General features: G+C 43.6%; 1 protein-coding gene across 3 annotated transcripts; it reads left to right on the forward strand.

Annotated features, from left to right (window-relative positions):
- Positions 1-32,916: 32,916 nt before the first annotated feature.
- Positions 32,917-51,034, forward strand: E2F7 (E2F transcription factor 7). Of its 3 annotated transcripts, XM_086471550.1 has the most exons (13): positions 32,917-33,179; positions 33,375-33,455; positions 36,779-37,054; positions 39,042-39,210; positions 41,678-41,962; positions 42,610-42,768; positions 43,815-43,952; positions 44,764-44,958; positions 45,594-45,678; positions 46,161-46,680; positions 47,584-47,854; positions 49,080-49,501; positions 50,858-51,034. In XM_086471550.1, the coding sequence occupies exons 2-13, from the start codon at positions 33,375-33,377 to the stop codon at positions 51,032-51,034; spliced, it is 2,778 nt and encodes a 925-aa protein (XP_086327676.1). In that variant the 5' UTR covers positions 32,917-33,179. The 3 variants fall into 3 exon arrangements, with proteins under 3 accessions (XP_086327676.1, XP_086327659.1, XP_086327667.1); XM_086471533.1 differs by lacking the exon at positions 32,917-33,179 and having other exon boundaries at positions 43,815-43,961; positions 45,612-45,678; XM_086471541.1 differs by lacking the exon at positions 32,917-33,179 and having other exon boundaries at positions 44,788-44,958.
- The last annotated feature ends 21,055 nt before the right edge of the window (positions 51,035-72,089 follow it).

A 72,089-nucleotide genomic window follows, 5' to 3' on the forward strand; every position in this document is an offset into this window, starting at 1 on the left:
CTTATTTGTGAAGGAATTCCAGTACAATCAGCAGAAGATGTAAAGCTGATAGCTTATCACTAAGGAACCATAAAGACACACGCATTCTGATATATATCAGGATAGAGGAAGGAAGTGATTTAGTCTTCTCGAGTGTGAATACTGGTGCGTTACAGCTCACAGAAGCCAGCACATATAAAAGACTTCAAAAGGCTGGTGAGTAATTCAGTGCTGACTTTTTCAGCTGTATGGAAAACTACAAACACAGCAGCTCTACCATATTTATGAAATGTAAAATGAAAAGATATTGATGGCTGGTATCTGCAGCTGGGCTTGTTCTGCTATTTAGGTCCTGTTTCAAATGGGAAACATTTAGAATAGTGTGTTAGTGCTTACATTGACAGTATTCACATGTCAGGGCTTGGACCGTAGGCACGCAGAGCAATTCAGCCTCAATTATTGTGCTTCTGGAAATGTCCTACAGGAAAGGAAAGATGGCAAGGCAGCGTGTTTGTGTTCAATACCTTCTGGACATTGGTATTCATTCTGGTTTTATAAATCTAGAAAATAATAGCATAAAATAATAAAAGTGATATCAAAGCAAAAATATGGCTGCTCAAATGATCATTTTTAAGAGTATATTTCCAAAGTTATAATCTTTCTCACCTTAATGACTCCCTGGAGCTCCTAAATAACCATCCAGATTTCTAGGCCTTTATACTTTCATCTAACACCTTTTGTCTCTGTTCACTCTTTTTTCCTCCCTCTGTCTTTAGGTTGTACAGTTTCTTAGTGGATAAACTCAAACCATGCACAAATATTCAGAGTGAGACCAAGTCTGAAAATCATCTAAGGCCCACAGCAGCCCTGAAATATTAACAAGCAATTGTATTCCATTGCCCAAACCTTGTAATACATCTGACTTGTCAGAATAAAACTCCTTATGCTGTGAAGGTAGAAACGTTATGAGAGGGCCAAGAAACTTCACACTCTGAAAAGGACCACAGTCCTCCAGGCAGGAGGGCTCCTACAGGTTTCAGTCGTGCATGTTCACTCAGTGCTTCCTGACTTACAACCCTATGTGCTCATGGTAAGAACATCAGCTCAAGGTCTTTTTTCAAAGGTTGGGATTAGCAATTTGGGAGACAGCTCACCTTGACTATAATTGAATCTAGTGTTTACATCATTTCACATGAAAACTTGACATTAAATTTCTGGGTTTTTTTACTCTGGAGATTGCAGAAGTCTGGGAAGAAAAGTGTTATATTACACTGTAGACTGAAATTTGTTATTTTCACAGTAAATGTGTATGATGAATTGATGCCTGTGACTGCGGAGCCAGCTCACAGAGGCACCATGTCTTCTTGATAAAGGGTTTGCTAATACTATTTGCAAGGCAGAAGCTTGATCATTAACCATAAGCTTGATACCTTACATAGCCTTTTAGTCTCACATCAGGATAAAAACACCAGAGGGGTTCAATTCTGTCCACTGGATGGAACATTAAAACTTGCATTGTAGTGATGCTCTCTTCCATCATTCTGGTCATTACAGGTAATTTTCAACACAACCGCTCTGAAGTGTAATGCAACTGTTCATTAGGAAGAACTGAACAAAGCCATACCTTCAAACTATAGGCATAGTGCCTTGCAGAACAACCCCAATAGCTCCCACAGGCAAAAGAGGGTTTTGCCAGCTCTGGCTTGGACCCACAGTAAAATTCCAGCTATTGCATTTCCTGGTCAGTGAGTGGTGTCAGCTCAATGCTATGTCGTTAGGAGTGTTGGACATATCAAAAGTTCCCCCTTCCTTTTTTTTTTTTTTTTTTTATTTTTTTAAAGTCAGTAGGGGATTGATTTGGTCAAACACTTGATATAGGTTTATATGCTCCCATTTGGAATTTGAGCTTCATTTTTAACACAACTTGCATCTATTGCTCATGGCTCAACACAGACTGACACAGTTTAACAAACAACTTCTGTGTAAAACTCACAACAGAAATGTTCAGAATGAAAGGGAGCGCGTAAGCCCATGAAGCACACTAGTCTTCCTATGCTTTTTTCTCTATCTTCTTAAATACACTGAATCTACCTGTCCTTTTCTCAGAAAAGTATATCCCCTTGACAGACTGTTACAAAATTATCCGACTCAAGAAGGAATGAAAGAAATGGGATTTGTGAACACTCAAGGATGCCAAGAAACCAACTGAATATAGCACAAAACCTGTTAGGTTCCAAATATTTAATCTTCTTACAATACTATTGTGTTTGAGGCCAATACTTATTTACGGCTTCTGTGATCGTACAATAACAACATACACCCTACCTGAGAGCCAACACATTTCGCTTTTAATGGGGACAGCATCCTAAGAAGTGTCTGCAGGCAGATTTAAACCTCAAACCATTGCAAGCATAAGGGAAGATCATCACCTGCTGCTGCCGCCGCGGCTTTGGAGACTGCTCCTGGAGGAACTGCCTGCTGCCATCTATTGATGCACCGGAGGAAGGCACTGGACCAGCACGTCCCCAGTGAGGTGCTTCAGTGAACATTGTCCTTGCTTGGGTTAGAAAACTCGCAGATATGAGATGTAGTAATCTGAGAGGAATCTTTACTGGGTAGCTTAGGAGCAGCAGAATTACTTAACACAGCTCAAGCCAAGTGTTCACTGCAGACAAACCTTAGCTACCTAGCCCAGCACAGCAGAGTTAAGTGATAAGCATGACTAAGAGCAACCAGTTCACCCTCATAGGATGGGCTAAACTCCAGAGCCTTAAACACCGTGAATATCCTTATTGTATCCTCTTTCCCTTCCACTGGAATGGGAAGCATTAAGATCTTGACTTTCAAGGGGCTCACCTTACGGAAAGGTCACAGTATCTGTTCCTTGCAACTGCAACAAGGAATTGGATGAATTTGTGATCGTCATCTTAATCCAGCACCCACAGCACTGGGGTCACTTGGTCTTGGTAAAGGTGTCTCCTAGCCAATACTGGCAACATACAAAGATGAGTGCAGCATCCCATGAGAGCAGCAAACTCCTATGGCATCTGCTGTGTGTGATGCCGCTGCATTTGCAATCACTGCAGGGGGGAAGCTTTGCTGTTAGAAGAAAGCATGGCAGTGGTGAGGCAACCCTTCCTAAAAGGCAGCTGCCTTTGTCACTGCAGTTCAGAAACAGTTTTTTTCCAGGTAAAGGGAGAATTCAGCGTTTGTTGAGCCTGGTACTGGATGCCACAGTCCTAAGCAGCTCAGCACCCTTGAGGTGATCTACCCAGAGGCAATGCCCAGAATGTCAGTCAGCTGTGATCCAATCCAGTCCTGTCCTGTACACTCATGGTGTACACTGGGAGAGCACAAAAGGGTCACACTCACCAACTACATGCTGAAAAAATCACAGGAGTCAAAAAAAAAGAAGCAAAAGCAGCCTTAGGGATGGAGTTTTAAGTACAGTGGGCACCTGGAAGGCCAGTAACCCTTGGGATGAGTGTATAATGATGGGGACTTACTGGAGGTAAGTGACTGCATCTTTGTAAGCAAAGAGCACACCAAGGTGATTTATTCGAGTTTCTTCAATGCTAGGCAGCAAAGGGATGGGAAGGTCTCAGTCTGTGAACAGAGGCTAGAAAAATTATTGCAGAGCATTGTAATGAAAGAAGCAACTTTTAAAAGGGAATCTTTACTCATGATCTGATCCTAGGTAACCCTGGTAAGAAGAATGACAGGAGCGTCTATGAGTTAGTCCCTGCAGACAATAGGTTAGAGAGGAAAAAGACAGAGAACCAAAGAGCTGTGATCCCACTGGAATGGATATTTTACTTACTATTGGCATCCTGCTGATTCACTGCTGCCATGATTTTCTTAAAACAAAAGGGCTCTCCCCCTTCGCTCCCCCCTTATTCAGTTTGATACTGCTTTTATGTGAAGATTTGAACCCTGCAAGCAGAGAAGTACTGGCCCCTGAGATCCCCAGTGGAGATAACAAGACTTGGGTGGGAGTGGAGGGAGAATGTGGACTTACACTTATTTTGTTTTGTAATATTTTAATAACCTAAGTTTTTTCAAAGCGGCAACTAGCACTTCCTTTGGCTATTGCCAGGGGATAGTTTTCATGAATGCTCTTGTACAGGTTGCACAGGATAGTGAGGCATCAGCAAATGCATCCCCTGTTTCCCTGGTTTTCGTGCTATTTTATGAAATAGTCACAGAAAAATTTTCAACCTTCTGAAACCTGGGCTTTGTCTTTCGAGGTACACGTCATATACAAAGGGCAGACAAAGCAGACGTATCAATAACAGAACAATCATGACTCTTGATTTTTGAGCCTAGGGATAGGCTGTAAGAAAGAGGCAACTGAAGCTCTCTGTTGACTGACAATTAAAAACCCGCACCCTTTTATTTGACAGGGAGGCCTAGGCTTCATGTACACACTCTTTTTTACTTCATGCTTCACCTATTTCTATTAGATTGCCTTTGGTATGTGAACATAGAGAAAATAGCTTGGCAATCTGTCTGGAGAGACAAATAAACTTGACAGGTTACCTAAAGAGAGTCCTGTATGTTCTAAGTGTCTGCAAGTTTAGGCTCAGTAAAAAGATTTTACAGATTTATTTCTTGAAGGATAAGTTTTAATTTATGGAACCAACCAAGGCTTTTTTCCTGTGATTTAGGACTAACTATTCAAAGATCTCATCCCATAACGTAGTTCTGCTAGGTGCTATCTGGTGCACCGAGTGACCATTTATTTAGCATTTCATTTTGGATTCTGGTGTTGTGATGATGTATGCTCAGTAATCCACTCACCTCCACACAGAGAGGTATTGCACTGACGGCTCCTTTGATCAGTGTTGCATATACTTTGAAGAACTGCAAAGGAAAAGCTGATGTAGAGTCATCTGCAGCATGTACTACTTATCAACACTTTCAAAAGCATAACAATCAGAAATACTGCTTTTACCTCTCCTTTTCTGTTGATTTCGGTGGTTTCAGTTTGTGGTTTGAACAGTGTGTGGAAAAGTCCACCACTAATAATTCAGTAACCCTTCTATTTCAAGGGTGAAAGAATGGTCATGTAAGTCCTAAGTTGCATGGCTGCATTTAAAAACATTACAAGTATTTAGAATAGTTAGAACCAAAATTTCTATTCAGTGTTTCTTTTTTATATGCTTTTGTGAATATCTATGAATTCCAGTTTCACAATACAATATTTTTGTAGAGACTTGGTGAGAAATTTGAATGGCTCATACACCGCTAAGGCCCATAAATCAGCATTTAGGACTCACAGGAGAAACAATTCTGGGTCCTTCAGCTCATGTTTCATCTTAACTGTCAATCTTTCTCTCTCTTCTTGGCAAGTGCTTTCTCTCACAACATTTAGAGGCAGCAACATTTCTTTTTTTGCAGACCTGCAACAGTGACAGAGATGTGGAATAGTAAATAGCACACGATAAGGCTATTCCAGGCCCCTGGTAATCTGATCATGTTCTCTACTGCTCTATCTATTGCCTTGTGAGGTTAGGGCACATTGTATCTGCAGGTAGATCAGCAAGGACACTTACACATGGAACAACCTTTAGCAGAGGACAAGATCTCTGAAATGGTCTCTACAGTTTCCTGCAAGGACACTGTACGTGTATCTATATTACAGAGTATTAGTTTGATGCACAAAGTCAAAGGGGACAAAAAAGCTTATGCCAGCAGGTTTTATAAATATACGTTTTAAATGAAATTTTAGTGAAAGAGAATAAGAGTGACTTAATTCCCAAAGATCCAGCCCAGAGACCTCACTAATGTGGTTAAGAGACTCGAGCAAGGTTATGTCATGCTCAAAGCCAAAAAAATTAAACAAGCCATGTGTAAAGTATTGCCTGGGACAAGAAATTCTAGACAGAAACTCTTAAAATTTCTGTGATCAGGGTACACCCACTGTGCAAGAGGTAGGTCCTTACCCATTGAAGTCCCTAGACTATAATTACTTGCTGGCAGCTTCCTATGGAATGGAGAACTTCAACAGATTTCCATATGGGTTAAAAACAGTAAGGATGTTGATTGTATTTGGTTTCTATTATTTGAAAGTGTCTTATATCAGTACTCTAGAGGCTCGCTAGCTCTTTAGCAATTCTCTGAACCATTCTGTCCCTTCTTCCACAAATAATTTGCCAATGCAGAAGGCAACACCGAATTCAATACATTAGCCACAGCTGCTATGAGGTGATTTTGCCATCCTCTGGCCTGGCTGTAGTATGAAAAATAATACAGCATAGGTATACACTGCAACTTCTCTGGTTTGATCAGAGCTGTAAGAACGATGAAAGGCACCGTGCAAGAACAAAAAAGAAAAGTTTGTTCTAGATGAGACCTTCATCATAGTTTTTACATCACTCAAATCAACTACAAGCACAGCAAAGAACCCTTCCAACTGCATACAGCAGGCCAGAGTCAGGAATAACACACCAATGTTGCCTCGAAATGGAAATCAGAGCATTGTCATAAATATAATTGAGCCAAGCCTCACTATCTGGAGTTTCTTCTCTAGTCTTGTTAATTGTTAATACGTGTAAGTAGTGTGAGATGACAAGGTTTGCTGGCAAATGGAAAATGCGATGTCAGAAGTCCCAAATCATGGAGTTGAGGACATGAGGTAAGAACAATTGGCTCCAACAAAGTTAAATTTCTTCCCTCCACCCAACTCACAATAACCAAGAGGGGAAATATAAAAATTACTACCTTAAAGTTTGTTTCAAAAAATATGGGTTTTTCCCATGATGTTGGTCTAACCATGAGAGCAGTATTTACTCTAGAGCTGTTTATTATCACAAAACAACAGGATGAACCATTCTTCAAAAAAATAGAGAAGACTATTCCTTCCTCACCGACCTTGGTGTCTGCAGAGTCGTTTCTCTCACATATTCTCACTCCTCTCTCCAGCTGCTCTTTCCCAGCAGTTTTTCCCCCCTTAAATACGTTATCCCGTAGGTGCTCCCACCATCACTGATGGGCTCAGCCTTGGCCAGTGGTGGGTTCATCTTGGAGCCAGCTGGCATTTTCTCTGTCGGACATGGGGGAAGCTTCTAGCAGCTTCTCACAGAAGCCACCACTGTAGCTGCACACACCACCACCCCCCCCCCCCGCCCCAAAACCTTGCCATGTAAACCAAGTACACAGAAAAAGGCTTCACAAACAGTGTTTAAAAACATGAGTTAAAAGCTGTGACTAATCAGGAAAAGTAGAATAACAGTATGGTGTTTACCTGTCTCTACCTGGAGTAAAGACAATGTGTAAACTTAATTTAATACATCCAAACTATAGTTAACCTCCCTTTGTATATGAAAGTTAACAGAAAACTGATTTCTCTCCTCAAAACAAGAAACACTTTCTGTAAGCATTGGCACACACGTTCTGTACAGTTTGAGCAGAATGATTATGGCACTTCTTCCACCTTGCTCATCATCAGTCTCTCCCCCTTCCTTTACAGTGAACTGCTGAAAAAAGCAAAAAAAATAATGAACAATAAATTAAACTACAGTGTTTTGTTAATTTTCTGCATTGTAGACATCATCTCTGCTATAAACAGGGATGTTTGATTCCTTCGAGCAAGTGCATTTTTTGTTATATTCACAGCCATACACACAACCCCCCCTTTTTAACAACAACAACAAAAACCTTTCATTCTTTTTGATGAAATCTTACTGTTTGGCTACAGAATTCATGGTTGATTTCAGCCTGCTTCAAGGATCAGTTTGTCCTACCTGTAATCCCAGGTGATGGTATGAAACCCAAGTTTTCCTGCCTCAAACTTGGTAGAGAGCTTGACTTCAAAAAGTCTTGGGCTCCCTACTCCTTCCTTGTATCTCTGAACTTAAAATTGAAAGAGATGAAATAGATGAAACCACCTTTTCTATTTCTGCAAGCAAGTGATCTACTGCACAGAAGAATAAATTTCAGAAAGTATTCCAGGAGAAAAAAATATATAGAAAATATTGTGGGTAAACACCGTCTACTTAGTATCACAGAACTATAGCTGTGTGATTAGTAACAAAATACTATCGTTATAGAAAGGATCTGTTGCCTAAAACCCTGCCATGCACCTTCCACTCAAGTCATGCTGTCTCCACCTCTCTGTCCTTGCCTCAGTCGTATATTAGGCTCAAGAAGCAAACCGCCCCTCTTACTCCAGAAGTAGCTGTCTGTTCATTCAGAGACCTTTGGGAGCCTTGCCCTTTCCACAGGGCTTGTCAAGCACCATCAGCCAGTAGTGGGTAAACTGCTCCGCTCACAGCTATCTCTGCTGCTAATCATACAGCATTATTCATGATGTTGACCTTGGTAGAATAATTTCTGTTAAAAATAAAGCAGTGTCAAGCATCCCACACCATTCCTCACTAAGTCTACCTCGAACTTCTTTGCAGACATCCATTTTGTCCTTTTTAGTTCGTATTTGTGTATACACAGGCCCAGTTATCTGTCTGCTGAGATGATTCTGTCAAGTCCTGCTCATCCTCCTGTCTATTTTCAAGAGCAAACAAACAAAAAGTCACTTCCCCTTTCCTTCAAAAAAGATAGAATGAAAAACAATGGAATGAATAAACTGCTATATCCTAGAAAAGGATCAGAGGTGTTGCATTTTTATTTTCAGAAGATAAAATGCTATGACTTACTGGAAATTTCCTATTCTGAAGTAATTACTAAGCTAGTAATTTTTTTCAATACTTCAGACAGGATAAAAAGTAGCTCATGTAAAACATGGCAAATAGAGCTTATTGTACAATGAAAGAAGAGACTTTGAAGAAGAATCATCTTTAGATTTAATCATTCAAAGCAGGATTAATAACATGCCATTGGCTGTTGGAACTAACAATAACAAATGGTAATTACCGAGCAATCTTTCAATATTATTCATCAATAACAACTCAGTTTTATAAGGCCCCTGTGCACCTTTTGTCTGATACTGAAAAGCTTCAGTGTCCAAAAAAGTCTATTAAATTAAAGGGTTGATGAAATTCCAATAAAAAGCTATGCCAATGGCTTCAGTAGGAACTGATTGGATCACCTTTGTGCACAAAACTCTTGAGCCACTGTAGGACTACTGTATTAATTGTTACAGCTATCGACTGGGAAAGTAATGGGTGCTGAGGCTACTAATACCTTACATAGATGACCTATATATGAAGAAGCATCGAAAAGTGCAATAGAGACATACGGTTAGACACAAGGTTTGGTGAAGGAAAAATGCAGTGGTGATTAAAAAAAAAAGTATTTAATGAGATACAATTCATTGTTTAATATTCTTTTTGTCAGTTTTGGAATAGCCTGTTTTATAAAGTTCTTTAAATATCTCTATTTTCTAAGGGAGGATATCCATCAGTATCATCTGAAAATATATCCTAAGATAAAATGTCTTCTTTTGTATGTCTCTTCTGCTATTCACAGACTATCTCCAGTAGGTATCACTAACAACATATTGCTTCTTCATGATGAAGGAAGGAGCTGGCAATAAATATTGCCAGAATGAGATCATCTGTCCTTTTAAATCCAAATTTACAGCTCACTATCTGTCCGAGTGTAGGTATAACTAAAGATAGAACATGTCCAAATGCAGCAACATACATGTCTGGAAGAAGAGTTTGCTAAAATGCTTGTAGAGTAAATTTTTACTCAAGAGTCTCATAGTTCATCACAACTTCTATTTAGTCACAGTGCTAATGTAACATCACTCTTCAGAGCAGACCAGGATCTCCAGTAGCATCTGAGAAAGATGTTCAGTCATCCTGACAGTGCTATCCTTTACCCCTCCATGGTGACTGTAAGCAAGACAGCAACTCATCTAATACAGGCCGGGCAGCCAGCAATTGCAGTGGCTTTACTAAAAAATACTGATTTTGGTGGAAAGTTGAGTTCCGTATTGTGTGGCCTCTAGCTCAAGGCAAGGTAAATACTGAAGAAAACACACACAGCCCTGCTGACCTGCATTTGATAAAGCTTTCCTGTCAGCCTGGATCCAGAACTGCCTCTGAGACTCATCCTTTTGCTCTGTGGCAGAAACTCATCTGCTCATATGCAGATCCTTTGCCTCTGACCCTTTCCCACATCAGCTGCTCTTCTCTCCGGACAAACCTGGGCTGGGTATTTCCTCCCAGAGTGGGGCAACATTTCTCACTGGAGAGGAGTTCCTGGCGCCATACACCCCTGAATACCACAGCTCAGGTAAGTGCTACAGCTTCTGACATAACTCATATCCTACAGAGCCTACCACCGAGAGTCCCAATGCCTCTTCACCATCACATTCTTCTGAAGACAATGGAAGCATCCTGGGTTCAATTCACTTCTCTGAATAGAGGCATCTAACACTTCAGGCTGCCCCAACCCACTTCCAGCTCTCTGTTCAGGTGCAAGACTTCCAGAGGTCCTATATCACATCTAGCAGCCCCATGTGCATCTCTTGGATACCCTCTGCCTCTCAGAAGTCACTGGACACCTATTCAGGCAACTGAATTGGGCTGCCCAGCTCTATGCCTTATCCTCTCCCCTTCTACTTTCCATTGCCAGAAAATTATCTCCTGTGGGATTTGTCTTGAGCAGGAGTGGGTTCACTCTCTGGAACCTGCCTCCATCTTTCCCTGAGCATCTCTTACCACTCGGCTGTGCAGCACACTGTGTGAGAGTTGGGGTAGGTGGGAAAAGTTCAATGTCAGTATCAGCAATAATCTGGTTTTATAAAAATGCAGCTCAGAAAGCCAGTTGCAGCTCAGTAAATATTTTATTCCTAACAGGACCAGTTTGGGTTTCATTAAGTAAGGGTTCCTCTTATGAGGATCATACCCAGCAGAAGCACAAGTTATGTGAAGAAAGCAGATTTATCCCAATGAGCCTAAACCCTGCAACAGATGGGTTGGCCATGCTTGTGTTCACGGAACTGGCTGCCCTCTCCAAGTCTGCATGACATTCATCAAAGGTGTGTGCTGGTGAACGTCATGCAGGCTCGGAGAGGGAAGCCAGTTCCCTGAACACAAACGTATTTAATACTGGATGCATCGCTCATCCTTAGATGTGTTCACGACTTTTCAGGCTGACTCAATGTCAGTATAAAAATACACGAATTTGCCAGACTGAAACCCTCCCACCTCGCTCAAGATTGAAGAAAGAACATGCGAATGCAAAGGTTGTGGTGCCAGGTGCAATATTATTGCTCAGAGAATGAAAAATTAAGACTGTTGGGTTTTTCATTTTTTGCAGGGGTACAGTCAGACTATCACAGGCAGTCAAGTTAACTGCAAGCGACTGAGTTACTGTGGTCTGAGAAGCTGACTCATCATCTGAAGGTTCTTAACTAACCATCCGCATGCTTCTGACTCATTGCAACTGAGGAATAAAACCTATGCATTTAGCTTAGCTTAGTATGTTTTGCTTTACTGTGGCACCAAGTTAGGAGTGTATACACAGGCCAGGTTAAGGCAATTCAGCTCTCCATCTGCAGATTGATCATCTGTTCAGCCGTTAATACTTCCATTCAGCACATCCTACCAGGAAAAGTTTATAAAATATTTTGGTCCCTAAGCATTTTGTTTTCATTTTGTGCTCTGAAAATCCCTCTTTAAATCAAAGATATCTCCTAAACCTCAGACTCCTAGCTGGAGCTCCAAGGAAATCTGTTCAATTTGCAGAGAGAGGTTTGAACTTCTACACTGTTTCCCACTGAATATTTCCCTGGCAAGATTTTGACTGTTGTTTGGAAATTCTCACAAGCTTAATTAGTTTGAGTCAAACCTAGATTTCTTTAGCTCAGTGAATGTTCTTGAAAAAGAAGCAGAATCCTAGTGAACTGTGGAATTATATAGCACAGGTCCCTCTAGAAATAGATTAAAATGCCATAACTGGAGTAGCGTTACATGATATGTTTTTCAGTGGCCAGATTTGGGTTTTTTGTTAAAGTTTTCTTGGTATGGAACACCTTGGATCTATAGAAGCTTACTACAAATCTAGATTTTTCACATTTCATATTACTAAACATTCAAAGGTTAAACTCTATTTTTGTTTCCAGAACAGTTATTTTAACTGCATTCTTCCTAAAAGTATGCTCAGCATTAAAATCAAAGCCAAGACACTGAGAAATACTTTGTTTCCACGTAAAAGAACGTTTTCCTCCCAAAACAAACACTCAGTCAGGCACAAAGAAAAGAAATCATTGGCTCCTCAGAAAGAATGTACAGCCTTAGGCTATTGTACCTTTTTGTTCCATTATGTCTGAGCAAAGCTTAAATTGACCAGTGATAAAAACACACTTTTTATTTTGTTTATGATCAAGCCAAAGTATTTGTCTACATAAATGGATAAAAAATACTTGCCTAATGCAGTTGAAGATGTATTTGGTAGTTCTGGATTGCTTGAATATGATTGATTTTCCTTTTTTGTTCTTATCCTCCTCAATAAAATACTAATGTGGACATATATCAGCATAATTCATGTCTGGCCATTCTCAAGGCTCTAAAGAGTTCTGTAATGTTTCCCCTGAAGTCAGCATATACTTTACCAGATCAGCCTTTTCATGTTTTTATGTATAGCTTAAGGATTCCTTTGCCCAGTAAATCTCTTGACACTGGCACTATTTGATAGACTTCTGTCACTTTGGCAGGTGTCTAATTCTATAACAGAGACCAAAACCAAAGAATGATCCCCAAACTTTACAGTGCAGGAAAAATATGAAATAGGAAAATCGGATTAAGAAGCACCTAAGTAACAAATAATAAAATAACATATAATAAAATGACCTATCTATCTTTTGGGTTTTTTTAATGTGTAGCTGTTGGTTGGGGATTTTTTCCCTTGTTTCAAGGAAAACCCTAGCTTTTGGAGATACTCAGGAAAAACAGTGATATGGAGCACAGGAAATACATGCCTCGCGTGCAGAAGGGCCTCACAGCCAGAGAGGATCACACATGGTACAAAATGAGGTCAGCACTACCTACAAGCCAGCAGAGGACACAGTCCTGTGGCTCCCATTCTGCAAGGGATCTGGTGAAGTTTGAAATTATTGCCTAACCTGAAAATGCAGGGCATCTAACTAGCAGACATCCACCTTCAGAGCTGGCATTCAGTCTCCAGTTGAACCATGGCCTTCCTTCAGCGGTTTACCAGAAAGAGAGGTAAATGGGAGCATCTAAGCACATGGGAATCCGCTGTTAGAAAGCTTAGAGCAGAAGCAGCCCATGTCACCCATGGATGGGTGGACAGAAGGCCCATGTCTTGGCTGCTGCCCAAGGCCTTTTTATGTTTTACACTATTTTATGTAAAAACTATGTAAAACACATTCCTCAAGTGACACGATGAACGAGCACAAATGTTTCATGGTAATTCATTCTGAGCAATACTTCCCTTAATTTGAACATGCTCAGCTTGTGGATCACAACCACAGGCAGGATTTGCAAAGGTCCTCTTTTCCTCAGTGGCGACGGGGGAGAAGGCAATTTTGAAAATTCTGTTCTGAAGGGAGAGCTCAGGATGAGGAATAAGTTGAAAGCCACAATGCTGACATCAAAAAGAGCCACCAGGTATATCACAAGGTCTGTTTTGTCTTTGTATTTTTGCATTGGTACTTTTAGGATTTATGGTTCTTCTGCTTTCTTCCGAAAGATGGAAGCTATCTTTAGAGATGCTGAAGATAAAAGATTTCCTTGAGCATAGGCTGTCATGAAAAGTTACTCAGGACAAAGACCAAATATTACGGGACTTAATACAAAATCTGAAGGAAACGTCAAAATTGCATCAATTTCTGGAGGGCCCCTCTTGCCTGAGGGAGCCCGATGGATCAGTTTGTGCTTTTGCTCCCTGCCACTTCTTTTGCCAATAACTTCCTCCCAAGGACAGTGTCTTTCTGGACTCAGTACATGCTCAAATGGCTTCAGCAGTGTACAGTCTATCCTGAGCTGCGGATGACTGCTCCAGCATGTCAGGCAGGACCTTGAACCGTCCACAGCTCCTCCTCAGTGGCTTAACCTCCACAGATTGTTTGGGGCACCCAGCTGGAACAGTCCTTGGGAATCCTTGTCCATACTGCAGTTTCCTGGTAGAGTCTCTGCTTAATGTTAGGGAGGAGACATTAATATTCTGTCCTTTATTTTTCAGAGCTGTCACTTCTAGTGTGGTGCCTGCAGGGGCTACTTCTCAGCATAAAACATCAGGAGGCTACACAGTACCCTTGAAATTTCCTCTTAGTGGCAGAAGGAACCCTGCTGGGGGAAGGCAGAGATAGCAGGCTGCCAGGACCAGCAGGCTGCCAGCTACACAGCTCTTCAAGATCCTCCAGGAGAAGAGCTTCCTACCCATGCAAGTCCAATATCTCAGCACAATCTCTTTTGCCAGACGTTAACTAATCAGCCCAGCCAGAGCTGTACCAAGGTATTTTGACATTTGAGCTCACCCACACCCTCCTCAGGCTCTTTCCAGCTACTGATATAGTCTCTCTGTCCCTTTGTCTGAACAGCAGCAGCCACCAAGAACTCACAGGCAACGACTGCCCTTTTCCCACAAGCGTTGGATGGTGCCCTCCCCATGTTGTCTCTGGCTCTGGGCCCAGTTTTCTTCAGATTAAATGGTTCCTGCTACACAGCATCTATTTCCTCATGGTAGAACACAACCTGGTGTCTAGAAAGGGGAATATAGCAATATGACTTATTGTGAAGAAGAGGAAAAAGATGGTCTGGTGGACACGTAGGCTAGCACTGTCCCTCCAGATGAGACTCATACATAGGCAAAAAAATTTTTCCGGACTTCAGAATTTGTTCAGCTAAATGATAACCTCCCCTGTTTTATTGGCCCTCTCCAATATGCTGCCTTTGCCTCACATTCACTACTTCCCCTTACATGTCCCATGGGTGGCTTATGGGCAGTGTGTGGTCACAAGCACATCCAGGGGCTTAGAGACATTACAACTCCTGTCAAACCAACCCAAATATACACATCTGCTTCCTGGTTGGACAATCGGGATCCTTACTCACTCAGACATCCACCTTCCTCCACTATACCACCTCACCTGCAATTAGTAGCTTTTATAATGCTATAATACTGTGAAGATCTGTATGTGCATGAGCACACGAAACACATTATCTTTTGTTGTAACACAACTTTCTGTGTTTTTTTAGGAATGACAAGTAACAGTAAATCTGTGTTGTTTAGGGTGCCTTTTGCAACGTGCCTCTAAATGGTCCACTGAAACAAAAATATGAATATTCAGTTTACAAAGATGAAGACACTTTCAGGACTGTGGGTTATATTTCTTGGAATGGCTATAATTAAATGGAGATGAGGTGCTTTTAAAAAGCTCAGTAGGAAAATTAAGTTTAGCTGACTATGCTTTCCTAAAGCAGTAATCTGATAGACTTTACCCTACTTGTAGCCAGAATTTAGACTACCAGCAACTCATACAAGGTTTACACATGGCAAAGATCAAAAATCAGCTAAATTACATTGTTGGGAGCTAAGCTAAAACACAGATCTATTTAATGAGTTTGAAGAATGGCCTGTACTTGTTCAGAGATACCTGCTCTTCTGTCTCCTTGAAGGGTTCTCAACTGCCTTGGCAGACTGATCCCTACCCCTGCTCCAGCCTAGGCTGGATAATTTGAAATGAGCACATTTCTCCCCCATTTACACCACTGTGCACCAGAGCAGGTAAAGCCTGATGGTGGGACTTCCTGGGCAAAGTGAGCTGTGGGCTGCCCTGGCAACTGCAACAGCACTGCTGTTTCATCAGTCTTGTGATGTTTGCAGTGATGAAGACATCAGTAGGTCAATACTTTTGGGGGCAACTTCCTTGGGGATGGACTTCATTGTGCATCTCCAACTGCCACTCTTGCATACGAAAAAAAAAAGCACAAGGCCTTGTAAACAGTTGTGCTTTTAAGTGCATAACAGAACTCACTGTCCTCCCTCCATTAATCTTTTACTCTTTTCTTCACTTTTTTCTTTTTTACGGAACGCCTTGTTCTCTTCTCCTTTCCTGCTTAATTTTTCTCTGCCTTTAACCTTTTGCCCTCTTAATTGATTATTCCTTCTTTGTCTCTCTTCCTTTACCTCCTTGCCTTCTCTTTGACAGAAGGTGACTCGCCACTCATGCTGGGAGCATCTACCAGATGACTACGAAAACAAGCTCTGGCTTGTAGACTGCTGGAGGAAATGACAGATGCCCCTTCCAAAGAGACTGCCACGCAAGTAGCAAAACATAGAGAGATAAAAATCAAGTAATTTTCAGGCAGAAAGTTATAATCTTACCAGGACCTGAACCGCTAACCGGAGCCTGTATGCAGTAGAAGTATGAGGCTTTCTCTCAGGCTGTTCCTCTGCTCTGGCAGCTCTCCTGCAGCAGCCTGCCCAAGTACATTTCCCCTTGACAGACAGAAGATTTTGCTTCAAGATACACAAATTTGACCTGTACCAGGTTGTACAAGCAGGGTATTGCATAAATAAGTACCAATATCTTGCTATTTTCATAAAGAGATTTCTGAAATGCTTTACCAAGATCAGCATCCTCCTCCCTGCTCTGCAGAGAGAAACTGACACAAGCATGGTGCAGTGATCAGCTCTGTGTCACACAATGATGCAATGACAGAGCCCATACCTCATATGTCCCCATCCAGGACTCCACAGTAATTATTGTGATGATATTTGGTTTTAAAATTCTCTTCTACAGTGGCACACTTCAAATACTGAGTGATCTAACGAGACATCAATTAATAGTCTAAATGATTACCCTTTCACAGAGTCACGACAGCTACATGGCACTCTCTTTTTGAAAACGCCAAACCAAACAATCTTGTTTCCAACTGTTATTCTTTTGTGCTTTAATATCATCAGTGTTTTAGAAATACAAAAGGTCAAAATCAAGACCTGGAATCCATTTGCTGGATATGGATTTCCATGCACCCTCGATCAGTAAGGGCTGTTTTGACACACCTGACTAGAATGATGACTAGATTGGCTTGGTTCAGAATGGCTGCCTGGGGAGTCTGAACAGCTTAAGACTGATTAGAACTTAAGCAGAAATTTTTAAAGTCACTGAAACTGCCACAACTTAGAGATGCTTTCAGCTTCAAAGCTTACATGTATTTTTGGTCCAGTAAGTGGTATAACATTAACTACTTTGTCTACAAGGTATTTATATTAATATTGGATGGTCTTCATGCTGCATTTAGTTTACAACTCAAAATCGTGGAACAACAAACAGTTAACAGGAAAGCAAGACCAGTTCTGAGAGCCCTTACCCTTTTAATAAAGTTTGCCACGGTAGTTATTTTATGCCTCGTAACTATAAAGGAGAATATGAATAAAAGTGAATCAATCTTTCACATACTCCAACCCCAGAAAGCACCACTCTGCTCATCTAGTTTGACCTCCTTTGTTTGAAAACAAAAATAGCAGCAAAACCTCCAGGCCATAAAATTTCATCAAGATGTTGCTGAATCAAACCTGTAACTTTGACATGCTAGAGCCAAGACAAAAAATAAATTCTGCCAACTCTGCATTTTACAACAGGTAAGATGCGGGGAAACATATTTTTCTTGATAGAAATTGTCTTCAAAAGGTTTGTAATACTCTGTCACTTTTTCCTACCTTGTCTTTGGCCCATCATGCAGGGAAGGGTGCTGTGTTACAGCACAGCCTTACTAACAGACATACCTGAAGATCCTTTCAGGCAGTTCTGCGCTTGTCTGAGCAGGACAAGAAGCTGCATGAAAAGGCCAAATCTCCTTCAGGTTTACAAAAGTTTTGCATGTACCAATATCAGCTATGTCAGACTAGTGAAGACACGTTATATATATAGTCTGCTATGGAGAAAAGCCGGGATTGTATATGGTGGTTTTGTCTGTGAAGTGGTTAGGCAAGTTACATCTTCCAAATCCAACTGGTCCCTCACCTCCATGCCCCACAGGAGCCTGCAGTTTGTTCAGCTGTGCCAGTCGAAGCAAGAAGGCCCTCGAAGCCAGGTCTTCCCAAAACAAAAGCATAACGCTTTTTCTCTAGGAGATAGTTTGAGCACTATTGTTTTTTTCTTTTGCTGCAAAGCCAGTTTAGAAGACTTCTCATCTCCTCATCCCTCTTTCTGGACTCCAGAAATAATTTCCTTCACTCTTCTCCAATGTTACGCTGAGGCAACTGTTTAGCATGTCATGGTCTAAACCACATCAGTAGAACGATCCAGATTAAAAAGGGATCCAAATTAGAAACATGCCACAAATAGACATTTTTTAAAGCCTGGTATATCTTATGGTCTGGCATACATGACATCCACAGAAAAAAGTTGTATCAGCACATTAAAAGGATGCTGGTGAACTGCAGAACGGAGAAGGGAAGGAGAGGGAGGGCTATGGAAAGATCATCAGCACCTTGGCAGGCAGAAACAACACCCATGGGATGCCAGCCCTGTCCTTGGGCTGTCTGTGGTCTTCTGTAAGGGGCAATCGTGTCCCAAGAAGCTCCTGCTTCTCTCTTCTTCCCACCTTCAGATACTTAGTCCCTCTCCACAACACCAAATGCTTGGGGAGCTGCACTGGGAGCTGGGCCAGGCAACTGCTCCAAGTCAGAAGTAACCCTTTTGTACCTAGGGGCAGGAGCTCCTAAACCAGCACGTCTTGCTAAAGACAGCATGAAATGACTGTAACTTGGATTTGAGAGAGTGCGTGTTTTGTCCAGCCAAATCATTCCAGAGATTTAAATAGCGGTCAGGCAAACAGCTCAGCTGGCAGTGACCTCCAGAAAGGCAAGGGGCAGAGAGACTGGAATGAACAGCAAGGACAATTACTACACCTCGAGCACAGTGACACCAAATGCTTAATAAATAATCTAACTTCCTTTCCATCTCCGTTTTCTTTTCCTGTAATGACAGGAAAAGCTGACAAGAAATAGCAAGTATATTTGAAGACTGAAATCCAGGCTGAATCAAGTTAGTCATATCCTTTTACTTAATTATGCTACTGACATCCAGTTGATCAAAATCAGATGTCTGAATCTGGGCCTAAGACTAGTTATATTGAACAACATATTGAACAGAGAAGTCCAGTTGCTCATAAAAGGCAGTTTCCTGCAAAACACAAGACACTCTTTTCTGAGAAGGTCTCTTTAAATACTCTGCAGAAACACATATTGTATTTCCATAAGAAAAGGGAATGTCTTTACCTAAAAGAGGTGTGTCAATATTATTGTTCCCAATAATAACACGTAGGGCGAAGAGACATGAACGACATGAAGAATTCTCAAACCCTTGTCCTGCGCAATGTATCAAATCCCTTGTGTCTTTCAGAGTCTCACAGAACAAAAGCCAAGAGTGTCTACTCTGAAACAACAGAGTATCTCATCCACTTACCAAAAGGTAAATATTTCCGTTATTAAAAGCCTGAAAATGTGTGTCATGTGTGTGCTACAAGTGGAGTACACAACACTGGAAGCCCCAAGAGGGCAACAAATTCTTGAAGTGGGAAGTGTCTGGAAAAATGTACAGGGTAACAAGACCACATGGTGCAGTAAGGAACAAAAAACCCAACATCATCTCTAAACTCAAATCTGATGACAGTATAAACCAGAGTACATAAGCAAGACATACCAGCCAGGTGTAAGTGCATACTTAAGAACTCACCATTCTTGTCCACAGCATGCTGAATTTATCCTTTGCCTATGCGACATACATAGTACAAGTCCTGGATCTTTCTGTAGGACTAGAATAGTTGCAAGCTGTTTCAGGAGTCTTAAAGGGGCTTCAATATGGCAGCTGAAGCATGTCCTTCTGTCCTTCCCTCTAATTTAATAGGGCCTTTCGCACTTCAGTTTGAGTTACCTTGTTCAGTGAACAGATGGTATATCAATGTAATTTCATTGAAATTACTTGGCAAACAGAAGGCTGCCCATTGCATTTTTTTTTTACCACATCCTATACATCAACTGTTGTTTTCACCTCTGAACTATTAACATGCTTTTTCATTTCAGATGCCAGTGTCACACCTATAAAAATAGCCAGGAAGTATAAATGAGTAGTGACAGGTACACACTTAGATCTTTTATTCTGTCAAATTCATTCCAGCAACAGTTGATTTCCAGAATCAATACTGACTGACAGCCAGTCATTCCAAATATCAGCATCCTCATGAATCAAATCTCACTCCATATCACACTACATCTAACACAGACAGCATAAGAAAAGCAAAACCCTGAGAGCTTCAGTTAGGCACATCCATGATTGATGTGGCCAAGTTCACTGTACATGCACATGTACTTGCTGAATAATTTGTCCTTAGCATGCTTTCCAATTTCGAGGGGAAGGCAGAAGCTTTAACCAATCCATCTACGTGTTTGCAAGACTGATAATACAAGCTTCTTTACAAGAAAAGAGGGGTTTCCCCATCCTCAGCTAGAAGAGTTACCAAGTCTCAAGCAAAGCAAAGGACATTTCATGCCTGTAAATACTTTGAGTTAATCTCCAGCGATGATAACAAGATTCTGTCTTAAAATCAGTGTCACCAGTCACCAGCCAGTGGCAGCAGATCCATTTGTTCTGTGATTTGTACAAAACCCATATTTTTGTATGAGTTGAATGCTTGAGAATACCTGCTGCTCTTGGACTAAGTGCAACTGAGATGCCCCACCGGAGGTGGCAGCGGGATGCAAATCACTCAGCATTTCCCTCCAGAGCCCTAGGAACCTATGTTTGCTAGATAGCTTTCTGTGTGGCTCCTCAAAGCACATAGGAGTGCCCAGATGCAACATGACTGGGAACACTCAGCATCTATACCTGAACCCCAGCTGGATCTCACTTTCAGGTTGAATTTGGGCATTGCCCGGCTGTGTGTGGAATTCTAAAGCCAAGGTCCTGCTGCAGAAAGGGCAGAATTAGGCATTCAGCACATGATATGCTGAGTCTAGGACAAGCCTAATCCATTTGACTGCAGGATGATCTGAAAACCTGCCTCTCCTCTGGGCCTGCAACCAGTGCTTCAGGCATCCTTCCATGGCTCCAACCAGATTGGAAGTGCAACACTGGAAACACCTCCTGGATTTTGGATACCAAACTGTCCTAGTGGCTGTTAATCACATTTTCCTGAAAACCAAGGAGGTCAGGTCTCAGGGGCACATTAATCCAAGACAACCCAATCTCCCAGGCAGGACAGTGAGCCTCTAACTGTGGACTCTGGAGTCCATTCAGGTGAGTTTCCCAGGCTTTAGACACCCGGGTACTTTACTGGTTCCAGCAATTATGATTTTTTTGTTGATGCAGCAACAAAAGGACCGTCAAGCCTAATCTGGAACAAAGCCCATTGTACACAAGGCCAAAATAGATCTGCTAACATTTCTTCATGACTTTCTTACATGTTTGTTGAGCGAGAACAGGTGGTTCCTTAACAGCACTCCTGAGCATCTTTAAGTTTCTGATTTGTACTGAACATTTAAAAAAGAAGGAAAAAAAAGAACTAGTGGAAAAGAAGAGCAAAAGCAGTCACTGACTTTTCTGGAAATTATTTTGATTCCTTAGTGAGTAAGAAGGATTCAGTAAAGACATTAGATTATTAACGATTTTCACCAAGCAATAAAAGTAAGCCCTGAGCTTATATTTAGCCATCCTTGGTATTCAGCCAGGAAAAAAAAAAAAAAAAAAGTAGCAGTAGCTTCCATTTAAGGTTTGGTGCCAATTCTCTAGGTTAGATACTGCATTCTTTCTTGATAGTGTAGGCAGTACCAGCAAAATCAGTTCTTGTTATTCCACCTAAAAAGACAGTCACTACACTGAGCCTAATTACTTGCATTCCCAGCTACCCAGGACACGTCAAGAGGACACTGAGACACTGTTGAATAAGCAATTCATTCAATGCTTGCACAGAAAATGAGTGGCTTTTTAAAGGCATGTGATTGACTACCTGTTTTTTGCAGCTTCCCAGCCATTCAAGAGGAAAACAGTGCTGTTATCTATTTTAAGCACTGTATCATTTCAGACAATTGCAAACTATGTTAGCAAGCTGCAGTGCAGGCATATTCAGAGGTTTCACACTATTACTGGAGGCCACAGAGCTTTGATAATTATTTTTGCTTTTCACCTGCTCAACCAGAGTAGCTGAAAGAGATTAATTTCATGCTATAACTGAATTCCCACAGGAACCAGAAGCCTCTGATTGCACACACTGCAGCTCAAACACAGCAGCTTGTTCATACAGAGGGCTTTGGGGAATAAGAACAGCGCTGCCACATAAATATGCGATTTACACCTGCAAATCAACTGGTAGCATTAACACACTTGGAGATCAATCCTGTAGTAGGGTACCACAGCAGACCTTTCATTTGTTCATTTTTACTGTTTTAACAGACAGCTTAATGTAGAGAAAACCTTTGTACTCAGCCATGTAGCATATTTCAAAGCAAAGTACTTTCCACACTGTGTAATTACATTGTGGAACTTGTTGCTCCAGAACACTGAGGTGGCCAAAAGTGCAGGTGAGTTCAAAAGGGGCTTTATGCAGGCTAAGTTCAGAGGTGGTTGCTCAACATGACAGTCTAGATACAAGTGCTTTCCTAGGAAGTTCCCTAAAGCACTGGACCTGGGAATAATGACCAGGGAAAGGATCATTTTCTGTATATTCTGATTTTATGCACTTTTCTTAAGTGTTTGCTGCTGCTTGTTGTGGGACACATGGTTCCTCATGGCAGACTTCCGACTTAATCTAACACGGCCATTGGTATGTTCCCCTGTACTCACCAGCACTAGCCGTAATTACTGGGTGACACAGATGTTGTATGGTTTTGCTGAAGGTAACCTCCCTGCATCTGGTATCCTTCCTGTGACTGACAGAATGTCTGTACATGAGAATCTTTCATAAAAGGGACATTGAGTGTGTTTACACAACTTAATTGCAGCCCATAGGCCTGACCAGACCCAATCCAAGTGACTTCCTTCTCTGTCTTTCCTCCAATTTTTTGCTATCATTTCCCCCACAGGGCGTATACAGAGTTGTATTTCAGCCAAGGTAATGTTATTTCTGCTTCCAAGAGAAGTACTGTTTGTAATTTCCTAAAAGAATATAAATAAGTGAGTTTGAGAATCTCTCTAGTAAAGTGCTGCTCAAAATACACTCCAAAGGCTCTAGTCTTATTCCCCATTTGTTTTGTGTGAACTATATCAGGCTTAAGCACCCGGTTGTTAAGTTAAAAAAATTCTAAAAAAGCGTTCACTTTGAAATTTGGCTGGTTGATGAGGGAGGGTATCTTCCCCTGACTTTTCCTATAGTGTACTGAAGCAAGAAACGCAAAAAAAAGGAAACACAAAGAGCAACTGTCTAGAAGGCAAGTAGCCTTTCTGGGCTTGTCAACGAGATTCATGTCCAATCCCTTGCACTGTGACTGACGAGCTGTTGTAGTAAGTCAGGTCTTAAAATGCACCGAATTCCTAGCAGTTCCCCAGTTGGTTTGCGAGGCTTGTAGGGCACATCTTGAGCATCAGATAAATGGTACTCGGTTTTTATTTCACTTTTTTATTTTACTTAGTTAAAAGAGACTCGCAGCTCCATTCTGCATTGGCATTTTAAATCCTATTAGGCGAGGGTTCTAGTGTTATTTTTGGTTGACCTCTGCCAAATCATCCACAGTCATATATCGGAGAAAGAGGAAAATATTACTCTTGGCTTACAAATATCAGAGAAATGGAAATGTATCTAGAGAAATCTTTAAGACATGTTTTATAATATAATATATCCTGCAAAACTTATAGGATAACATTATCCTGTTCTCTAGCCCTGACAGGATCATTACACTCAGGTATTTCAGTTTATTCCACTTCCAAGGACTTCCTTTCATATCAGGGAGGAAATTTCATTAAATCACAGCCTTCATGTGCCAACCATAGGTATCAGCTGGCTTCTATTTTCCTTGAAGTGCATTGTAAGTATAAAACTAAACCCTCACAAATACCAAGAGATTCAGGGTCCGCTCCTGGAAGATGCTAAATGTCTTCATTCCTTTGCAGGTCAAATAAGCCCTTACTGTCTATCAAATGCAATGCTGAAGCGCTGCTTTCTTTTAGTGTCATTATTTTCAAAAATGCAATTGTATGAGACTTCAGATATATAATATAGTCAGCTCTGCTCTGTTACTTACTGGCAATCTATCTGGATTACAGACAAACCTCACTGCAGGTGGAGACATATCATATGGCTCTGCGCAGAACCAGCTTAGTGCTAGTTTATTACCACAGGGGCAGTCCTGCATGAGTGCACCTGTATTGCTCCATGCTACAGCCTGGAAGCAATGCTTTTGGGTGGCAGCAGTCCAGCTAGTAAACACTACTGCTCTGCCAGATCGCATTTAGTTCCCTGAAGACCCATGGAGCTGTCTTTGCTCAAAACCCCAAGAAATAAAATATTGAAAAGCAGTAGCGATACCACTGCATATAAGACAACAGATCTAGGGCAGCTCCAGGCAAACTGGCTAGTGGCCTTGGGGCAAAAAGAGCTGGAGCAAAGAAGAAAGAAAAGTGACACGAGCAAGAGTAGCTCTGACTACTACTCCACCCATGATGGAAGGAAGGAGGCTGAAAACATGATCATAGTGAGAAGATCTTCTTCTCTCCAAAAGGCTATATTAGCCTGCGTGCAGAGTCAGATGGCACCAGCTTGGGATGAACATCCAGGCATCACACTTCTGAAACCAAAACCTCCAGATAATGTGACAGTTAGTCACCAGAGTGTCTGTGCAACGCACACACTTGAGTTCAAGACTTCACCCCAAAGTTCTATTGCTCTGAAGACTGCTGCACTACGCTCTATCACACAGGATAGACACTTTCAGAAACCTAGGCTTCGGGGCTCAACTTTGTCCTTGTTATCTCCTGGTGTCTGGGTGAAAAGAGTTTTGTGCACCTGCCTCTGCAAATGCTGAGTGTGACCAGCGCTGGGCTTCAGATTCCACTCTGAGGGTCAAGGACCTGTAAGTTGGCGTTTTCATCCCCTACACGCCTAAAGCGTTCTTTACCTCTGGCTCCCACTACATAAAGTGAACGCGTTGTGCTGTACTGGCCCTGCAAATATGTCTGTGGCAGCTTAGAGGTAGCTATTGACAGTAGCTACAGGTGGTGGTGATGGGACAGGTAGCCCAGTTTCAGCCCTGGCTCTAGCCTAAAACCTTCCCAGGTGGCAGGAACTGCTCAAGTGAAAAACCCAGGTCTCCTTCTTCCCCAGAAAAGCTGACTTCTGGGGTTTGGGGGTTGCTATGCAGAGGCTTTTTTGGCAATCACTTTCTGCTCATAGAGGCTGAAGTCTGCCTAAGGTGCTCTTTAACTTCAATTTTGGATCTGATCAATTGAAATCTGCCTAAGATGCTCTTCAAGTTTGGATCTGCTCAATTACTTATCAATACCTAAGAGCTTCTTCAGTCCCGATGGCAGTAGGGATTTTCCCCATTTTTGCTAATTAAGAAGTTATTTTCTTTATCTGTTTTGGTAGCCCTGCCTTTAGGAGCTGGCGGCAGACAGGCCAGTTTTGTTTAGGCACAGCGCACACACCATGTGAGGGACCAGTGGGAACTGCTCTCCTTTCTACACGAGGTTGATGGGCAGCGAGTCCAGTGACAGTTTTGCTGATGCGCGGTGACCTGCCAAAGCAGCAAGCTTTGAAGAGCTGCTGTAAACGGACAGCTGGGCCTGCCTGTCTTCTCAGCAGGTGCAAACTTTAAACAAAGACAAAAGTTAAAAACTGATACAATTTGCAGATGAGAAGGGTTGTCATGTAGGAGGTAGGGACTACCTGATGAGAAGAGCCCTTTGCAAATGGAAAATGTCTGTACACACTCATGTTACTCATTCAGGAAGAGGGAACGCAGCTCCCTTTGAATAGCTATGGGGCTATGCAGCAGTGACCTCAAAAGATCTAGAGACCACAGCAGACAACCGTTTACTACCAAGCTCTCATTGCAGCATAGGTATAAGGAGGACTAGTGCAACCTCTGTATCAAAAGCAAGGAGCAGAATAGTCTGGAAACTTCTGCAATATGTTTTTCCACCCTGATTGAAATGCTGAATTTATCAAAACCAAAAGCTTCACGGAAGGAAATCAAAATACATACTTTGATTAATACACACACTTTGTCTGGTAATTTGCCTTGCGAAAAATTAACAACCTCATAATAGATCACAATTATAAATCTCCACATGAAGCTTCAAATCTACTTCTGCTGAAGGTGAATCTTTCTGCATGGCAGTTTTCTAAGGGAGTGCAGATGAGCAGTGGGCAACGATCTTGCACCTGCATAAAGTGTTAATGAGACTCGTACAGTAACAAAATATAAAGCTTGGATATCTGTATTTTAAAAACACATGCAAGAGAAATGTTAAAAAAATAGAAGTCATTTGAGAGCATCAGAAAATAGCTTTTAGTGAGACACAAAGGGTTTTATTCTGAGTCTGTTAAAATGAGCAAGAGGTGACTTGCTTACAGTTCCAGTACTGCCATGGGAAAAAGCAGTACTTGAAAGGCCCTGCAGTTTGAGGTAGAAAAGCGTAGCAGGAACCAATGGCTTGAAATTGAAGCTGGAAAAAATCCAATTAGATATAAGGAAAAAAAAAAAATTAATAGGGACAATGGAATAATATTTAAACAAACAGTAGCGGAAATGATGGATTCCCAGTCCTTTGTTGTCTTCAGATCAATACCCCATGCTTCTCTGGCACATAAGCTTTAGCCAAGCCGAAGTCCTGAGGATCAATACAAGGGTAATGAATGCAATTTAACGGCCTGCAACACACGGGAGGTCAGACCAGACGATCTAATGGTCCCTCTGGCTTTATAATCCAGCGATAATCATATAAGATCAAAGTGTACAGGGCAGAGTAATGAAACGAGTCAGGAGTACATATGACAGTCCTTGCCAGGACTACCATGCTTCCAAATTAAGAGGTATGGGACTCTTTTTTTCTTTCGTGCCTGTTCATCTGCTGATTTTGTTCCTCCATCAGAGGGTATTTTGTGGCTAGATTGCATCACTGACTGTAAACATTCTTACAGAATTCTCTGGGTAGCACATCACTAGGGTCATGTCGGGACTTCTGTTATAACATTTACGATCACGGTTTCCAGGTAAAAGCCTGCTTTTCAAATTCGTATTTTCCATGTTTGGTCTCAAGAGAAATTTTTAAATGATTGAGGGAGGCTGCTTGTCCTGGTTTTGGACTGAAATCAGGAGGAAAAGCATTCATCTGTAAGAAGATACTTGGCATTCTATTTCACTGCTAATTCAAAAAGCCAAACTTTCAGGTGGCAGGTCCGGGGAGGAAACCAGCGCTGCTGAACCATTCTGCACAACGGAATAGTAGCAAACGATCACTAGAGAGCCAGTTTGAATATCTACAGCATGGAGTGCAGCTTTCTTCGAGTTAAACTACTGACAGTTTTATGGAACAACAAATCATTTTCTGTGAATTCTAGGCAGAAGTGGTTGTGCACCAGTATTTTCTTTATATTCCACAGAAGAAACAAAGAAGTCCAGAGTTTAACTTGAATCAATGGAGACTGCAGCTGTGTGTGTGAGACGGTGGTCTCACCTCTGAATAGCGTCCTATGCTGTGAGGTCCTGATTCATCTTAGGATGAGTCTAAACAAGCTAGGCAGAGGTACTTAAGCACCTTTAAGCACCTGACATGCCAAAGAGTTTGCACACTGTGTCTCTATGATATAGAAAGCAGCTGAAAGATATCCATAGCCCCTTATCTTCTAGATTCAGGGCTGTTCAGGGTAAAGATACTACGTGGTGTGCAGGAAGACAGGGCTTCAATCAGCTATCATGGTGGCCTTCTGGTGTCACCATGTAATACTTTAGCAATTGGTTTAATAATTTTAAAACTGCTTTGCACTAAACACATCGATTCTTTGTTCACTTCTTTTTACTGAGAACTTCTTTACCTAGAGCCCTGGTAGGTTTATGGTATGGGACATTAAGCAAATTATATCCCACTCAGAGAAATGAAATTGTAACCTTACACAGAGCTGACCATTAATTTCAGTACGCAAAGAGAAATTTTATTTCACTATGTGATAACCACGGGGGGTGTAATGCTGCCTTTGTGAAGGATCCACCTTTTTGTGAGAGCAGCAGCTGGATGTGATTTTCAGGTGCGAGGCTGATTAAAGAGCCATGGGATTTAGTGAGCTACCTGCTTCCTCCTGTGACCTTTGGCAGGTTACTTGAGATCAGACCCATAAAAGGACCAAGGCATGGCCATGCCAGTTGCTCGGCTACCGGAAGGGATTTCTCAAACCAGCTGGAGCAGCGACCTACACTACCCGCTAGGCAGACAGTTGGCTGCCTCCTGTGAATCTCCTGCGCAGGTCTGCACCTGAATTAGGCTAATGGGAAATCCCAAAGATCTGAAGTTCTTCTACCAACCTGTAGCCTCAGGTTATACCTCATCAGCGCCTGCCTTGATTTGGATCCAGGGGAGTCCCTACTCTTTTCACAGCTATGGCAGAGCCAAGGGACAAAGCAATGGTACTGACAGAGCAGTTAAGAAACTAGAGCAGTCAGCAAATGGGAGACTCATTCAATGCCTTCCTCTACTGGAAGGTTTTCCAATGTCTGTATCTTACCTGTCATTTACCTGAGCTGCCCAGCTGTGGCCGCTCCCTGTCCCTCCTGTCAGAGCTGGGGCTCTCTGCCACAGTGAATGCAAAGTTCAAAACCAGGTGACCCCACAGTACGGTGAGAGAAGGGCCTTGCTGGGCCTGGGTCCCGCTCCCAGCCCTGCTTCTGTGTTTTACCCAGGGCTACTAACGCCAAAAGTCCACAGGATCACTTCTTCTGGCTGTTCTGGAATGTCAAATGGTCCGAAGGCAGAGATGGCACCTAAGCCAGCAGCAGCTTGGGAAACAACCGACAACAGACTACCACTGCCTTCACTGGTGAGAGCGCTGGTGCCCACGGATTCCCTGATGGTTCAGCAACTGGGTGACTCAGTCTGGCTTTTAATGGAAATGAAAACCTTGTCATTTGATCTGTGTGAGGATCTGTCTCTTCCTCACTCACAGCTTCTGAGCTGAACTTTTAAATATCAGCCAAAACAGACAGAACAATGTAATTTTCCAGCATAACTGAGTTTATAGGGAAAGGCAGCCGGGAAGAGGAGAGAAAAGAACAATTAGGTCTTTGAGCCATCAAATTTTTTGCATTACAAGAAGTCGCAGAGATTTAAAGGTACTCATGTCTTAAAAACTATTTCCTATTCTGTGATGGGAAGTACTGTTGGATAACATTGCTATGATTTGCTTTTATCCATCTCCTGTGCCAAAGGTATTGGCTTTCTATCACAAAGACTTGGCACTTTTAGCTCTACCTTGCATGAAATACTGTATTTTCGAGGCTGGAAACAAATGGAAGGAAATCAATGGGAATGCTTAATTCTTAATATATTCATATTAAATAGAAATACATATATATTTATATTAGTCCATGTATCATTCATACAAAATCGTAAATAATCACAGAATCACCCAAAATGTTCAGGGTTGGAAGGAACCTCAAAAGATCATCTAGTCCAAGCCCCCTGCCAGAGCAGGACCACCTAGAGTAGGTCACACAGGAATGTGTTCAGGCAGGTTTTGAATGTCTCCAGAGAAGGAGACCCAACAACTTCTCTGGGGAGCCTGTTCCAGTGCTCTGTCACCCTCACACTGAAAAAGCTTTTCCTTATGTTAATGTGGAACCTCCTGTGCTCCAACTTGCACCCGTTGCCCCTTGTCCTGTCATTGGCCATCACCGAGAAGAGCCCAGCTCCATCCTCCTGGCACTCGCCCTTTTTTTTGGTCCTGTAACAAATCTACATAATAAAAACATTCAAGAACAGGCACTTGCACTTAAATTTAGTAGTCAGTTTGTGAATTCATTCCTGCCAGTTGTAATCAATCACCTGTGCACATATAGATAGATATAAAATCATCTGGGAACATATTATGATATATGTGGATATGGCTGCAATACTTAGTCTTATCTGACAATCAGCTAGCTTCTTTCAGCTGCTACAGCCAGGAAAGGAAATATAATGTCATAGTTTTGTTCTGACTAACTCACAACACATCTACCAGTTAAGGTTTGCATTTCACTATCAGAGGAGCTTTGGTTGTTTATTTCACTGAACAAATAATCAGCTTATTAAATGCATTACAATACTGTGTATTGATCTTATGGGAAAGATTAGCATTGATTAACAAATACACTATATTTTTGTTATACATGTTCCTCACATTGTGGAAGACCTTCAGATAAATACATTAATTCAGAACATTCTCGTTTCCATATTACAGAAGAGTAATTACCATATCCAAACTACTGCCAATACCTCCGGTGAAACGGGCTTCTCCAGTCTAAATGCACGTCATTTCCTCAGACTGAACCAGCACCCACTGCATCTCCCACAGCTGCCCATCAGTGCCACGTCTCACTTCTCCCACCTTAGCCTACATACGCAACTCACAGCCCTGATTGTACCCCATGCCAAAGTGGGCTCTGGCGCCCCCCTTAAGCACAGCAGTGCCGCCTATCTCCCGCTGACTTTTTTTTTTTTTTTTCCTTTCTGCTTCTCTTCCCCGTGCTGGGCTCCACAACACCTTCTGGGGAGGAATTTCACCTAGCAAGCAGGCTGGGCTTCCAGCCCATCAGAGCTCTGACTCACTTATCTCATCTTCGGCAGACCACGGCTTTTCCAGAACTGCTAGTACATAATTTCAGCCAGCTTCCTTCAAGTAGTGAGCAGTTCAGCTGCCAAGAACACTGTGCACGTAAAACGTCAGCAAAATTAAATGAAGGTGTCAAACTGGATTCAAATTAGCTCTCCCTTGATGACTTTTAGAGAGCTTTAGTAGTAACGCAATTTATATTCAGAGGCATCCTCAGCCTAAAGTAAGAAAAATCACAAGCCTTGAGTGCTGATTAAGGCCCCAGGTCCATCCCAGCAGCAAACGATGGTACCACAAGCCAGCAACACCTCAACTAGATGTGCCGCATTGCCTACACAGCCTGCAGCTGATGTTGACAAGTATCTGGACTTACCCGGGTCTCATGCCAACCTACAGATATTCTGCTTAATCACTTATAAACGGACCAGACTTCCAAGGCCAGAAGCAAGCATTGTAATGAGCAAATGACCTTCTACATGCAGTATTTCAGCAAGTGACTCAAATATTAAGGTCCTGACCACCATTAAGCTCTTAACCAGAAAGTCTCTGGACTAGAGCTACAAATGCAGTTAGACCTATTAAACTTTCATGGCATGCAATACCTTATCATAGATGTTACTAATTGGCAATGGGTACACAATTGTCTGGGACAGATCTAAGACAAAGATCTAAGAACATATTTTTCTACGTCATTTTAGTTTAAGTAGACAACTAAAGGGGCTAGATGGCAATTTTGTATCACTGGGGATGCAGCACACAAGCAGGTTCTCAGCCGCTAAAGTCTCTTCTCAACTTCTTTACCTTGGCCTGGAGTTCATGCCTGGGCACGCCAGTCTGTGACACGAGATTCTTTAGATTTTCCATGACTCTGCACCTCTTGATTCTCATGAGTCTGTTTTCAGAGTTTCTGTGAGTGAAAACAGTAGTAATCGTTTACTCACTAGAAATGTCTCTTTCTATGTAACTGCTACCGATGCAAATACATACAGAGACACATACTTTGCAATTATGGAATTAATTTTCCTCTAGACAATAGAAAGACCAAGGCTTAAAAGCGTAAAGGGCTTTTTAGCAAATGGCTTTTCTTTTATAAAATTAAAAAGATGTTCTCTGGGAGTTTATTATTTCATTCTCTTCAACAAATTGCAGTGTACTGGAACTTGCTGAAAAGAATGGAGTAGGTTAAGAGCGAATAAATTAAAGTTAATGCAAGAGACTTAATATCTATCTGTTATCTACATCCCTATTGAAAAAAAAATACTTTTTCTGTTCCTCAAAAATTAACAAATTAATATCTTTATAAATTATCTGAACTGTGTACTGGAATTTTTCTTCTGTGACAACTCATTACTAACTCATGAGTGATTTGAGAGGGAAATCCTCCTATGACAAAACAAGGCAGGAACAATGCAGCAGCAAGTCTGTCATTAGCATAACAAAAAAAAAATCGTAAGTACAAACTCAATTTAAGAAGCAAAATTAGTTACACTCTACCAAGGAAACGTCTCCAGAAAGGGTCTCAAGCTTAGAGCAATCACTTTCAAGTCTGAAGTAGTTCTGCATAGCAGAAAGCTATTACTTTGACAATTTTTCTATTTTTTTTTTTTTAATAACATTTTGCCTCCATAGCCAAAATAGGACCAACTAGACGCTCCTCACTGCTCAGCTCCACAGGCCACCTGGATGCGACGTGTTAATTTCGGCCAAGGCTCTCTCCCAGTTCGTCCCTTATCTTGGTATGCCGAGAGGTCCCAAGGGAGGGAAAACCACAGAGCAGACTGACTCAGACCTCGGGAAAAGTTTCTTGCGTCCAGGCTGCTCCCCGAAGCGCCCGCTCGCTTTATCTTCCCGGCAGCCGGCTCGTTTCAGGGGACGACCGGGAGGAATCGCCACGGGAGGGGAGCCGCCGGCCCCGCACCGAGCACCCCCGGAGGCCGAGCCGCAGAGGCTGCACCCGCCTCACGCCGCCTCAGCCCTTCTTCCCCCCTCAGAGACTTAAGGGCTGATCCAGAAGGCACCGGGAAAGACGGTCCCGGTGCCGCCCCCCCCCCCCCCGCCACCGCTTTCCCGTCAGGAACGAGCCCCTCAGCGACAGACCCGCCATAGCAGCAAGCCCGGGGGGAGCCCGCAACCCCCCGGCGGAGACACCCCCCGCCCCACCTGCCGCCCACCCGGCCCCGCCCGCCCTCGGGCGGCCCTTTCCCGCCGGCCGGCGGCCCGCCTCGCGCTGGCGGCCCGGCGGCGGGAGCAGGAGCCGGGGGGGGAGGGGAGGGGAGGGACGCGCCGCCGGCGACCGCGCGAAGAAAAGGAGCGAAGCGGCCCCGCGCGGGCGGGAGCCCCGTCCCGCGCCCCGCTGCCGCGCGCCGCGCTGCCCGCGCGCTGATTGGCCGGCCGCGCGGCCGGGGCTCCCCGGCGGGCCGCGCCTGATTGGCCGGATTGTACCAGCGATGTCTGAGGGCGCCTGGCGGGAGCGGTAGAGCCCCGCGCGCCCCCCCCCCCCCCCCGCCCCCGCCGCCCGCCGCAGAGGTGAGGGCGCGGAGCCTCCCGCCGCCGCCGGGGCGGCTGCCCGCTCTCCCCTCCCCTTCCCTCCCTCCTCTCCCCGGTAGCCTAGCCCCGAGCTGCCGCGCTCCCCTCGCGTCCCGCCGGGGACGGGGAGCGCTGCCCCGGGGCGAGAGCGGCTCCTCTTAAGGGCCGGGCTAAGCGCGCCTTCTTGTTCTGCAGATGGAGGTGAGCGTCCTGGCGCTGCGGGACCTGGCGAGCGGCCGGCCGGGGCGGCGGGGCCGCGCCGAGGCGGCCCAGAAGGTGAGCGGGCGCGGGGGGGCGGGCGGGGCGTCCGGGCTGTCCCCTCACACGTTACTCCGCTGCTCCCGGTGCGGAGCGTCGCGGCGGCCCGGGCCGGCAGCGCCAAGCTCCGGGGGGGCGGCCGGGTTTGGCCACCCCGCCGGCCGGGACTGCAGAGGGTTTGGCCGCCCCGCCGTCTGGAGCGAGTTGGGGCCGCGGCGCCCCAGCCCCAGGCGTGCAGGGGCGCAGAGCCTCGGCCCGGCGGGCTTGGAGGTGAATCGGGCCAGGCGTGCGCCCCCGGATCGTGTCCCTGTCGCTGCCGATGGCAGCATTTGGGGTGCTGCTGCCCATTGGACCACTGCGCCTGGTCTGTCCTGCCATGTTGGTCTGTACAGCAGCATCTTACCTGTCGGCACTTGGAGCGTAGGGGTGTCCAGCACTACCGTTAGGGTAAAAAAGACAGTCTAGTAAAAGAACCGTGAGCCACACCATCGTTTTCAGTAAGTTAAGTGATTACACCCTGGCATTATTCCCAGGGAAACCGTGTTTAGCCTTCACTTAATAAGCAAAACTCACTAGACGATCTCAAGCATCCGTGTGGCTACCGTTGGGTAAGGCAGAGGAGACTTTCGTACAGACTCACCGTTCAAAAGTTAACCAATACCAGGCCTGACACAACATGGGAATAGTACAGCCCTGTTATTTAGCAGTGGTTTGAGCACTTTCTGGCCTGGAAAAGTAAGCCTGTATCCATACCGTGCTGTTCCCAGGCCAAGAAGCTAAGCAGTGCCACTCGGCAAGGGATAAGCTCATCATTCCTCTACTGCCCCACCAGCCAGGAGACAGGATATCTAGCCTCGGGCTTACCTTGCCCAGTAATATCTCCTGAACTAGACCTGATTCATGACCTGCTGTCCATACTCAATCTGAGCCCTTCAAAGATCACATAGTTCTTGTCAGACTCTGCTCCTGTTATCTCAGGTATTTGTTTCAATTCCTGCTGACACACTAAGTTCATTAAGCCAGCCTTTCCTGTCCTCTTGCATTTGTAAGCTGTCTCTGCTCAGATTGAGATGAATCTCATCCTTCTGCCAACCGCCCTTGCAGTTTTGTGGAATACAGCTAGGAGTTCATAGAGCATTGCAGCTACTTGGAAAAAAAAAAAAGAGGGAGGGGGTAAAAGTGTTTCTTACCTTATAAGCAGTCATGACAGTCAAGAAATAAAGATCTGAAAGGCTGGTAGTAGATGTGTGCTTCTCACCTAGTGCCACTACTGTTTTTCATTGTGATATTTGCACAAACTTGAAAATTTGAGGTAGGGGAGCAGCAGGTTGCTTCAGCTACCCTCAGTGCAGTTCCACTAGCACCAGAACATAGTGAACAGGAACTTGAGGGGAAGGCAGGCTTTTTCCATTACAGATTAGGTGTGGATTCACTGCCAAATGTGAAATTGCAAGAATATATTGAGTGCCAATACTACGTGAACACGTATTCCAAGAAGTACCATGGCCTCTAAATTGACCCTTATTTATCACAGTGTAGTGAGTTACAACTTGACTAACTGTTAATTGTAAAAGGACATATATTTATTACATCCTTTTGAGTAATTCATGGGTCAGTGTATGCAGAAATGTTCTCCTTCGGTGCTCAGAGTACAGTGCTTTTGATGTGCAACATTCATTTCTGGTTTGAATGCTACAGAAATGCTCCTAGTAAAAGCCAGCTTCAGTTATTACTAGAACTTCTTTCTGCTTTCTACCTAGGCTGTACCCGATAGGGTGATATTTGGAATCACCTATTTAAATATCTGTATCAGCTAGTGGTAGCTGAATTGCTCCAAATAAACAGCAAAACTTAACTTGGGAAAATTCTTACAGCAAACCAATAGTAACTTAACATTTTCTTCTAAGCTGTACTCCATTTCAGAGTTTGACTTCTTGCAGCACAGAATAAAATACATAATAACAATATCTAGCCTCAAAGTTGTCATGTTGGATTTTAAAAACTCGTTTTGAAAAAAATGAAGTGGTAATCTTAGCCTGAGCAAGAAGACTTGCTCAGTTTGAGACCAACACCAAAAAAGCCACAGCTAGACTGAAGAGGAAACAACTTCAAGCCTGGTTTATGGTGTAAAAGCAGTTTGTTGTGGTTCCTAAGGCTTCTCTCCCAAGTCCAGCAAGTCATAAACTCTGCTAGCTTTCTGATGATAATCTGTCCACTTTGCTTTCTCTCTCTAACTTCACTCAACATGCATGAAATCATTCCAAGGGACTGAATCTAGCAACCACCGAGGAATTCTAGGTAGAGTTCCAAAACCACACCATGTCCTGTTTGTAGGGTATTAAGGAGAATTAAGCGATAGCTGGACTGTCTAAGAATAGAACATTGATTTCCCTGGGCAAAAAACAACAGTACAGCTTTCTGCATGGGCATTTCTGTCAGTTCTGCTCTGTGCCAGGTTTAGGATACCTGGACCTCAATTTTTGATATCCTGCAAAGAAAGCCAGTATGGCATCCTGTCCGCTTCATTCCTTTAGTCTTCATGAGCTATTTGCACTAACAGGCTAGAGTGAAGTAGTGTCTCTTGTTGCTCAAAAACTGATCTCTCCGTTCAAGGTTGCCATTGAAATTAGTTGATCTGTAGTGATAATTCTTGCAGTAAGAGGAAGGGGTAAAACTGGACCCAAAGATGAAATATGAAAAAAGTTTCATTGCAGCTAGGGACTGGAAGGAATTGAACTTCATTCAAAGAATGATAAAAATCAGCTGATGAATTGCACTTTTCCTTTAGCAGCTCTTAGCTGTAGTCAAGGAATGCAGTTATGCAGATTTTCTTTGTTGTTTTGAGCAGCAGATAGTGCAGATGCAAAGCTTGCTTCACTTGCGCATGAAGTTACATCCACTTTAGTTAGACATTTTATGACAGTCTGAGCTGCATCCCCAGTATGGCTTTTCATTGGGGACCTTTCAGGCAAAACACTGTGTCTTCTTGGCGAGTGTAATGTGACCAATGCATTATTTCAGTTTCGATCTGATTTGGTGATTTATGTTTGTGGGCAATGCTGTCTTGCAATAACAGTCAGAGTTTAAAAGCCTGATAGGCCACAAGTTTGACTGCTTGACCTCAGGTTCTGTAATTCAGGGCAGTATCTCATACACGCTGTCTCCAGTACACTAGCACGTAGAATATTTTACTGCTTCCAACAAAGGCAGAAGAACTGTGCTAAATATAGCTATGAGTGCCAAGGCATGAGTCACTACAATTACCTTTGTAAGAACACTGAAATTGATTGTTGGACTGTTTTCTTTCCTGTTGTGTCTAAAGAACTTTTTGTTTTTAATAGGAAAACATATTTGATCGATGCAGGATGGCCCCAAAGACGCCCATTAAGAATGAACCAGTTGACTTGTCAAAGCAAAGGGGCTGCACCCCGGAAAGAAGTCCAATTACACCTGTTAAGCTCATCGACAGACCTCAGCCTGATCCCTGGACCCCCACTGCTAACCTGAAAATGCTTGTTAGTGCTGCTAGCCCTGACATGAGGGACAGGGAAAAGAAGAAAGAGCTCTTCAGACCGATAGAGAACAGTGAGCAGAGTGACACACCTGATTCGTTACAGGTGAGACTCAGAACACAGTTACCTTATGTGCAGTTAGGACTCAGACCTTCCTTAAGTTGTGCCTCAGTTTTCTTCCAACTGGTCCTTTGCTCCCTGTGGAAAACTGCAGAATTGTAAAAACGTTCCCAAGGACAGTTGCCTACACAGCACTGGCTCAGCAGTAAGACTTCAACGACTTAAAAGTAACTGTCCTACTAGTAACTGACCTGAGACCCCTCAAGAGCCTGAATGTTGCTTAAAAGGACAGTGAAGGAAGTAGAGCTTAAATGTGTCATTTTTGCCAACTCAAGTATTTCTGATCCTGTTTTCTGAGCTGCATTAGAAAGAAAATTGTCAGATCGTTTTTAAACAGACAGGCAGCATTTTCAAAAACAATTTGACAAGAGGAGGGCATATTTTTCAATATACATTTGAGATCTTATACCTTGTCCCCAACATCCCCACTGAGTGGTCAGCTGAAACCTTTCTCCCCCATTCTACCCCAGCCCCCAAAGTAGTAGTCAGACAGCATGGTCAAGTGCTAGGAAGATTTTTACTTGCCAAGACCCAGCCAACGCGGGGGCTGATCCCTGTCCTCACTTTGGGAAGTCTGTCCATGGAGAGGATGATGTCAGGTTGTGATAAGCATCATTACAGCTTTCTTCCTTCAGACTTTTTTTTTTTTCCTTCCAACCACTGCTTTCTCTTTCCTGGATTATTTCTTGTTGAACAGCCTTCCTTGGTGATTTCAGTGACAGGAAGGTAGTTCTGGGGTTCTCCTGCTGAGAAGCATCATTTGATGGGCACAGATCACTCTACAAGTGTAGATTTTACAGCATCTACAGTGACGGTAGTCAGGAGAATTCTACAGTTTAAATAGTCTTAAAGGAACAAACAGTTCTCTAAAGATAATTCCTAACATAGCTTCCAGTAAGTAAAAAACAGTTGAATGTTAAAGGTTAGTTCATTACCACTCCAAGTCTGCTAAGATCATATAGCATTTTTAGAGTCGTTACTATAAAAAGTTCAAATCTTTTCCAGTTAATAAAACTTACACTTAATAACTTTCTGCACACAGAAAGTTAACTTATGAAAGATGTGACAGTGTTACTGTAAGAATACTATTTCCTTACCATATAAAACTCAAAGAACTCAATCAGAGCAACAGCCTACCACAAGGTCACTTAGTCACAACCAGCAAAGGACAGTTAAAGTCTCATAAGCAAGGAAACATGGGTTTCAACAGCTGCCACCCCTCTCAGCTTTTCTTTGCCAGAGGACAAGATCATTTTTTTCCTTTTTTTCTTTCTGACACAGAAGCAAAACCCCAAAGTTACCAATGCAGAAAAATCCTCCACCGTTCTTATTTTGTAATAAATAAACATACTTTTTCATATGTTCTTGCCATCACGGTTTTGCTGTTGTTTTTTTTTTCCCCTGCAGGGACAGAAAGATCATACTCAGGCCATCCTACAGAACTCACTTAAGCTAACAGTTTAAGGTTCAGAGACTGGGTGGTGCCTTTTATAGTCTCTTAGCATCATGCCTGCCCACCCCCCCAATTTCTTAAAGTTGTAGAGGCACTGTAAAGAGCAGTAAAATCTCTTGAAAGACGAACATTTTCATGGCTGGTACATATTCTGGTTTATTAGATCCAGAGGTCTTTGAGGGAATATTCCTCCTCCTCTCACAAAGAAATATTCTTTCCAAGTAGGATCTTACCATCTGCTAGTCTTGGGTGTTTGGTCTTGCTGTTTCCTAATGCATAACCGTTATTTTATGATCTCACAGGTAAAAGTTTTTCTGTAGATATCTTGTGTGATGAATTAAAAAGAGCTTGCAAGCAAAACTGTGTCACCCACGTGCTCTGTGCTTGCAAGGAGACCATTGTTTTTCCTTTATTAGAAAGTCCGAGCTTAAATATTGCTAACATCTGAAATACACCTCACTTGGCTACGCCTTGCTTATAAAGCTCTGCACTAAAGGGTTAACATTTATTTTTTGACAGTATGATATGGTAGACGACAGCACGGTTGATGAATTTGAAAAGCAGAGGCCCAGCAGAAAACAGAAAAGCTTAGGACTCTTGTGCCAAAAGTTTCTAGCTCGCTATCCAAGTTATCCATTGTCAACAGAAAAAACTACTATTTCTTTGGATGAAGTGGCTTCAATTCTTGGTATGTATACCTGCAAAAATGGGGTAACTGGTCACCTGGGGTAACCCAACAGGAGGGCCTTCAGAAGATCATCCTTCTTACAGAGTACATTCAAGGTCTGCCTTTCCCTGGGTCTGGTTGCTCCTTTAATCATACTAATCAAGAGTTGAAAATGCCTAATATTCCTATGTGTCTTTACTGCTTGATAACGCTACCATTTTGAAAGCTGCTTTCTGACGGTACTTTTTACTAGACAGAGCTATCCTCTAGCTGTTTACCAACTCTCGTGCTTTCCTAAATTCTCAATTCGCTGAACACTGAAGGAGTTACGAGTCACAAACCCTGTGAAGGAGGACTTATAAACAGCAGATTTTGCCAAAACGGAATGTTTGGGGAAACAATTGCAAACTAGTAGGTGTAGGAAATCAGTTGGGTTTACTGCCTGACTTCAGTAACGTGGCTGACAGTGTATCTTCCAAGATCTCATGATTCACCAAGGTTATCTTAGCGTTAAATATCGTCTTGTGAGGGGAGATTACCAGGAGACCTACAAGAGTAGAATGAGAAAATGTGTTGTGTTGTGTTGAGGTGGCAAGAAGTTATCAAGTAGCCTATTTGCTGGGTCTGCTGTTAGGTTTGGTCTTAGTTAAAAGATTAATGAAATATCTGAGAGAAGTAATAAAACCTGGGAGAGAGGACTCAGCCAAGTCACACCAATAACAAAAACATCCAGGTCCTTGAAGACATTGTCTCTTAGCTGGGAACGGCTTTACAAAATTGAACTTAAACTAAATAAATATTGTATCTACACTCAGAACTCAGGTATTTAACAGAAAAGAGGTAGCAAAAATGAAATGTGTCTGTTTTGGGAAGAAAGGAAACAGAAGGGTGATGTGCTCTGTGACTCTGGTAAGAAAGTCCTTGAAGTACTCATTTATTTACCTTGGAAATGGGAAGTGGAAATAGGGGTGAATTCAGGTGAAGTAAATAGTTAAATAATTTACTTTTTAAACAAATTATTCTTTTAGATTTTGCAGTTACTCCTCTCTGTTTGCATGAGATGCTTGTGCTCCCACCTTGTACAGCTAAACATGAGTATTGTTTTGTTCTGTGTAGGGAGCGGTGTTACCTTGCTTTCCTAAACACTAGAAACTTTTTTTTAAAACTTAGTGTTGGGGATTTTAACTCCCAGAAGTGTGGGGGGGGGGAGGGTGTTTGTTCTTCTCCCTTTGGCTTCCACCTCTTTGCTTGCTTGTATCCACTTGCTTCAGGGGCCACAAAATTATTCACTGCTGACCTTGCTGTTCTGTGTAACAAATGATGGTTGCAATACAGCTTTTGCTACAAATGTATATTGCTTTGTTCACGGAAGACTTGTGGAAAAGACCACAAAGGCGACTATGCTGCTGGTGCCTGACAGACACCAGGATATGTGTAGCACTCTTGTTTTTCCGGAGTATGTTTCACTCCAAGATCTCCACACACTGGGAAACACTCATGAATTGTTTCTCGTAGTATCTGTTTGGGGCTGGTAAGTATTCTCCAGATGGGTAAACAGATGCATCAAGGCCTTGCCTTCTACAGCGAAGTCTTTCAAAACCTTTCCCCTTGGCTAGCACTCATTCTGCTTAGCTGGTGTTAACTGTTACAGGATTTCTGGTGCAGATGCTGCCACCAGCATGTAGTGCCCTGTGTTCTGTGTAACAGCCGTGCTTCAGACAGCGCTGGACACAAGTACTCGGGACAGTGAGCGCAGACACCAACCTGTTCGTGTTCAGTCCCCAGCCTTGCTCACGTCAGTCACGCTGAACCCAAGTTGGACATCTTTCATAGATTGCCTGTTGGTGCAGACCCAGCCAGCACCAAGGACTCGTTTTTGCTGCATTTGGGAACAGTGGGTCTCATTTTCCACTGCTTTGCACCCTGTGAAGCCTTTGACGCTTCTTTGCTTGGTGCATGCTTAGCGAGTAATTGTGCCATTGGAAATGCAAGCGGAGGCCCACTGGTTCCTGTAGGAGTGGGCTTTTATATCTGCCTTGTGTCAGTGCCAGGCTCAGACCTTTTCTGCCCTCTGTTACACACAGGCTTGTGAGCAGGTCTGTGTCTGAGCTCTGAACCTCTCTGACAAGAAAGGCCAGTGGTCTGAAAACCTCAGGGCAGTCTGGGTAGGTCTGAGTGAGTGAAGCTGGTCAGAATGCAATCAGTTCTTCTAAACATAGCACAGATGCTTTAAGCTGAAGCCATGCCTGGGCCAGCAGTTAAGCAAATAGACGAAGAGCATCATACCATGGGGCTGGCGGGCATAAGTTAGTTCTGAATTGTGCAAATCTGGACAGATCTAATGTAATGTGTCCAGGTGGACAGTGAAAAATGTGTTGTGAACACTTGATATTAGAGAATAGCCTGTCCTCTGTTCTGCTTATGCTGAAAAACACATTAAAACTAGATGAGCATCTGTGTCTTTTTTTATTTCCCCCACTTAAAACAGGAGTTGAGCGGAGACGTATTTATGATATAGTGAACGTCCTGGAGTCATTGCACTTGGTTAGCCGTGTGGCCAAGAACCAGTACTGTTGGCATGGCCGGCACAACCTCAGTCAAACTCTGCAAATGCTTCAGGAGGCAGGAGAGCTACAGTATGGAGAGCTAATGACCTTCTTCCAGCACAAGGAGCAGGACTTGGAGTACAAACTGGGAGAACGGAAAAAGGAAACTATTCCAGATTCTCAAGGAAGACCGTTACTGGACTTTTCAGAACCAGATTGCACCTCTGGTAAGATAACTAATGCATGTGATGTGATTCACAGACAAGTCTCTTCCTTCAGTTTACTATGTGACTTTTTCCCTTGCTTTGCTTTTTAATTAAATAATAAAAAGTTACTCTTTGCAAAAAGATGCTGAATTCACCACAGAAGTGACAGAATTTTTCCTTTATCCTGTCCCTAGCACGGGTTTCAGGATGGATTTTTCCCTCTTGTCTTACAGACTGGCAGGAACTTCTACCAGGCACTCCAGTTCTTCTTTCCCCACCCGTACCTGTCAGTAAATGCTTTATCCTGACAGGAGGTGCCATCTGCCATTTGTCCGCCGTTTACATGCTGCCCATATAATACACATGGTTTAAGTTACAAAGTCCACTGGAGTCACAAAATTAGAGTGGTGCAAAACTATGTAACGTAACACAGAATCAGCTCTGGAACCTGACTTTCTAAAAGCTATTTTTGCAAGCTTTAATTTTTATTGCCTTTTGAGGAGAGACCTCTGTCTGCATTTCTCAGTTAGTTGCTGGTAACTCAAAAGAGTTCTGCTTCCCGACAAGGAAATACTTTACCCCTTTTGTGTGTGAGAAACCTGCTTGCTACTTTTCTGGCTGTGATGGATGACATATGCTAAGAGGCTTGGGTATCATTTGTAACACAGCATCTGCAAACAGCAGAAAGGACAAGTCGTTGCGGATTATGAGCCAAAAGTTTGTCATGCTGTTCCTTGTCTCCAAGACCAAGATAGTCACTCTGGACATCGCAGCAAAGATACTGATAGAAGAGACCCAGGATACAGTGGACCACAGCAAATTTAAAAGTAAGCTGGCTGTTGAGGGGAATCAGTCAGTCAGTTAGTAAAATCAGAGCATGTTTGGACTAGCACCAGTAGCTAATGGCAAGAGCAGGTCAGGAATCTTTTGCTGAAATGGGGTTTGGGGTTTTTTTAATTGCAAATGCCAGTTTGTGAAAACAGGGCTTGGGGTGGGGAAGTGTCAATTTGAAAATTATCGCCAAGTTTTAGCTTCAGAATGAAGAAAAATCTTTTTTTGTTGATTTTTTTCATACTTTAGCCCTGTTTCCTGTACCATTCTGAATGACGTTTCAGAACTTATTGAAATGAAACATGTTTAATTTAATGGAATTCATTTTCTTCTCTGCAGAAATGTGTTACTTCTCCTTTTTACCCCAGAAATCTTTCGCAGCTGGATGGAACAGTTTGCTTTTCAGTTAGTGGGGATTAGTACTTCGATCCCTTGGACAACACAGAAAAACTCAGCATTAGTAAATAATTCTTCTAAAGTAAAGACTTTTATTTTAAGTCTCTAAAGTACTTTTAAAATAAAGTACTTGCACTTCAGTCTTAAAATTCTACCCCAAGTACCAGGAGGAATTTTAGTTTAGCTGGACAACCTGTGGGTAGCATGTTCAGCTCAAACATGTTAATTATTGGAGTCATAGAGATTTTTCTAAGAGTGTTACATTTTTAAGATGATAAATACATGTCCTCTTGTGATCAGCTGTGAACCCATGTGCCTTTTGCCCCCAAGTGGTTGTTTTTACCCCATGTGGAGGGAGCTGATGGTGTAATCACTCCCTAACCCATTTCCATCAAAATGGGGTAGGTGAGCTTAAACCTGAGCAGCTAAGCTGGATGAGCAGCTAAGATATGAAGAAGCAGTGACAAGCCAGTGGGAGCTGGCATGGCAGGCTTCACAGGAGGTGGCTTAAGTCCATCCCAATTTGATTTTACCCACCTTGTCTATGAAAGCTGTCGTAATATTCTGGAATGAAATGACCGTGTCAGTATGTACTGTATGCATTGTAAACGTGACTGTCTTGACTATTTCTGCCCTTTCTCGCTAGCAAAGGTACGAAGACTGTATGATATCGCCAATGTTCTCACCAGCCTAGGCTTGATCAAGAAAGTTCATGTCACAGAGGAACGAGGCCGCAAACCAGCCTTCAAGTGGATTGGGCCTGTGGAATTCCCTGGAAAGACTGGTAACTCATGTAGCTCACATCTCTTTTCTTTTTCTTTTGACCAACTCCCCAGGAGGAAGAGGGTTGTTTTCCACGTGCAAAGAATGGCTCAGCATTCATTGTCCACCTTGCGGTTATTAACTGCTGGCCAGCTCAACATTTGCCCTTGTTAGACTTTATGCTCAAGGGCGGGAGCTGTGGAGGGATGCTGAAGGATACTGTGTCTTGCTGGTATTTTTACACGGACTTACATAACTGTATGGGTTGTAGAGCAATGTCAGATAACGCCTACATCTCCAAATCTGGGTCCACAGCTTTTCTGAGTTGCAAAATCTCGATAATTCTGTCATAATTAGGCAGTGAATTATTTTATTTCTAAGGAGACTGACCAAGGTAGAGCAGGGCTGTTTCTTGCACATGCTCCCTCATACAAAAGATTTGTCTGCAAAGAAGGAGGAGGTGGGACAGAACGTCTCTAAGCTGCTGATGCTTGGCTAGAAGACAGAGGAAAGGGAAGCCCTTTGGTAATGCATTCGGGTCAGACCAGTACCAGGACCAAGTAAAAGTGACAGATAGTGTTAATGCCACCTTCGTACCCTCTCTCATCCTGGCTGCGCACACTAGAGTGTAGCTGCTGCTGCAGCTGCCATGCAGTGGAAAGGAGGGAAGCCCTTCCCTTGTCTGTTGGTGCTTACTGAGCTTAGGTCTGCTTCAGTGCTGTGGGACTGGGGATGGTACAGAGGTTACCTCTCCTCTTACGGTAACGTGGCAGAAGCCTAAATGACGAGCTGTATTCCCTGAAGGACGGCTGTACAAAATTATGTTCCTACAGATGAGCCAAGAAGGCATAGTCCAGCATCTGACCCTCTGCCTGGGGTGCAGAGAGGAGCCCGTGCCCCGTTTCAGACCTGTGCTACCGGAAAGCAAAGGTTTACACGTCACGCTTCATTTAGCGGTGCGCAGCCTTGCGAAGGGACCAGAAGGAAGGTCAGTTCTGAGCCCAACAGCCCACGTCAGGAGAGGCAAGGTAACTACTAATGAAGTATGTTCTTTTGTATTCCACTGGATCTGCCCAAATGTGGGCCCACCAATTTAAGGCACTTGATTAGATGAATCAGCCTAATTAGCTATGTGAATTACCCTTGGGAGGTGCTTATATTTCTACTGGCTGTGTGGGGAGACTTCTGTTTTGGACCCTCCAGTCAAGCGCCTAAAGTTAGCTGAGATGAATCTGGGCCATGCTGCCTTGAATCTGCAGCTTGTTTTCTGATAAACGTTTCTGTTCTCTGCTAACTGCAACTATACTGCAGTTTCTTCTGTTAAAATTTTATATAGATAAAGATTCTTTAGCCACAAAAGCTTGCTTTATTTTATGGTTCGTAAGAGGAATTTACTGTAACAATCTAATGGATAGCTGTTAAAAGAGATAAAGCAATTACAGGGCTTTTCACAGCTCCCTCTTATAGGAAATGATGATGTCGAGCACCTCTCCGATGGGACTGAGAGTTCTGAGTGTCTTGCAGGTTCTGGCTCTAGGTGATTAGCGGATGTTATAAAAATGTGCCAGGATAGAAAAATTATACCAATTATTTTATATGGCCAGTTTAAAATATGCTTGGTAAACCTACCTGTTATTAATTGAATGTTCCTTTGTCCTTTCAGCCTGTGTTGTGAATGCAGATGAATGTTGCTCCAAAATGATAAACCTAGCAGCTGTCTGCAGGCAGAAGATAGAGGAAGATACCAGGTAGGTTGGTCTTAACTCCTGGCTAGTTTCAGCTTTGTGCTCCTCATGTTTAGTTCAAGGCTAGATTCCATTGATGAGACTGAGAGAGAAAATTGCCACAGAGTCTCGTTATTACTATTTTAATGCTGATAGGTCTCAGCGTGGCTTGCTTTTTTCTTTTCATGGCCAATTTATACTGTACTTGCACCACTGTTGTCCTTTAGCTTCAGTAGTTCTTCATCTCATGTTTGTTTGTTTATATAGGTCATCACTGCCTCCTTTGACCTCTTGCCTAGGAAGGCTGAGCAAATCATGATTCTGTATGGAAGAGCCTGTCTGTCATATCAGTGGGTCTTCTCTACACCTACGCTAATTTGAATTCATTTGGGAAGGATTGACTCTAGTCAAGCGCAACCAAATGTACCTGTTTGCTTTCAAGGATGAAATAGGGGTTTAATTTTGGTCTAAACGTTTTTCCTCTTCATTATCTTCTTTTTTTTTAGGAATAAAGCTTGTGCCACAGGAACAATATTAAATTCAGCAAGGAACCCAAGCATAACCTCACCTCTCTCCCTTCTTCCAGTTCCTGGGGACTCTGATTTTTGTGTTAACCCTTTGCCTCAGGCAGTTTTCCCTGTGGTTCAGGCAGATGTGCCAAGCCTCTCGCTGCCAAATGGCATTAGCAGTCAAGCTCCACATCCTACCACGCCAGCAACCTCCAAAACAGAAAATGGAAAACCTACCCTGCTCCCCAGCCAACCCTTCCTGTGCTTCCCATCTTCATCCCTTTTTATGTTGTGCGGTGGTCTTCAGGAAAATAACTTGAGGGAGACCCTGCCCGCCGCAGGAGACGTGAGAAACAGGAGTGCAGAAGCTCAGGCTGCCGTACCTCCAGGCGCCTGCCAGAAACGCAGCTCCCACAAGTGCTCATCGCCCTCTGCACCTGTAGATGATGAAGAGCCAGCTGCTAAAAAGCAGACCGTGGACGCGAGTGATGTGCCCCTCTCGCTTGTAGTACCCAAGGTAAAGAAGTTCATCTCATTATCACTTACTTAGGCTTCATGTTAGCGAGGAAAGCCTTTTGCACAAGACTGTTTTCAAAAGTGAAAATTCACTGCACCGCTCTTGTTACAGATACAGATGCTGCCTCCCACACATTAAAATTGTAAGGGGGCTGTGTCAGCAAGTATCGGCGTTAACTGGGAGGTGTTTTCACACTACCAGGGGAAAACAGACTGTGAGTGCTTTGCACAGTGAAGTGATGCTCTGCTGTTCTTTGGAATCAGTATCCTGATCATTGTCTTCCCCAAAACAGCCTGCCAGAGGGGAAGAAATCAATGTGACTATTACTCCTCATCTTCCCCTGTTAGCTCGGGCTTTCTCAGGCAGCAGCAGCAGCATTGCTTACCCCACTGAGCTACAGCAAATGTGATTTGTGCTTTCCCCCTACGCTCCAGCTACAGCAAATGTGATTTGTACTTTCCAGTCCCTCTCTTTCATGCCCAGTGTTGTCCACAACAGGCTGATGAGAGAGGAGATGATGGTGAAGGTGAAGGGCACCTATCCCACAGTTTTCTTAGCTACTGAAAATCGCGGTCGGGCTTGAGGTCATATCAGTGTTTGAATACAAGCCGTTTGAAACAGCTTTTTTTCCTTATCAATAAATGAATCCCCAAGCTCAGGTATTTCTTATCTAGTGTCTCCAGGTACTGAAGGTGAACTACAGCACAGGGCTTAGGCATCACCAATGTTGCTCTTCAAACCCTCAAACAAAAATTTTAGCTTGGTGACTGGCTAGTGGGTTTTGTGCTGCCCCTTTGCGCAGATGCACATTCTACTCTGTAGCTGAAGAAAGCGCGTGAGAGACGTTGTGTGTTATTTCAGTTTGCACTAGTCATTTCCTCTTTTTTTTTTTTTTTTGCTTAGAAGCCTTTTGAGTCACCCAAGGCAAAATCTACCCCAGGAAGTGGCTGTACATCTGCTGAACATCTAGAAGATTTTCATCTTGACCTCACAAGTCCTACTGCTCCAGAGGCTGCAGACAAGGAGTCTACTAAGCCTTTAGATTCTCAGGAGCAAGAAAAATGCTGTCAGAATAAAGACCCTGATCAACCCTCTCCAAGAAAAGAGCACATCTCTAAAGAAAATGCCTATCAACCTTTCCTACCACAGTACCTTTATGTTCAGCCTACTGCTGGTAAGGACAGCCAGGAGATCTAGAGGCACCCAAACTTCTGCATCTATTCACTAAGCAAATAGGGAGACCTACAGATAGGTGGATAAGTCTGTATTTGGCACAAAAGCCTGTCAGCAGTTCAATAGCTCTGAATGCTCTTCACTCCAGATGAACTGTTGCTTCTCTGAAAATACAGGCATTTTTTCCGAGGTAGCTAAACATTAATAGAGATGAATGATGCAGGGTTGGTATGCTTGAATTATGTGCAGTAAAAAAAGACACCTATCCAGCATTCAAAACTCAGAGGAGCTGGAAGTCTAGGTTTGGCAGTAAGGCAGCCAGAATAGTGCAACAGCATCCCCCTGAGTGGGTGAATTTAGTCGTCTACGAACTTTGTGCTGCCTTGTAACATGCGTCGTTGGGAGAACCCCACAAAAACTGAGAGGCACTGGGAGTGTAGCCAGCCCTGCTCGTAGGGCACAGTAGGGATAGAGAGGGAGCAGCTGAAAATATTACGAGAGGATTTCACGTCCACTGGTTTTTGTGCCTGTGTTTGTGTGGAGTGGAAGAATGTTTTGTGGGAACAGGATACGTGTGGCAGATTTCTGTGCCTACTGCTTTTGTATTTGATTCACTTGTGGCACAGAGTGGGGTCTATGGGATTTCACTTGCAGGATGGAGATGCTTGGTTTGAAAATGTTGATCCTGGTGTTTTGGAAGGTCAGACAAACTGGGAACCAGAGCAGCTTCTGTTTCAAAACAGTGTTTCAGCTGTTCTCAGGAAACTGAGCGTCTTTGGGACGTATCTTTGTGGGTGTTTTCCATTTGTTGTTGTTTTTTTCTCATTAAAAGCAATGTATATGTTTTCATATAGCAGAAGATATGATTCCTGTTAGTGAAAAAAGAGAGTTTGTTTAGCCAAGCTGTTGCTTGTAGCTGAAGTTAAAAGCAGAAAATAGCAAGGTGTGTGGTTGGTACTTCATATGAACAAAGTAAATGGATGCAGATACAACGAACAGGCAGTAGGGGGGGAGATGGAGGAAGGTAAGGAAAGGGAGCTTGATAGAAGAGTCACGGGTTTGTGACAGTTTTCTTCCTTCTTTTTTCTTATTTTTGTCACAGTTTACTCCCTGGGCAGCCTGCCTCTTTGTTGTCACACCTCTCTCCTGTTCTAGATGAAGTTATAATAGCTTAATTCCAATTTGTCAACTGTATTAATGCTTTGCCTTTTCTCTCTTTGGTTTAGGATTAAGCAGTTTTAATTTCCTGTTCTCTGCAAACCAAGCCCCGGGTGCTCTCAGCCTGGCTGCAAGCCAGTTACCTTCTCTGAGCGTCCCCTGCGTCGTGATGCCGTCAGCAGCCTTGACTTCCTTCCCTCTCGTCTGCTCTCCCGCCATCACCAGCCCTCTTTCCTCAGTTCCCGACGGCTCCTTCTCAGCCACCTCCGTGAATTTCAGTATGTCCAGCCTGGCATCGGCAACGCCTCTTTTCATAGGCACCACGGCAGTGGTCACCCCCAAGGTCTCACCCGCGCCTGCGGTGGATCCCCAGCAACCCGCTCACCCCGCTCCGCACCTGAGTCCCGTGCTTGCCAGCTCGTGCGGTGCTGTCAAGCTGGACTCCCCCGCGTGTGTGGGGCACCCGGTGACCCTTCTGAAGCTGCAGCAGGTAAGGGTGAGAGGTGGCTGAGTGGCGGCGAAGAAGCGGCGCCAGCTCAGTGGGACCAGGGGCAGCTCGCGCTGCAGGCTGGTGCCCGGGTGTCAGAGCGGGAAGCTGGCACGCTGGGAGCCAGCGTCTTCCACTTGGTTTGTGTGTCCGTCTGGAGTGGTGGTGGCAGGGCTTGGGACAGCGTTAAAGGCACAGCCCAGCGTAGCACGTCTAGCCCTGAATGGTGGCGTGGTGAGTTTTCAAAATCTTACAGGAATTTTAAAATCATAAAAATCTTAATCTTTAAAAATCTTATAGGAATAGAGAAAAATAAAAAAAGAGGTACAGGGTTTTTTCCTCAGAAATCTGAGTCAGTGTTTTTCCCCATTTGACACTACCATTTTAAGTGTGTCGTGCAGTGGCTACAGAAAGACCTTAGGTGGCCAGGAGGATTGTTCATAGTAATTCGGGAGTCAACTGGCTGCAACACTCCTCAGGTAGTAGTGTCCTGGGTTGCCTCCTCACCCCTGTTCTGATCTCTGTTCAGCATCGGAACTGGGGGAAAACAACAATTCTTGGGGGTTTTGATGATCTTTGTAAAAAGAGATCTTTCAAAATATCTCCCACAGAAACAGACTTTGCGAGTTAGAAAGAAAGAAAGAAATTTAGAAGCTCAGGACTCATGTACCTGAAGTACAACTAGTGACATAAGCCAGTCATGTCGCACTGTGTTACCTGGGTCTTTACAACGATTAGTAGTGACATTTTGGCATGACTTTAGCTTACATTCTTAAATCTGTGGTTTGTTTTCATGTTGTCTGATGCAGTGACAACTAGATTGAACTTTTGCAAACTTTATGAACTTTACTTTATGTTTATCCTGTTCAAGGTTTGCAAAAAGTCCGTAATAGAGACTAGTTGGCAGCCAATCTGATTACAGACACTAACATCAGAGGTTATCGAGAGTGGCACTTAAAGCAGAAGCAGCCAGGGTTTAGGAGACTAATTTTAGAGCTGTTTTGACGTTACAAATAACAAAAGCGAGTAAAACATCAAGGAAGGGAAAGAGCCATTTGAGCTAAAGGGCAAGGTTGGCGTGAGAATGAATGAGTAAACTAGTCATGAATACGTTGAAGCTGGAAATGAGATCGAGGCTTTCAGCTCCCAGCAATGACGTACTGGCAGGCGGCTCCAGAACAAAATGGGGCAAAGCCTGTAGCTTCCCATGTGGAGCTTCCGAAAGGATGTGTGACGTGGTTGCCTGTAGTAGCAAGGTGCAGGGCTTAATGTCTGCCAGCTGTCTGCTGTTTGCGTGCTTGCATGTGGGCTTTGAGAAAGCCCTGTTACAGAATCACTTTGGTTTTGTTTCACCAATAGCCTTCGTCAGCTCCCCTCACTCCCAAGAGCATTCGTCCCGTGTGTCATGAGGCATTTTTCAAAACTCCCGGAAGCCTCGGAGACCCCGTTGCATGGAAGAAAAATGAAAGCAACCAGACCAGAAACGCCAGCTCTGTGCAGAGGAGACTGGAAATCTCTAGTACCAGCCCTGACTAGCTCCACTCGTGGCAAAGGGTTGGCAGATTGTCCTGGGACCTGGTGGCGACTGCAGGAGAACGAGCTCTTACCTGACAAGAGGAGCGCGTTTAAGGTGCCATCCCTTTTGGCCTGCTTCCCCGCTGTCCATTCACCCGCCGGCTCTGTTAACCACCGTCTTCACAGGTCACCCGCGGTACCCAAACCCTGGTGGGTGGGTTGTTCCTTCAGCACCGACCTGAATGCAGATGCTGTGCTTCGCACGGCCTCGTGGGTATCGAGTCGTACTCGTGGTTTTCCTTTGGAAAACCGTCTTCATTGCTGTGAGGAGATGCAAACAGATTTTCTTGGAGTCCCCAGGGGTTCTTTATTCATGGTTTTAAGTGAGATGTCTAGCACTTATCTGGGGTAAGCTTTTTTTTTTTTTGCCTGTACTCTACTTACCCTGAGTAAATCTGTGGTGAAAATGATAAACTTTTGCAGTTGTGAGACCAACTGCTTCCTTGGTTCCAATCTGTCAAATCCCGCCTCCGCAGTGCAGCCTCTTGCTATTTATTTCGTAAGTTGGAGTGGGATTTAATGCAAAAAAGGGTTTTTTGCAGCTTCGGAATAACAGATTTTCTCAGGGTAGGATTACTTGAATGTCAGTTGGTTGTTGTACAATTCGCCCAGCACTTGTGGTTAGAAAAACCTAGTAATAACACAGTATGATTGAATGTATACCTGTGAAAAATATTAAGACCAAAATAACTGTGAATGTTAACATTTTTATAATTGTGTTAATGAATTATATTAGTCCTTGGGGTTGTTTTTTTTTCTTTTACTCTGAGCAAAATGTACACATTAGATGTAAAGAATACAAAACCCGATTCCTTAAATACATTTGACAAAGTAATTTGAGAGCGACAAGCCACTGAGAGGGCTGTGCTACGATTTCATCTCCTGTTTAAATACATAGTCCAGGCTTTATGACCAAGGAACACTGGTAAGTCATTAACCACATGATTAGATTCAGTCTCACCTGAGTCTACTTAAGTGCCTACTTAGCGGTTTACAGGAGTCTGCTGACGAGGTATGTACTTCAGTGTCTAACTCTCCACCTACAGGAATTTCGTAACCAGTTAATAGTGCATTTCAGCGTACTGGGAAGACAAGGGAGATCTTATCTTTTGGCACGTGTCTACCCAAACCATAAAAAGAAGCTGAAAAGAGCGAGAGCCACGAATTTTAGAAGTGGAAAAAAATGATCTGTATTCCTTAGGAGAAGATAAAGAGGAAGAAAAGTCTGATAGTTACCACTGAGTCCTCAGATAATGGTTGGTGCTACTAATATTATAGGACATAATTTTAAGGGTGAATGCTCTTATGCTTGGGTATGTTTTCACTGGTGCAGCAATCTGCAGTTAGATTTGTGCAGTTCCCAGTTTAAAAGACAGATTTGCTGTCAACATCATGTTACTCTGGACATTTAAGCAAAGGTTAAGGCCAGTATTATCAGCTCTTCCCTCGTTGGTACTGGTCCTGATTTTCCAAGGGTGGATACGCTGCTGGATGTGCTGCTTCGTTAGCTAAGGGAGGCTAGGACTGGGGGTTGGAGATTTGATGAGGGTTTTTTTATTTTTGTAATGAAATCTGTGATGAAAATGGAATTTAAGAAAGAATTTTAGTGAAGCTGGGTGTTTGAGTAATGTGGCCTTATCTTAGAACAGACCAAGAACAGCCTTATAAGGAGGGCTGGTGAGCCCTCGTCAAGAGAAAATCTATTGTAGAATTATCATAGGAAATTTCAGGGGCGGTAAAGAGAAATCTTCAGTCTGCTGAATTTTAAGGGTTTTTTTTTTTTAATTACACTACAGTTGTGAAAGTTTACAATTTCTGCTTCTGAATCATTTCTTCTTATACGCCCACTTAAGTTAATTTCACTTTGAAAAGCAAGGTGTGATTGGCATGGTGCTGCCCCTGCACTTCTGCTGGCGTGCGTTGGCTGCTGTTGGGGCTGGGAACAGGCTGCTGGGGTTCAGGACGACATGGTGGATTCTCCAAACCTTGTCTTTCCTCTTCCCCTCCAGAACGGGGCAGCCTTTTACTGAAATGGGAGCAGAGGGGAGGGTCAGAGCTAACGTTGGCTCTTTGCTCCAGCTGAAGCACCATCGCGAGAACTGCCTTGCTTTGTCAGTCACGTTATTCTGTGCCATAACGAACCGAACTATACTTGAAAATGCAGGGACTGAAAATAGATCTTCAGTTTCCAATTCCTGCTTCCGTTGTGAGTTTCCATAAATACAGCAGGTCTGGAAATGAGGATCGACTCCCCCGCGATCAAAGCTGCTCGATGGGTCATGGTTGCGAAAGCCGATTTGGGCTTGGGAGAAGAAAGGGGTCGGTATTCTGTCTGGTTTTTGTCAATGCAAAATTCTCGCTGAAACAGGAGCGGGACCCCTGAAGCAGTGGGCAGCAAAGGGACCGGTGCTACTTGCAGTACCTGAGCTGCTGACCTAGACGGGCGAGGGGTTGGTTGTCGGGAGGGAATGAGTTTACCTTTCCTATCTTTGCCTTCACCGAAAGCCGAGAAGTAAAATCAACTAGGAACGACCCCTCAGCAAAGTAGCTTTGGAGAAGCAGAATTTGTATCTGCACCGAGGCGAAGTGCGTACCCAGGACGTTCTGCAGGGTTTGTGAACCCTTTCTGTCCCAAGGCAGTTGCTGAAGAGGGTGAGCGTATAACTTATACTTGAATCTACCTGCCACGTTTACATTTCTGATTGTCCTTTGTAAATTGGTGCTATTTCTGTATTTAAAAAGCTGTGTTTTTAATGTAAAGCTGCTTCCAGTTTGTATCTTTGCACTGCTAGTTTAATATAGGTATTAATTTTATTTCTGTTCATAACTGTTCTTCAGTGATTAGACGTCCTGCTTTTCCTGCTCTCTAGCCATCTTTTTAGCTGTCTGCGTATAGCTTTACTCCAATCACACTGTTGGGTGGAATTATTTTTTTTTTATATATACTATCTTTTAGCAAAATATTAAACCCCTACAGAATAAAAATGAAATTAAAACCGAGGCTGAGGCTGTGATTCCAGTACGGAGAGCGCCCTTGAAAGGAAACCTCCACCTACCGCGCGGTCCCCGTTGGGTCTGAGCAGCACCCAGCAGCCGCAGGGGACGACAGCCCGCCCCAGCGGCTCTCCCATCCGGCTGCTCGACGCAGCACGGGCTTGATGCAGGCACCAGGACCAGTGCAATGCAAAACTGGCCCTCGAGGCCCTGGAGCTGCCCAGGGGAACACCGACGGCCCTGGGCCAAAACCGTGCAAGGTGATCCTCAGCCCCATCGCCGTGGGGCCTGCCCCGGGCACCCCGCCGCCGTCCCTCGGCCTGGCTCCCCGCGGGATGGCAGCAATGCCTGCTCGACGCCGGCCGGGGACACCCCAGGGCAAGGCGGGCCCTGATGCAGAGGCGGGTTTCAGTGGTTGTGCTTGTTAACCACCCGCCGCTCGTACAAAACACGAGTGGGGAGCGCAGCCGTAGCCCCGTTTCCCTTCCTCTTCCCCTGCCCTAATCACGCACACGTGCCTAAGTCACAGCTTGACCCAAACCTGAGTTTGCTCCCGTTAAAATCAGCAGGAGGTTCTCTATTGATTTCAGCAAGCCCAGTATTGCCCCCTTCCCTCCCTGTAACCAGAGAGATGAGTTAATGTCCCATATCACCAACAACGGCTGCAAAGTGCCTGTGAGTTGCGACTGGCCGAGTTCCTCAAAACTCATTCCTAAAAGGAAAACTCGGCAGCTCACCCAATATTGTTTTGGGGTTTTTTTTGACCTGTGACTCCACCAATAACAACTTTCCCTTTCAACTGAGAGAGGAAGGAGGATAAATTTAATAAGATTAGGTATGGTATGAGAAGCAATAACAAGCCCAAACCCTGCTCCAGCTCCACTGGCAGGACCATAGCCGTCATTTCCTTATGGAGCAGCAGGGCAGTAGCTTCTAGCAGTTCTTGTCCTCACCGGTGCACTTGAAACTCCCGCTTTTGAAGTAAAAAATAATTAGAGGGGAACATCAAGCTCCCTCCAATTTAGTTCTTTCTATAAAAAGGGAAAATTAAAAGCAGCGCTGTTGTAGATGAACATCTTGATACTCCACAGCCTGGGCTGGGCAGCCCGGAGCCAGCTGGGAGACAAAACTAACCCCCTGATGCTGGAAGGTGCTGAGCGCTGCTAGCAAAGAGGCAGAAGAAAAGGGAAGCCTCTGCTGGGCGGCAGAGCAGAGCCTGCTCCCGCCGCGTCCAGGAAAGCAGATCTTCACCAGCCGTCTTGGTCAACAAGGAGGGTTTCGTGCAAGGTGCTTGGGTCATGGCAAAACTTTCTTCTTCCAGCCCAGAGAGTTCCTGACCACGGCTCCATGGCCTGCATGATAATTTACAATTTAATCACTCAGGGTGTAAAGGGGTGAAAAGAAAGGCTTCATACACAAACGAGGCAAATTTAGGCCGTGCTGACTGTGATCCTCTGAGAACGTCCATGTCGGCAGTAAGCATTAACATCCAGATTCTTTCCAAATTCATTTATTGCACCAGAAATGCGATGAGAATTTAGGATGTTTTTTCAAGCACTTTGTCCAAGGCCTCTTGGAGCGATTAAATGAATCCTAATGGTGTCAGTCAGCGCCGGCTTATGCTCCAAGAACCCAAAGCCTTCCCCCGCTCCCCTCGGAGGCCACAGCAACTTTGCTGCTGAGTGGGCAAAAGGCTGCATTTCTTCTTTGCAAAATGCTGTGACCTCCAAGGCTGACATTACTGGCCATCCTAGGGGACAAAAAGGACTGCCTCAGTCGGAGCTCCTCCATGTTACTCCATTTTCCAAATAAATAAAGTTCTCATTTTTACTCTGGACGTGAGACACCAGACTTCATGCCTTTCCCCCATCTCTGGCTGGATGTTTCTCACCCTGGATGCAACAGCAGTTTGATTTCATAGATGACACACCAAATTTGGGTGGGAGGGCAGCATGAAACTTGTTTTTATCCAACAGTTGCTTTCTTGTTTCAAAACCGACAGCTGTGAACCAGCAGTTTACGGACTCCCTGCCTAGGTGTGGTGTGGTAGTGGAGGCGCTGTAGGGGAACCAAACAAATCTGCTATACACGTAAAATAGTGCAACGTGGTATGTGCCTGTAACAACAGCTGAAATAGGGCAATCTGGAACAGGTTTAATCTTTTAGGAAGAAAAGGGAAACAATTTAAAGCCTAGAAAATATGATGTAGGTATAAAGATTTCACTCCAAACCAATAAATTATCCGGCAGGAAAGATCTCCCTTACTTTGCTAGCCAATTCTTCAATGCCAAGAAAAACACTTTGCCTCTTCGCAGTCTCTGCATCTCACTGATAGCCAACCAGCATGTACTATCACCCTACCGCCCTTTAAAATCTTGATGAACTGGTGACGATTAGTTCTGTGCCAGAAATGCACTGGGAATTTAATGAACTTAAGGTGGAAGAAGATGTTAGGGAGGAGGTGGCTGGAGCTCTGCTCTAAGGCTTGCCCAGAGTCGTGACAAAACCAGCCACTGGCACCTTGCCTATATTAGAGTTCCCATCATTACTGTACTGAAACAAGGAGGTTTGGAAGATGTTGGTGAAAAACATCTCTGCAGACATTCTAGGCCTAAGTGGCGAGCGCTCAAATGCTTGCGTTCCTGTCTTCCTTCATATTAACACAACGCCAGCGGCTCCAGTGGACTCACTTTTGATTTACACTGGCTTGAAGGGAAGGAGGATCTGTCTCTTGGTTCTGGGCTCAATTCTACTCATCACTTACTGCATGACACTGAGCAAAGCAGTCTTCGATGTCCCTAAAACCAGAGCAATGGCGGTCAACCAGGAATATCGCCTGGCCTCCCAGGAGTTGAGGATCTAGCGTGCGGAGGTGGTGTGCAGGGGAAAAGGGAGGTGGAGAGAAGGCAGGAGTCAGCTCCGTTGAGCAGGCATTAAGAAACAGTCGGACAAGTACATTCACTGATTTGAACATAATTTAGGGCTTTTCTGCTCAGCCTTGCTTGGGACTTCACATTATTTGAGGCTGCCCCTCAGGACATCTCAGAGCCTGCCAGCTTGGGACAGCATCAAAACCTGCCCTTGTGCTCCTGCAGTACAAACAAGCCTGATGGACTTGGAGTGACCTTCTCTTGCTGTCTGACCATTGATTTTTAATGTAAGATTCCTCTTCATAAGTGTGAGGCTGAAAACTCATAGGTTGGAGCCCATTATGTCTGTAAGACATTTACAAAAAACACTTCAAAATGCATTAAATAAAAGATAATTTTACGAGGCTGAGAAAGCAAAAGCTTTTTCAGTCTTCCCAGCATATACAATTAAAGAGGAAAGAACATTTCAGATGCAGTCAGGGAATATAATTTGCTATAACCAGATAACTACACAATGCCCTGCCAGAGTAGCGAGGGCTGAGCTCCAGGAGCCTCTGCAGAGGATAAAAGGATTCGCTCAGGCGCCAGCCTCCCTCCTCCCCTAGTTAAGAAGTCTCTCCAGATATTTCTTCAAGCTAATGCAAGCTGCAAAGTCCTGCACGACCCTAATGAGATGTTATCTCTGGGAGAAACCAGAGGACAAAAAGAAAGCACCAGCCCACCAGCTTTTTCCTAGCAAAGTTCCTGCCATTTGTTATGCCAGGTAAACAGGCCTGTGGCCTCCTATTGGCTTTCTCAAGACACAAAGAGTTTAATTAAGAAGAGCAAAATTAATCTCAGAGGTTCATAAACCTTTTAAGTCTACGGTAGCCCAAGAAATCTTAGTCTGGATTATGATTTTGCATAGAAAAATGTTATGTTTGTAATTCTACAAAAAGCAGGTCATATTTATTTCCTCTGTTTCACTTTCAAGGAGGGATTTTGCTTGACCAAAATTAAAAGGAAAACCAGAGATGCAACGACAAGAAGCAGAAATCCCTCCCTGAGATCTCTCCCCATGCGGGGCCATGGGGCAGCACCAAGGTGCATTCAAGTGCAGTGTTGGACCCACTCACCAGCAGGCAGCCGGTGAGCAAGCGGAGGGCTCTCCAAGCCCTGCAGCAAAAAAAAAAAAACATTTCAGCATTTTCAGCACAACAGAGAGGAAGGTGAAAAATGCCTGAATGGATTAAAGTGAAGCAGAAAGCCAGGCCAGCCCCCCGGACAGAGTACGCTGACTGCCGCAGGGCTGTGAGGTCTGATGCACAGCACAGGCTGGATCCTTCCAGGTGTTGAGGCACCGCTGGGACTGCTTGCACAGCTCTCAGGGCCACACAGCTCCCAAGGTCACCTGGGGTCGAGGGGAAGGTCCTTCCATCCATATCTCCAGAAGCAGGCTAACATTTTATAAGATGCAGGCAGCTGGGAAGAAAGAAGTCCAATTCATGCACCTCCATCTCTAAACTCCTCCTTGGTGAGGGCAGGGGAAACAGAATATCAGCCTTTCCTAGAGGAGGTCCACATCACAATTTTTTCTGCCGTTGCTCCTGCTACCTGCAGCTCAGAGTGCCTGCTCCTCCAACGTGCCTGATGGCATAGCATGGTCCTTTCTTGCCCAGAGCTGCTGGGAAACCTCTCCGGCTCAAAGCACTCACCTGCAGCCTTGGCTTCTTTCTGATACCAGCTGGACTCAGGGCTTGGAGGCTCGCGGCCGTTGCAGGGTGAGGCTGCAGCAGGACATCAAAGGGTGTCTGACCCTTCTGGTACGCCCTGTCCCACCTAGCACAGCCACCAACTTACAGCCTGGCTCTGGTCTCAAGCAGCAGTCAGAAGCAGCTCCTTATACCCCACAAGAGGTACAGTATTTACTCCCGCTTCAGGCCCCCATCTCGCTGAGCTCAGTCCCCCACAGGGCGTTTGTAGCAGCCTATTTGTGAAGTGAGCAAATGCTGCTCTGAGGGAAGTCCACAAACGTGGATGCTGGCTGTCCCTTGCATTTTGCACCCAGCTAGTGCTACTCCCAGCTACTCACTGTAACTCTTGCTCACCAATGCGGGATTCTCCATGCCACTCAAAATGTTTCTGGATTGGGTGAAATGGAGAGGACTTGGTTATTTCCAGTCCAGCTATAAACGACGCAGTACCAGACAGCCCACAAATGAGTGTGTCACTGGTTTGCGGAACCTGTGAGGGGGTATGCTTTGACAGGGATTCCTCCACACCACATGATCCCTGTTTTACCACAGCAATCTTACTGGGATTGAGCGAGGCCCGCGGGAGTCTGACATCAAAACCCAAACTGCTGCAAAGCCTGAGCCCATCCCTGCTGCACAATATAAACTGCAGCAAAACTGCACAAAAGTCCCTAACTTGTATCGCAATTGTTCTGCCTTCTGAGTAATATCAATCATGAAACCGGCTTCCCTGTGAAGTTTTGTGATGTTATGGGTCCCCCTCGGTGCAGTAAACCTAGGCTGTCGTTCCCACGGCTCTGCTGACCTCTGTTCCCTCCATGTTCACCTTCCCTTAACCTAATGCCCACCACAATTGACTGCACAGAGCAAGTTTGGCATGAATGGCCTAATGGATGCCAAGCACTTGGGAGGATCAATTGACAAGCGGGAGGGCAGGTGCTGTGACTCAAATAAACTTGATTTGTTGAAATGAAACACAGGGTTAAAGCCCAGAGTCTTGGGCTGTGTCAGATTTTGGCTTTCACTGCTGCCCATCAGTCAGGTGAAACTGCTTTCAGGGCTTTCTCAGAACTGGACCATGGAGAGGAGATACGGGGAAGATCTTCTGATTATTAGTAGACTTAAGTGAGTCCTAAAAGCTTGTGTCAGGGTGCAGCAAGGGCCAGCTGCTCCCCAGGGAAGGAAAGGTAGGAGCCAAGGGTGGTAGCAAGGCCAGCAGAGGCAGTGGCCCCAGCAGCAAGGAGCCAGGATAGAGAGTGGCATGTGAGGGTCTCGACTGGGCTCAGAGACAGTGACCAGGGCCAGACACAGACAGCAGTCACCCAGCTCAGTGACCAGGCTGGTCTGAGGCCAAGCCAGGACGCCAAGCCAGTGGGTCTGGGTCCAGGCCAAGGTCACGGATGGTGGTATGAGCCCAGGCACAGCAGCTACCCAGCTGCCACCCAGCCCAGGTGGGACCAGCGGTAAAGCCTCAGCTGCTGAAAAGCAGCTCCCAAGGGAGAGGAGGGGCAGGCCCTCACCTTCAGCTGTCTTCACCGCAGTCCTTATGAGCAAAGGAGCCGACCTTGGACTCAGCCAGCTAAACAACTCAGCTTAGCCAACGAGATGCCCCACAGGGGAGGATGCTCTCCGAGGCAATGACTTTAACATGCTATTCAAGTTCAGGTGATTGATGGAAAGGCTAAAATCGACTTAATACTAGAAGATCTCTGCAGAGCCACGTCCACACAGATACAAAAGCTCAATCACATTTTCCAAAGGAAATTGGCTTCTGTTGTGCCACAGTAGATTCCAAGATAGGGAGGAAGGTTAAAATGACTCTAATCCAATAATGTGATAATGAGACAAAGTGATTAATTACACCTCCATAATGAGAAAGAGATTGTGTACAGGCTTGAATCAGCTTTAATACATCACCTTGTAAACTGACTCCATGTTCACATATACCTACTGGCATTTCTATACTCTTAATTACTAATGTTCCTGTGTTAAACCAAAGGGTAAAGGCTGTAATTAAGAGGGAGGGAGACTGTTCTTGTCTTGGGCCCCTCCTTGGCCAAAGGGAGCCTGGCAGAGAAGGTTAGTCATAACCAGATGGGAGGAAAAAAACCCCTTCAGCAGTACTTCAAACAGAGGACATTTGGATCAAGGACTAGAAGCATGATGAACTGGATTAAACATCTCTCCAACCAGAGTATCTGCGGTCACTCTCTATACCGTACCCATGCAGCACCAGTTGAACACAGCCATTCCTGGGATGATGGCAGCAGCCACCGCTCACTGAGCAGTAACCCAGCCTTGGGGTACAAGGGGAATTTTGCTCAACCACATCTGGCTAAAGCTCTCTTCTAGAAAAAAGATTCAGAGTACATCTAGCATTTGCTAGAACTGATGGATTTTTGTTCTTAGTAGCTTATCAGAAAGCTATATTATAAGAAGTCTGCATATCCCCACTGAGAGCCCAACACTGAAGGGTCTAATTGCCACACCAGAGCTGCGGATACCTGCCTAACCACAGCTGATGATACTCAGGCTCTCTTCTGATGGGAATTCATTTTTTTATGTCCTTCCTATCCTTTCAAGCTGCTTCCTGTCTGCTCACAAGCAATACGGATTGTTTACAGCAGCTTGAAAATGTATGTGAGAGGGGAAAAAAAAAAAAAAGACATTGAAAACAATTTGGAGGACAAGATGCTAAAGTAAAACTGATGCTGTGGAGCAGGAGAATAATAGAAGAAATTCAGAAACATTTGCAGTAACAACAACCAGTCAGCAAGTCTGGGTGAACCAGAATAGAAGCCAGGTCCTCTCCATCTCGACCTAGGAAAATGTGAAGAAACTGTAAGATGATCACAGCTTTGGAAACAATTCTGCAAAGAGTGAACAACGTCACCAAATCCAAGCAGTCAATTACTGAGTATTGCACTGTAATGCTTTTTCATGAAGCCCCCTGAAACTGTTCACCTGGTCTTCTATGGAATTGCAGTAGCCAGCATAGCTCTGTCCTTCACACAGCACTGTACAACAGCTGGAGACAGTGCTGCCTCTGACAGTTTATATTAACTGAGGGTGAAACCCTTTGTGTCAAATAGCCTGCATTTCCAAAAGATGGCCCCTTGTACGAACACCTGGTCTTCTCTCATGTTTTCCTGTTGTATCACTGCATTATGACATATCCTGATGGGTCCCATCCTTCTCCACACTGCAAACCAGATGAGCATCCGAATTAAGTTCCATAAAATGGGAGAGATGTTACAACTTGAGCCAAATCCATAAATGTGCTGCCTGGAAGGTGGTGCAACTGTTCAGGCATAGCCCTCTGGGGCATAACCACCTTCACTCATCCACCTTGTTTCAGCAGGTAACTTGCTCTAGGACTACCCACCCAGCACTAGCTTGCTGGGGAGCAAAGAAGTTTGTCTCCCATGTCCTGTTCACATCGTTTGAGACAGGACTAAAAGGGCCACATAACTATGTTACTTCTATAGGGAAAGTCCCTGCTTTCTCATCCCAAACTGGCATTTATAAATCAGCAATTCTAATAAACAGGAAATATGGAGAAGCTCCTTGGAAGGGGGAGAGGGAATCACCCTCACTGCAGCGGTTCTTGAAAAAAGCAATAGAGAATTAATCTGAAAATGAGAGAAGCTTTCAGTCCTGTCTTTCTGGTAACAGAGGACTGTTACAGACAGCACTTTCTCCAGAAGAACATTTGTATGCCCCGTAGGTATTTTTTAAGGAATCAAATGAATCTGTGTCAGTCTGCTCTCAGGAGTTTTCTGCTACACTTTAGTTGAGTCCTTGCTGCAGTATGGTTGAGCTTCCATAACTAAAGGGTAACAATCCTTTTTTTTTTTTTTTTTTTTTTTTTTTTCTTCCCATATTATTGAGTCATTGATCGTACTGGAATTGCAGAATAAATGTTTTGCTAGTTTAGATGAATTCATGAGTTCTGTCAGCAGAAATCCATAGATCAATTTGAATCCATAAATCACATTTGTGATTTCTGTTTGAGGAGTCAAATACTTTTGTGCTTCCTCTCAAGATAGTAAAAGTTGTACCATGAGTAAAACAACCCTATATATCTACATATAAAACAGTGGAGGTAATTTTTAAACTCTCCATTTAATGGATTCATCATTCAGCTTTACCACAATCACCTCCTATTTTCATGAGTCTGTAACTCAAAAGTGTAATTTTGGTTCGTTGTTCAGGCATAGATTTTTTTTCAATGAACATCCTGTTGCGTAGTGACACAATTCCACCAGATTTTAAGGATGAGTCACTCATGTGGGACTTCCATCATGCCATAGTGTAGACAAAAAAAATCCCATTTGGGACTTGGATTAAATATCACTTGAAAGACATCAGAATTCATATTATGACATACTACAAGGACAGAATTTGTTGCACAAGCAGCAAAACTACAAAAGGAGCTTGCTTTGATCTCTGCTTTCAATTTTATGAGGCTACCACTTACACCACTCTGAGGGCATTTAAGCACCTGAGAGTGCCTAAGTCATTTCATGCCCTTTGTAGACTACGAAGACAGTGGTCATCAAGGTAAGGAAGAATCTTACTTGGGCTGTTTGTTGATTATGTCAGTTGTATCTGATTAAACAGATTTATTTTCTCCTGAGAACTGGTGGGCAGAGCAAGATAATCCTTGGTGAGACTGTGCTGAAGTTAATGAAGTTGCATGAGGAGCTAATTCAGCACAGTTCAGTTAAGGAAGTGATGTAAACAAGAGTTAACTTTGTACTTTTGGAGGAAAGGTAGGGCAAAAGAGGAGAAAAGGACTGACTTCTTCAAGTAAATTCAGGACAATGGGTATATCTGGAGATGCTGAGAAAATTAATGCCTAAGAAAAATATCTTGGTAGTGTGCTAGTTAGGCTAAGGTGTCTCAATGCAAGATACTTTTTTAATGCCTGCAGTAAGGTCTTGTCATGTAATATTTTTTTCTCATTGCATTTATCTCGATGAAATTCTGTCCTATCATCAGTTTGGCCCTGGAGTCAAGTATGACTAGGTGTATCTACATGTTCATAGCTTCTGAATTTAAACCATTGAAATGCACATCTGGAATGGGAGTCATACACATTGAAAATATTTCAGTTGATATGAAACTAAGCAACATTTCTGCTTAGCAGCAGGTTGCTGTGAGCACATCGCTGCCATGCCCAAACCCCTATCTCCTGGGGTGGCCAGGAAAAATCACATTAATGTCCACATCAAGTACTCTGTATTTGAAGAGGTGAGAAGAGTGCTAAATGGGTTTTCTAGCTAACACTACCTGGGTGTTGGATGAAGTCCACTACCCTACAAAACTACTCTTTGACTAGGGCTTGATTTTTTTTTTCAGGAATGGAAGCATGGGGAAGTAGAAGTGGTTTGGTCTCAAGGAGCTCTTAACAGCACACCTAGCAGTGTTCCTCATCATCCATTCAACACGATTCTGTCACAGTTCTTGGTGCACTTGCAGCTGGTTCCCCTTCCAAACACCATCGTCAGACAGAACGTTTAAAAAGGTTTATTTTAGCCCTAAGAAACCTACAGTTTCCAGAAAGTCCTAGACACAGGTGTGTCTCAATAATGGGAACCTCAGAGGACAGACAAGTGGGAGCACCCTTCACTACAGAAGTACTGACATGTATGAGTTCTGCAAAGCTTTGTCCACATGAATAGCTTGCTGGTTTCTAAGCAAATACCAACTGTGAGGCTGAGCAAGAAGCCTTCTTAGCTCCACCTTAACCATCCAAAAGTCCTCAGCAGCAGCAAAACTACAGCCACACAGTTTTGCATCATAAAAGGTTTCATCAGGTGACCTCAAATTGATGGTGGCCTTAGATAACAAAATCTGTATTGCTGCACTCTAGACCTAAATATGCTCATGACCCAAATGTACTTTAACCAAAGTGAGGTTTTTTACACGTGTATGTGACATACAGCCCCATATAGGAGGGCTGTAGAGGGGCCCTGAGCAAGTCAATGCATTGGTCGGGGGTCCTGGCAAGCACTAGCACTGTTCTATGCTGGAACGAATGCAGTATCTTGTCCTAGAAACGCAGCATCACTGACATTATCTCAGCTGCCAGAATGAAGCAGGCCTTGGGGTCCAGCCAACTTGCCAGTGCCTGCGCTCCTTTTCCCCCTTTGCAGCCAGGTTCATTTATTTCTTCAGGCTGCGGGCTATGATGCAGCTTATAACCTGTGTACTAGGCATTTATTCTGCTGGGTGGGCATTTCAAACAACTGTTAAGGTGCATAACTGCTGCCTGTTTATGAAAAGCTAATAGCTACTAACATGACAGTCTTTAGTCTCAGATGATGCCAAAGACAGTGGCTGTGCCAAGGATCAAATAATGCTACTGCCTCCAGGGACAGCCATTGTCATGTAAGACCCCCTGCTCTTTCCCCAGCGTTACAGAGCGAGCATATGGCACTCATATTCCAAAGAGCAGTGAGAAATCCCAGCTTTCCTTATTGGGAAAGAAATTAAATCTAGGCCTGATAAAAACACAGAGTATTTTTCCCAGTTTCTGAACAGTTTAAATAACATAGATGACACGGCCTTTGCATCTCTTTCCATTTTCCTTACATTTATTGTGGTTCTACACAGATAGGAGCTTTTCCAAGTAAACGCAATATCTCTGAGAGTGGAAATATTTCAATGGCAGGGGGACACAGACAATAATTTCTGTTTCTGCTCATGGTTTCCATCTTGTAGAGAAAGATGCCATTCCTCATATTTTCTGCAAAACTTAGTATTCTCTCTATATGGTCTTAAAATGGTTTGAGAATTTTCAGAGAGTGTTTTCTTTGAAAGCTCTTGACATTTTTTCCACAAAGCTATCGGCCTCCACACGACAGAATAAATAGTCTCAGTGTGGGTAACATCATGCTTCAAAACTGCAGTTCCTGTAGCATCATCCCATGACTATGCCTAACCAACACTTGCTGAACCTGTAAGTCACTGCTGGATGCAAAATTGTCCATTTGGTTGTTTGCACACAAAGAAATGTTGGTGTGAGTGAGGAAGCAAAAATCTTCCACAGAGGTCATAAATAAAATAATCCACCTTCTCCTTCTCTGTGAAAACCAGACATTATGTTGAAGGGAATGAATAAAACACACTGAAGAGCGAATGAATACTAGCAATGTATGGTAAAAGACATGAATCCACATTTATAATAGAGATGGTGGTGGTTTAGGAAGCTTTGCTATTTCCTGCTTTTGGTCACTTCTCAGTAGCCCATAAATCCGCCACTCCATACTGGATTTCTGTAAATCTGTATCAGCTAACTCTGTGTTGGTTGGACAAACAGTCCTTTTCTGGGCAATACCATACACCCTCTACAAAAGGAAAGGCACAACTCTCTGCCTCCTCCAATTAGCTGCATTTATTGCTTGCGCAAAAAACATCCTGGGACCCCGTACTGGAAGACAGGCCCATTACCCCATACACACATCTGAAAACATAATTCCTGCCCTGAAAGTTGAATTCAAGTTAAAATACAGGCAGAGGTTAACCTCTGCTGTTAAGGAGACTGCACTGGCATAGACATGCTCGATTCCAATCCCTAGGCTCCACCGTAAGTAAATTATCACAGAAAGTGCTTACAGGGCATTGAGTGATTTAACAGAGGAAGAAGCAGTAAGTCAGAATAATATAAGGAGAGTCCACATAACTCTGCTTTCTTTGAATTTGATTGGCACTTAGGTTTACAGGCCCTTTGCTTTTAGAGGGCAGGTCTGGATAGCAGATATGACTCTCACTTCAAAACAACCCTAATTCCACCAATCTTGATATGATGAACATGAAAGAGGAACAGTCCCTAGAGTTCCCAGGAGTTCCCAGTCCACAAAGGAAACAGGCACTGAGGTGGGCTTCAGAAAGGCTGAATGATTATAAAGGCACCAGTAGGTTGATGCAAAAATCAATTTATTTTAGTCTAGTTTTAAATCATAATAGTACTGCCACAATAGCGTTGTTTGGGTGGCTTAAATGCACATTTCTGCAGCATGAGACAATCTCATTTTTACAAAATACTCTATTTGATTTAACTTTACTGCATTTAAAACAATCGTTTGGGTGACACTGACAATATGCTTTGAAAGCTATTTTGTAATAAAGCTTAAGTTATTATCTCATTTTCTCTCTTGGTTAAGGCCATTTATTTCAGCTACGCATACATGAATGTTTCCCTTCTTAATTAGGTGCAGAGGCTAACCGCGAAACTCTGCTAGGCTGAGCCCCACAAAGAGCATATGCAGTCCATGCCACTGCACTGCAGACACCACACTGGAGGGGGTGAGCTCTTCAGAGCTGGGTACTGGTGCACATCTGAGCAGAGACACCATTCCCTTCTGGTCTACTGGACTTGATGAAAAAGAAATATTTGAAGAAGGGTTGTGCAACAAAATAGTTTAAGAATATCCCTACTGCAAACCGAAAAGGAGACTAAAAGAAGGAGAACCCAGTACCTGCAGTGTATAGGGTAGGGTCCCACAGCACCCAGGCTTTTCCTCCAAGCAGCCCGCGCATCCTGATGGGCCATGATGGTTTCTTGGACATCCTCACCCCACAGCTCCCTTCCTCCAGCCTGTCACCCTGCTAGTCCAAAGTGGACATTCACGTGGTGGTGTCTATCCTACCCTAGCCACAGCCCCTGACAAATAGCACTCTGATGCACAGCACTCTGAGTTGTGGCTCTGGGGGTGCTAACGTACGAACCTGCCCTCTTCCTTTGAGAGCTTCCCCAGGCTCTGCTGAAGGGGGTTGTCCAGCCGACAGCTCCAGCGAGGAAGCAGAGGCATGCCCTGTGCCCTTCCTCGCCATCTGCACTTGAGCAGGAAAGAACACTGGTCAACATCCACCCCACCTCCCTCAGGGCGTTGCTTAAACTACTTAACACGTATCTGCATTCACATGACATCTAATGTAATTTACAGACCCAGAACGTGATTTAGTGATGAATTCATAAGCCCTAGGAAAAAGCAGCAGCCCAGAAACTCATCTGAGTGTGGGTCTTATTGCTTCTGACATAATCCTCACAGACAAATGACCCTCGCCATATTGTGATGTCCAAAAGAAAAAGAATGGGAATAAAATTTCTCACTTTATCTTTAAAAAAAAATCAGTCTAATCTGATCTGGCAGGAAAAAATTACTTACTTTCAATCATATAATGAATACTGCTACAGGGCAGACTTAACCAGTGATTTGTCTGTATATTCTTTTATCTTAACTTGCCTCAGTTTCTTTTACAACTTAACCTTCAGGCTGAGTGATCTGGTTAATCCTTAGTTTGAGCCTAATCGCAACATTCTCATAACATTTGTTAGCCTCACAAGCCCATTTTGATTACCTCAACTCAGGTTTAGCAGGTTTTTTCCTTCCCTGGAAAATACTTGTGAGCTCGGTTGTTCCAGAACATGAAACATTTCTCTTTCTGTGAATTTTTAGCCTGTGTTACGTTAGCAATTGAACTTTCCCTCAGCAACAAAACCATAATAAACGTTCAGTTTCCATTGAACAAAAGGAAAATGAGCGTAGAGTCTGCTTAGCTTCCTTTGCCTGTGAACTAACGAACACAGACCATCAATGACTGTCTGCAAGATCTAGTTATCTGTCTCTGCAAAAGGAACATACACTGCAGGAGAAAATGAGATTGCAAGAAAGAGGGAAGCTGGAGGATTAATAATTACAGGAAAAGAAACTCATTTAGGTGCCTAACATGATCATTACGTAACTAAGCTTTGTTCAAGACCGTTCAGATGATAAAGCAGTATAAACTCAGAATCAGCTAATGACTTGCTTGAAATGCTTTAGAAGCTAAAGGGTTTTTTTCAGCATGAGCTATGACCAAACCTAGATCAAGGTGACTGTTATCATTAACTGATTACTATTAAATGTGTTCTGTGCACAAGGAGTCCTTTTCTTTCCCCAGAAAGGAAAAAGGCTCTTGTCTTGCTGAGAAGGTTTGTCTTCAGAGGCATATCTGAATTCTTTTAAGTCTCCTTATTTTTGCCACTCATCTTCTTTGATGTAACAGTACCAGTGGGGCAGCATCATCCTGGTTCGCTCCTCCGGTGACATGAGTGAGTCTCAGCTCGTTCTGCACTTGAGGGAGACTTCTCAAACCAAGGCAAGTAAAGACAAGCAGGAAGGAATAGCAGCCTCATAACTTCTCTTCTAAAACCAAGCCACCTTTTAATAGTTGACTAGCAATATGCAGAGGCCTTAGGCCAGAATGGCCAGCTCAGACCTCAGCCATAATCCGCATTATCCCCCACCTACCTCAGGAATCTAATTTGCTTCTCTGTCCGAGGTTGGGTGAGTGTTAGGCTTTCTATCTTCTGCTAGGTGGCAGCAAAGCCAAAAAACCTGTGGCTTCATAGTTGGTCTTGTTATCAACGAATGACATGGCTCATGGTTTTCGTGGTAATCCTTCCTGGTAAAGGAAAGTAGCCTCATCCAGTTTTTCATGTCCCATTTCATGCCACGCCAGACACACAGCTGTTGTTCCTCCTGTCTCCACATATCCTTCTCTTCTTCATGGTGGAAATGAACTCATTCAACCCCAATACAAAAGAACAGAAGAACATAGTGAAATGGAGGCATGGACAATAACTGTACATTTGTCCATCATTAGCACAGGGACCATACACCAACTTATAAATCAGTGAAATATTGACCTACTCTAAGAGTTGACAGCTCCTGCTTATTTCCACGGCACTGCAGTTCCTTTTGCCAAAAAAAACAAAAAAAGATGTTATCAACCAACTTGGGACAAAGTCTTATTTCATTTTCATTGGTGGAAATCTGAGGTTCAGCAATATATATGATTTCTAGTCAGGATTTTATGAGAGTTCACAGTTTTTCAATAGCTCTCATCAAGACTTCTATTCCTTCACTGTGCTAGAGAGATCTCTTGTAGCATATTAAACTACAGCATAAGAAGCAGAGGTACATCAGTTGGGTATATTCATCTGGAAGCTCAATAAGACACAACAATACCTGCCAATGTCTTCCAGAGATTCATAATAAACTTATGAATTTCAATCTTATTTCATTTTAATGGCACCCCCCAGGTCCAGATAGGATTCTGCTGTTTGCCTGGGAAATGAGGTGTTCTAGATTATATGAATAAAGGAATGATTGAAAAAAAAAATCACTCTGTAGTTGCTTGGAGAGACAAATCATACCGGGGCATGCAAAAAATTTTCATCTCTAGTGTACAGTTTTTGTAGAAATTAACATCATTTGCTCCTTAATTGCTATAAAAAATTAGGCACCCATAGACAGTGGACAGCCAGCGGCCATGTAGAATTATAAAGACATTTAGTAGCAGATAACAGCTATGTGTAAAGACTGATGTGAATGATGTATTTATTTATGGGAGGGTTGCTGCAGCCCCCAACTGGTGAGTAGGATTCAAAGGGTAAGATGACCTCTTAATCTCATAAACTTCAGAGTCATTAAAGTAATAACAATATATATGTCTTCAAAGCACTTTGCAAACATTAACTAATGAATCTTCACTACGTATCTGTGAGGAAGACATTTTATAGATGAGGATACTCAGAAAGAGATGCAATGATTTATCCAAGGTCACACGCACAGTCAACATTAACAGAGATTAGAACACAGTGTTCATTAGACCACATTCACACTGGGAACAGTGACTTAAATATTTCATTAAAAAATACGTGGCACACCCTTCTCATCCAAAGCGGAACAGTACTGTAGCAGCACAAATGCCCTGTGCAGAAATAAAATGACGTTGTGCAGGGTCATGTCCTCTAATTCTTGTCAAATACACCGCTCTGTTGCTTGGTTTATTCCCACAGCATCTAATACAAAGAGAAATTAGAGTACAGTGCAATTACCTACACACTCTTCCACAACTTGACTTATTTCTAATGAGTACATTATATACAAAATAAGAGTACTGCTTCAGAAAAATTGCTTTCACAGAACTGGCTTGTTTCTCAGGTGCTGTAGCTAACCCTCCTAATGCAGTCCTAGCTGAAGGAGTTGGTGAAAACATTGAAATTAAATACCTGCTCTTCAAATTCACAGTTGGAACCAGCTCCACGTTTACAGGGTGATAAATTCGCTGGGCCAAATTCACAGGAGGGCCTGATACCAAGGACAAATGCAACTGCACCAACCAAAGAGATGAGTGCTCTTAACTTGCTGCAAACTGCTCATCACCACTCTCCCCTGCTCCTCGGCAGTGCATCTCCTTAATCACTTCTGTTCATCTAGACAACTCCATTCGTAGGTATTAGTTAACTCAGGTCACATGGACTGAACTGAGTAAGGGAGTTTCATGAGTAGCCCTACTAGTGAATCTGAGCAAATAGGAGCTTTTGGCAGGCCAGAAGGAAAAAAAAAAAAGGAGCAGATAATACCCTCTGCCACTGTTGCATCTGTTTGCAATGCATGTTTTCTTGCACACCGGGACAACACATCAACATCACTTATACCTCCATTCACCAGGTACAAGGGATGCTTTGGTCCCATTCCTACCTCCATGGTAACATCAGTTCCATTGCGTCTATAATCCTGTAATCTCTCTACAAAAGGGTCAGATGATGAGGAGAAAGCAAGAACCATTACACAGGGTGGCATGTCAGAGCACCTCAGTCATGGCAGTCGCTCCCAGCATCAAAATATTTCATCTTAAAGGTAGGTACAGCCCACTGGCACATTTTGCTACAGCTTCAGCTCTCTGATGATCAGAGCTTGGGAAGCAGATGAAGGCCATCTAGGATGACATATGGGAGTTTAACCTGCATGTCTTCTGTGATCTATGTACTTATAGCACTGCTCAGCTTTTAATTTCCCTTGTTCAGGATCTCCACCTCAATATTGCCTTTGAAATCTATCACTGATATATGTATTTCATCACATCCTTGCATTCTTAATTCATTCACCCCTGAAGGAGACTGTCCATCCTATTTCACTTCATCATTTCACTTTTTGAAAATTCTCCTTTCCTGTCTATAGTGGAAACTCTTTGTGTTTTGTTGTTTGATTTTCTTATGTTCCTTTTGCTGTATGCTAGACTGTAAACTGTTTTCCTCCATCTGTAGTTAAGGTAGACAGAGCCTCAAAGGGAGAAATGAGTTTGAACATTGGCAAAATGGTACAGGGAAAACTCTGAAACAAAAAAAGACATCTATATGCCTACCTGTAACATCTGTAAACCATAAGGTAGTTATAATAAGTTTTTCTTCTTTTCCCCTCCCAAACTATGTTCCAAACTGTTCACTTTTTGGTGTTTGTTGAACTATATCAGAAATAAAACTAGAGATTTATGCCAAAAAAATGAGTTGTTGTTTCAGGCAAGTAGAATTTTATGTCTTTTCATAGTAAAGCAACATTAGCTCATTTCTTACTAGAGCAG

The sequence above is a fragment of the Leptosomus discolor genome, chromosome 1, assembly GCF_034619465.1.
Source record: "Leptosomus discolor isolate bLepDis1 chromosome 1, bLepDis1.hap2, whole genome shotgun sequence".
In the NCBI taxonomy this organism is placed as follows: Eukaryota; Metazoa; Chordata; class Aves; order Leptosomiformes; family Leptosomidae; genus Leptosomus; species Leptosomus discolor.

Bases quoted from the DNA above. Each gene is read 5' to 3' on its own strand.
- E2F7 (XM_086471550.1), top strand. From the start codon at position 33,375: ATGGAGGTGAGCGTCCTGGCGCTGCGGGACCTGGCGAGCGGCCGGCCG. The intron at 33,456-36,778 runs GTGAGCGGGCGC...TGTTTTTAATAG, and splicing joins GCGCCGAGGCGGCCCAGAAG to GAAAACATATTTGATCGATG. The intron at 39,211-41,677 runs GTATGTATACCT...CACTTAAAACAG, and splicing joins TGAAGTGGCTTCAATTCTTG to GAGTTGAGCGGAGACGTATT.